Here is a 72,089-nt window from a genome sequence, read left to right as displayed (position 1 = left end):
GTTACCAGTAAAAAGTAACAGTGTTACAGTTACAGCTACCTAAGCCAAAAAAGTAACTGTTACAGTTAAACTTAGAGTTTTCAAAGGGTAACCTGTTAAAGTTAAAAAAGTAACGTTGTTACTTTCCCGTTATTGTATAAAATAATAGATCACAAATCAAATGATAGAAATTATTTAATAACGTCTGAAGGCATGCGGGTAGTCAAAATTGCACGTGGTAAAAATGTAGACAACGGAAACCTAAAAGGGGGCCCGACACAAGCAATCATTTTGTATGCCTCATACTTGAACTGGGAAACGTGGTGGAACGACGGCAGTAAGAAGCGCATGCAAAGAGCAACGGGGAGTGCATCACGAGTGGAGACAACATGCATTGTGTCTGTTCGGTATGTTTAAGATGTGTCAGACTGTTTGGAGAGCTTCGCGTCCGCTGGGCATACAAACTGTTTTTAAGCCCCGTTATTATACCTTGGGACATGTGTTCGCGAAATCCAAACACCGCCCACCTGCGGACGATCATGGCGATATCATCTAAAAGCACGATGCGAGGATTCCAACGCATCAGTGAAATGTGCAGGAAAGGATTAACAAGGCCTAAAGAACACAAGCGGGATGTTGCTAAAGCAACCGATTCAATGCCTTTAAGACGGAGCTTGTTGAACACTGCTGGACGACAGGGCATAGCTTTGACCTAAACAATGCAACAGCGCTGGTTTATGAACGAAGGTGAGGGGGAAGAGAACTTCTGGAATCGTCGTTCATTCACCGCGGCGCATCGGCTTGCAAACCCCCCCCCCCCCCCCCCCCCACTGGACATTTACAAGAACATGTGTGACTAATGGACCTTGGCTCAGTTTTTTTCTTTTTTGGTGCCAGTGCATACTGAGGATGCCAGCTGCATAGGAGGTGAATTGTCTGGCATTTCGTTAATAATTCACTTCCAAAGAAGTTTTAAAAAATCGCTTCGCTAGGTCACGGTATTTCAGGCGCTTAGCCATTTCGCGTTCAGCTGCTTTCTAGCCACCTGTCAAACACGATTAGCTCTGAGCCTCGGACGAAGGAGACTATAAACTAGGCGTCCTGATGCTTCAACCCTGCACCAAGAACAGAGCTAGAGTGACAAAGACGATATATACGCGGGAAAAAAACGAACGTGAACTTAGCAGCTGCTCAGTTGCAACATGATTGATTTACGACATGCTGCGTTAATGACCGACCTCCGACCTCGGTCTTCTGCAGGGAAGATAATCCTCTTAGTGACTTCCTCTCCTAAACTGCAAGGGGCGCCCTATTCAGGAAAGCTGAGGGGTGGATAGGATATGGTAAAGAAGAAAGCCCCACCACGGTGGTCTAGTGGTCATGGCTCTCGACTGCTGACCCGAAGGTCGCAGGATCGAATCCCGGCCGCCACGGCTACATTTTCGATGGAGGAGAAAATGTTTGAGCCCCGTGCACTTAGATTTAGGTGCACGTTAAAGAACCTCAGGTGGTCAAAATTTCCAAAGCCCTCCACTACGGCGTCTCTCATAATCATATCGTGGTTTTGGGATGTTAAACCCGATATTATTATTGAGAAGAAAGTTAGAAAAAGCAAAAGGCCTTTACGTGCGTTGCTGTTGGATATCTTTTATAAAGACAGAAGTAACTGTAACATTAATAATAATAATAACTGGGATTTAACGTCCCAAAACCACGATATGATTATGAGACGCTGTACTGGAGGGCTCCGGAAATTTCGACCACCTGGGGTTCTTTAACGTGCACCTAAATCTAAGTGCACGGGCCTCAAACATTTTCGCCTCCATCAAAAATACAGCCGCCACGAAGTAACTGTAACGGTATTTGCAGTTACTGTTGCTGTGAAAAAAGTAACAGTGTTACAGTTACAAGTTACTGCAAAAAGTAACTAGTTAGTGGTAACGCGTTACTAGTAACTAGTCACTGCCCAAGACTGGTTTGCATAAGTGCACCAAAGCCTAGCAGTAGGGATGCTTTTAATAATGTTCACATTGGTCTGCACTTTGTTTCGAAAATCACTATATGTATGTATCATGTACAGAAGCACAAAATCAGCACGTACCGAAATCCACTTGGCTCCTTTATGTTCAATTGGGCTCTGTGGGTGATGACAAAATCATCAGTCACGTCCACAAACATCTCGAAGGTGTTATCATGGACCTACGAAGAAAAATTGCATGCATCATAGGTCGGCAAATTCACTTATGAATCGACTCACTCAGACTCAGATCCAGCCGTGAGTCTGAGTGAGTCCGGCTGAGCAATACGTTTGAGTTAAGTGAGTGCGGTTGAAGGAAATTTTAGTGAGTGAGTCCGAGTGAGTCCGGTTGAGGAAAATATTGGTGAGTCTGAGTCCGAGTGAGCCCTAAGCGCAAAATATATTTATTGAGTAAGTCTTAGTGAGCTCCACCTTTCATTGCCGACCAATGGTAATATCTCTACTCACCTACCGGCATTACTATGCGCCTTATGTCAGCTTATGTTTATACTCAAATCTATTCACACATGCCTCAACACACTAGCGTTCATGCTCCACCTCAATGTTTATTGATAAGAGGTGTGAGTGGGGGGTGGTGGTGCTGGGGGTGGTGCCATGACCTCCCCCCGCAAACTCCTTTCACAGGAAGTTCTTTATAGATCTCGTGTGAGACGCACATTTCATAAAAACATCCTTACTGGGTTGCAACCACTGATAACTCGTATTTGAAGGTATAAGATAAAACGGTGTACCGTAGAGCGTGGATTGTGTGAGATAATGGCGTTAAAGCGCCTTTACACCATGATCGGAAAAGCTAATTTTATGCGAGTGGACTCGTGAGTCCACTCACTCACATTCGTGTCAAGCCGTGAGTCTGAGTCGGAGTGAGTCCGGTTGAGAAAAAGTTTAGTGAGTCCGAGTCCGAGTGAGTCTGGTTGAGGAAAATTTCGGTGAGTACGAGTGAGCTCTCAGAGCAAAATATATTTCTTGAGTGAGTCTGAGTGAGTTTCAATATTTTTGCCGACCTATGCATCAAATATTGTCTGATGCACTTGCTGTAAAATCTGGCTGAAGTGCAGCCAAGTGAGAACCAGCATAATTATGCAAAGGTGGCACAGCTCAACTGGCCATATCGTGGTCACCAAAATCAGGCAGTGAATTCATGTTTAGTGCTAGGTATGTGCCTCGTAATCACACAGTGCTTTTGACTTGTAAAACTCCAGCAATTAATTATTATTATTTGTCAAGATGTGGCTTACGTGGCTAATCTTTAGAAATGCTTCACTGAGTATGCACATTCTTTGATGCAGCATAATAAAGACCACACTCACATAATTCTACTCTGCCATGTTTGGCTGGGCAATTAACGTTCCACTTTGTAAAGGTCCCGGATAATTCATGAAAAAATTCGAAAGATTTCTGTCTGCAACCTTCTGCCTGTGTCATCATGACCTCGTACTTTGCAATGGCTGTTTGTCAGACAAAAACGCCAGGCCTGCGCTGAAACCGCAGCACAGTCACAGCGAAAGCTGGAAGAGCGGCGTTTCTAGAGCCCGTTAAACTCTCTTGGGGCTACAATACAGGTACACTAGAAAGGTACCCACTACGCCACAAATCAAAATTTTTGTGAAGTTCGGAAGCACCCACTAAGCCATTATTCGTCATTCTATGGAGAAGCGAGGCACCAGCTACACGTCTGTAAGGCATTATGTGCACTTTGTTGACGTGACGACTGATGACGATGAAGAATTATGGCTCATCCCTTTGTAATGGGTTGGAATCTTTAAACGGCCCACCAGTTATGTAATTTGCATTGGGTGACGCCCGGTCGCTATTTCCCTCTCCCGTCATGCTGTATATGTTGACGTGGAAGAGAGACGAGGGGGGGGCGAAGAACTTTATTGAGACCCCGAGGTAATGGATCATGCGCTTATGGGCTTCCTTGGCAACCAATACAAGTGCACTTGCGAGGAACCCACTACGCTATAAATCATTGTAATCTTACTGAGACCCCGAGGAAATGGATCATGCGCTTATGAGCTTCCATGGCAACCAATGCAAGTGCACTTGCGAGGAACCCACTACGCTATAAATAATTGTAGTTTTTTAGAAGTATGGCAGCAGGCACTGTGCCATTTTTCGTCATTCTACAGAGAGCGTTGGTACCTGTTAAACGCATGTAAGGGATTATGCGCACTTTGTTGATTCTGCGCCTGATGACGACGAAGAATTATGGCAGAACCCTTTTGTAATGGGTTGGAAGCATTCAACAACCTACTCGTTGCGCAATTCGCAATTGTTTGACGCCTGGTTACAGAATTCGCGTTGTGCGACGCTTGGATCTTATTTTAATCTTCTACCACGCTATATTGCATATGCTAATGTGGTTCCTTCCCGACATGAAGCCTGTATAGGACCTTTTTGCAAAGCAGTTTCAAGCACCGGCATGGCTCAGAGGTTGAATACTGGGCTCCCACGCAGAGGGCCCAGGTTCAAACCTCGTTCCATCCTGGAATTTTTTTTCTTATTTAGTTTTTTTTCTTATTTCGAGCGATACTGGTTACGGACACCGGCGGCGGCGGCGGCGGCGGACAACTACGGCGCCAAAAACGGCCGGAGAAATGATCTCATAACAGCTTTCGCTGTAATACATACATGACATGCAGCTAGGGGATAGGCAGAACAATAGAGCTTTAGAATAGGGTTCGTAGAGCTTGCTTTGCTTGGTTGTGTACGCTATTTCAGATTTATAACGTCTATGTCCATCGCGCGTGACGAGTGCATAGTGGCTACAAATGCTAATGCCATACTTTGCGTACTACAACTACCTCGCGGTTCGGCAGTGATGCTACAACGCACTATTACTGCGGTACTCGGCGCACACCCGGTATTAACACTAAACAAAGACAATTTTGTGCGCTGTGCAAAGATAGATAAGTTCCAACTCGCCCGCCTATATGAATCCTACTACAATAACGGAAAACTTCGCGCTAGACATATACCAGTTCATACGGTAAATAAGCAGCATTTCTATTTTACAGCGCAAAATCGCACAACGCTGCTCACGAAGTCGGCACGTGGTGCCCAATCAATGAAAGGAAATAGATCGTTCAGTATGCAGCAGAAAATGTTCCACGAATATCCTCTACGAGCAGCAAGATATAGTAGCGCCGAACACAGTTAAATGCATCTCGTGACTACTCACCTGCAAGCTCAGGCTGGCGCAGTCTTGTTCGGCGAACACGTTTTTGCTTTGAAGGTGGCTGAAGAGGTCTTCTTTCTTCCACTCACCATCAAAATTTACAACCATTTTGCGGTCGCGAAATGTGACCAAACATTTGGACGCCATCCCATCGCTCAAACATAAAAGAAAAACGGCGAAGCTCTCAGAGGCACGAAAACAACACCGCTAAAGATTCTAGTACACTCTGATGCGCTCTAAAACAGCTCCTTGCCCGTAAGCTATCGAACAACTAGTGCGAGGGTGCCAGCGCGATGAAAAAATAGCTGCGGGGCGAAAATATCGAGGGAATGGCAGCACAGGCGCCAGCGCATAGCTGGGGTGTATTCGCCGACTTCAATCAAGACAATGTCGCTCATACGGGCTCATTCTTTTTTTCAAACTACGTTTACGAAGACATACTATGTCATGTTAACGTAAAAATTTTCTCAATTATTAAATAACTATTAAAAGTAATCGCGTGCTATACTCGCGCCACGCACGCGTATGTCAGGTTGCGTGTTCGCCAGCGCAGCCAGCGTCTACACGTTGTGCACGTATTCTTCACTGATGTGTGCGAAGCTGTTTTCATGGAAGGTGGCGTGATGTATGCGTAATATTATCGTTGTGGTACTCACCATTTACATTGCCTCCAATGGTTTGTCGGGCGAGTTGCTTTATATATGGTGCTTGCTTTTACGAAGACGTGCCGTATTCAACACAAGAAGCTGCAAGCGTCTGCTGCGGCAGAAGTAGCTGATTGTGTTACGGGTCGCTGCACCGTTTGCTGTGTGAGATCGGCGGATGCTCATGAAGAGGACTGCACAACACATGTGTTAACGTGTGTGCCGCGTTGTGACTGAACTGATGGAAGTGCGATACTGCCCTCGATGCCCGTTCTTGTCGTCGCAGTTCATCAAGGTTATTAACCAGATTGGCATGGTGCACAGCGCGGAGCCCAACTTCAGTGTCTTTTGTGGAATCGGCGGCTGCTCTAGTACATACTCGAACTTTTCATCCTACAAATCACCTTTGTATCGCCGACACAGGACCTTACTGGAAGGCACCGGCGGCAGTTTGCAACACCGTTCCCACGGAGGCACGAGCAATGCAGATCGACCGGATTGAATGGGCAACGAATCTTTTCACCAGGAAGCGGGCCCTGAGCCCATGGATTCAGAAAGCTTTGGCACGCGAAACGAAGAACCAGTTAATGATTCTGCCGATCCAGGAACGTCAAAGCGAAAGGCCGACTTTCAGTGCTTTCTTGAAGAAGCAAAATCTGCCATATGGAGGTTTTTTTAGTGCTACTACACATCATAGCTTGTCTCATGCGGCTGCTCAGAAATTGTTTTCTGAACTGCAGCTGGTTTTTGAGCTCGTAATGAAGGCATATGCTAATGAAATAGCACATGCTGTGAAGACATTGGGAGCAGCCCAGGAACTTGACCTTCTGCTGTCTCGCTCGTTCGTTCCTGACTTCTTTAAAGGGCTCGACAAGAAACGTGCGAGAGACAAGTACGCCAAGGAGGCGTTTCCTTTTGTTGCACAAGAGGAGCTAGTCATGGGCCAAGGTGCGAAGTACCACTATGTGCCGTTGCCGAAGCTACTTCATGTCCTCTGCAGTATCCCAGACATTGCGGCCCATTTGAAGACTCCCGAGCCTAAGAACAAGGCACCAAGTGTCTACAGGGATTACACAGATGGTATGCTGTATGAGAGCACCTTCGCTCTGTGATACCACAGGACTGTGCTTACACAGTAATGATTTTGTTTTATACTGACGAGATTGAGGTGGTTAATCCACTGGGTGCCCAACGAGGAACCCATAAGCTTCTGGCCGTCTACTGCTGCCTACTCAATCTGCATGACATGTACAGTCGAAGCTGCAGAGCATATACCTGGTTATGCTCGTGCGTTACGTACATATCAAGACCTATGGTCTCACAACTCTGTTGCAGCCGCTGTTGACAGACCTCAACCACCTCTTCGACAAAGGCCTCGCCATTGACTTAGAAGGCATTAAAACAAATTTCATGGCACTATTGTATGGATTTTATGGTGACAACCTGTCAATGCACCGTCTAGGAGCGTTTTCATGCTCCTTCAGTACTAGCCGTGTATGCAGGTTCTGCATGGTATCCAGGAACCAGCTATCACGTCAAACATGCGAAAGCATGTGCAAAGTACGCACCACAGGCAGGCACAGACTTCAACTTCAGGCAATTGCTGTGAATGGTGCCGCAAACAAACGACTGTATGGTGTGAATGAGCCATCTGTTTTCCTCCAGTTGCCTTATGCTGACGTCACTCGCCAGCTGCCACCTGACCTCATGCATGATATTTTAGAGGGGGGAGCTGAGTGTGTTTTGCGCCACATTTTGAACTCTTTGTTATCTGCTGGACTACTGTCAAGGAGAGACCTAGACGCAGTATGCAGCTTTGCGTATGGCCCAAATGACAGTAAAAACAAAGAAGTGGAAATCAATGTGGCATTTTTGACCAGTAAAGCTGGTTTGAAAGGAACAGCATCGAGCAAGTGGTGTCTTCTGAGGTTTATTCTATTAATTTTGGGAGATAGGATTCCACTAGGAAGTGAGGACTGGGAGCTCCTGCTGCAATACAGAGAAATTGTAGACATTCTATTTGCACCTGAGATTCCTGCTGAGCGCCTAGCGTACCTTGATGTGCTCGTGCAGTCATTTGTAACAGACTTTGCCGAGCGATACGGCCCCAGTGCTGTTACACCTAAGCTGCACTACATGGTGCACTATGAAAGGTTCGTGCGTGAAGTGCGCCCCCTCAAAGACTTCTGGGCCATGCGCTTCCAAGCGAAGCACCAATACTTCAAAAAGATGGCAGCCTGTGTAAAGAACTTCAAGAACTTGACGTTCACGCTTGCTAAAAGGCATCAACTGAAGCAGAGCTTCAAACTTCATGGATTTCAACTCTATGAAGGGTTGAGTACAGCACAAAGCAGACCTGCTGACTGGAACATGCTCCCAGATTGTGCCAAAGAAATACTTCCAAGAACAGTTCATGAGGTACAGTATGCGACACTTGAGCGACGCAAGTACAGGTGTGGATGTGTTCTTGTGTCGCATAATGGGGAGTCTCCAGAATTTCATGAAAATCAGTCTCTTCTCATTGCGAGTGGTAAGCTGTACATCTTGACTAGTGCTCTGCTTATTGACCACTTTGATCGACACAAGTATTGTTACTGTGTCACGAAGTCTCAGGAGAAAGAGCTACGCAGAGCAACAGCAGAAAAGTTTCAATATTGCCTGCTGGACCTTTACAGCGATCAGTTCATTGTCCCAAAATGGGAGGTTTGGTGACTGTGAACGAGCAGGTGTGAACAGTGCTCTCTGTTTGTAGTGCGTAATACACTGCAGAGAACAAGCAGTTCTTAGAGCTATTTCATTATTGCCACAATGCAGTGTTTTTGTTTAGACTCTCTTTTCGTCTGGCATTGGAACATATCCGTTCTTAAAATTCAACGTGTGCACAAGGATGTTTTATTGCGGCTATTGTATCTCAGGAAAAACACTGTAAACATCCGTTTATGATTGACAGCTTTGTGCTGTCTATATCATGTAATATGTATTATGATAATTATGCGAAATGTGAGCACAACTGTTTTCATTTGACAATATAAACGGAGGCAAAGGATTCTGAGAAAGACATGTATGTATATACAGTACTCACAGATTGAAACAGGGCAATTGAGGGCTAAGTAACGGACATACTTTCGTTTCCGCCATCTTTAGTTTGGGTCATATCGATGTGATTTTGACTCAAACGTGTAGGTCAAAGCCAACATCATCCTTATAGGCCAGATTCGTCGTAACATGATGTGGCTGTCTCTAGCAGTTGCACATACCCCTCATTTTGCTAACAAATTTGATCGTGCGTTTGAATCCGTGAGTACTGTACAGTGTTGGCAGATTGCTAACGCCTTCATGAAACACTTGGTTCTCTGATATAGCCAGTGGAAGAGGAGGAAGGCGTTGATGTGGAAATCCGTGCGAGTTTGCCTGTGTGGTGTGTGATTCCTTATGATTAGGTAAATTATCTTTCTTTAGTACAACGTGCCATGGATTCAACGACACTGAAGACAACAACAGTTACAGCCTACTCTTTATTTTTGGTTCTTTTTTTAACGATTTTAAAAATTTTGTTTTATTTTTCCCCCTTTTTTATTGTCTGTTTTAGTGGTGAAGGTTTTAGGGTAGACGAGCAGGCCTTGGCAAAAGAGCAGCTTTGCATGCCTCGAGGATCTTGTTGCTGCGTTCTTTCGCTTGTCTGTTTATTGTTACAGTTGAAGCTCGATTTAACGTAGTGCTGGGGCACACTTTAGTTAATTCGGTAATTTCATAAAATCAAGAAAGCGATTTCACAGTCCTTCGAAATCTCAAATGGTAATGTAGCAAAACCAAAAAACTACCACAGCACTGTTCTTGGTGGTAACCCACACATGCACGTATGAAAACTCCGCAAAGGTGGCTTGAGGGCGGCCCTGACAGGCATGTCCGGGCAATGCAGGGTTCAACTATGACAGGCTACCTATATGTGATAATGCAGACAATAAATGCAGTGATTGTGCGTGTGCAGGCAGAATGAGAAAGGTGGAGGCAATGATCAGTGCTATATGTGGCATAAAGCATGAAATAACGAAAGCAACCACCGCCACCACTAGCACCATGCAGTGCGTAAGACCACTACCATCTGCTGCGTCCGTTGTACTGTGCATGGGTGCGGTGTGCAGCCTTGTCAAAGGAAGGCTAGGGTCATAACTAGGGCACGTAAATGTTTTTTTTGCGACAGTGTTAAGAAAGTGTGTTTGAAGAAAAACCTGTGGCGGTCGAAATTAGAAGGAAATCACAGCTTTTTCACTTAGTTATTTCAGGTTATTTCAGTTTCATGGCCAAACGAGTTTGTTAGATCGGGTTGGGGGCAACATTGAAGCCTATAGGTACTTGTCGGGGAATGGAAATTTCTTCGTTACATCAGGAACTTCATAAAATCGGGTTTCGTTATATTGTGGTTTAACTGTATTTCTATTTTCCTTCTGTTTTGGAGGTGAAACGTTCTGAAGTAATGTAGCAGGCATCGACAAAAGATGAGCATTGCGTGGCTTGAGGCGAATGAGCCATGAAATTTTTTGCTGTTCTCGTTCACTCACTTGTGGTGATTGACAACAAGGGACAATGCTCAACACAGGAATGGGCACCTAAGAGCTGAACTCGAAACCAATGCCTGCCAGCTGTGGTTATAGTTTCAGCTGTAGATTCAGCTGTATTCAGCTGAATCTACAGATTCAGCTGTATAGTGAAATTGTGTTAACGTTTTAACAGCGAAGCTGTTCTTGGTCGAGGCTTTCATGTCCAGGGTTATGGTAGGGTGCTCACGTCGCCTCGCAGTGGCGAGAGTGAAGCTCGGTAGGAAGGGGAGGGCTGCGTGTGCTGCGAAAGGCGAGGGCTTGCTGCGAGACGTGAGGTCGAGGTGCTGCAAGAGGCGAGGGTGAGGGCGGAGGATGTCGAGGGATGAACCTTCGAGAAATGTGCGAAGACGGGGTGACAGTGAGGTGCAGTGGAGTGTAAAATATCGTGTCGGTGTCAGTTTTCAAGAGTTTGCGCTTTCCAGATGACGAACATTTCTCATTCTCCCATGAAGAAGCCACCCGACGTGAGTGTCAGTGAGAGCTGACGCGAGAATGGGCGTGTCATCGCCAAGCCAACCGCAATGTTCGGTCAAGAGAGGCCGAAGCTAAGCGCCATCGAATGGAAGACTTGAAAAAACATAGAAGTACGATATAGCCTGATGAAGGACGGGCATAAGCTTCACTGTTTCAACAGTGTTCGCGAAGTGGAGCTGGCTGGCATTTTTTTTTACAGCGAAAGCTGTTATGAGATCATTTCTCCGGCCGTTTTTGGCGCCGTAGTTGTCCGCCGCCGCCGCCGGTGTCCGTAACCAGTATCGCTCGAAATAAGAAAAAAAACTAAATAAGAAAAAATTCCAGGATGGAACGAGGTTCGAACCTGGGCCCTCTGCGTGGGAGCCCAGTATTCAACTTCTGAGCCATGCCGGTGCTTGAAACTGCTTTGCAAAAAGGTCCTATACAGGCTTCATGTCGGGAAGGAACCACATTAGCATATGCAATATAGCGTGGTAGAAGATTAAAATAAGCACCAAGCGTCGCACAACGCGAATTCTGTAACCAGGCGTCAAACAATTGCGAATTGCGCAACGAGTAGGTTGTTGAATGCTTCCAACCCAATACAAAAGGGTTCTGCCATAATTCTTCGTCGTCATCAGGCGCAGAATCAACAAAGTGCGCATAATCCCTTACATGCGTTTAACAGGTACCAACGCTGTCTGTAGAATGACGAAAAATGGCACAGTGCCTGCTGCCCTACTTCTAAAACATTACAATTATTTATAGCGTAGTGGGTTCCTCGCAAGTGCACTTGCATTGGTTGCCAAGGAAGCCCATAAGCGCATGATCCATTACCTCGGGGTCTCAATAAAGTTCTTCGCCCCCCCCCCCCCGTCTCTCTTCCACGTCAACGTATACAGCATAACGGGAGAGGGAAATAGCGACCGGGCGTCACCCAATGCAAATTACATAACTGGTGGGCCGTTTAAAGATTCCAACCCATTACAAAGGGCTCAGCCATAATTCTTCATCGTCATCAGTCGTCACGTCAACAAAGTGCACATAATGCCTTACAGACGTGTAGCTGGTGCCTCGCTTCTCCATAGAATGACGAATAATGGCTTAGTGGGTGCTTCCGAACTTCACAAAAGTTTTGATTTGTGGCGTAGTGGGTACCTTTCTAGTGTACCTGTATTGTAGCCCCAAGAGAGCTTAACGGGCTCTAGAAACGCCGCTCTTCCAGCTTTCGCTGTGACTGTGCTGCGGTTTCAGCGCAGGCCTGGCGTTTTTTAGTAAAGCGATGGTTATATATGCTGAGGAATTTTTTCTGGACTCATGCAATGGTGTTACCGCTGGATTGAGCAATACCATTCCATATCACGGACGCATACTCAAGTTGTGGAAGACATATTGCTGTGTACAATTTGTGGAGGGCCATGGGAGACCTGAATTCCCGAGATATTCTACAAACTTCCGAGAGAATGAAGGCCCCGCATAGCAGCACGCTTAACGTGAGCAGAAAAGTTTAACGCGCTGTCAACAACAAGACCAAGATCACTGATCTCATAAACCTTGCATAAGGACACAGAATTGACAGATAATTCGCGTTGTGCGACGCTTGGTGCTTATTTTAATCTTCTACCACGCTATATTGCATATGCTAATGTGGTTCCTTCCCGACATGAAGCTTGTATAGGACCTTTTTGCAAAGCAGTTTCAAGCACCGGCATGGCTCAGAGGGTGAATACTGGGCTCCCACGCAGAGGGCCCAGGTTCGAACCTCGTTCCATCCTGGAATTTTTTTCTTATTTAGTTTTTTTTTCTTATTTCGAGCGATACTGGTTACGGACACCGGCGGCGGCGGCGGCGGACAACTACGGCGCCAAAAACGGCCGGAGAAATGATCTCATAACAGCTTTCGCTGTAAAATGACTCTAGATCTCGTTCAAATACTGCTGAATTATCACTGCCATCACTTCACTGCCGACGAAATCGCTCTGATCTCTTATTTCTTTACAAGCTAGTCCACGGTATCATATCCTGCCCTGTACTTCTCAACTGTGTTAATTTTCGAATTCCTCGTAAGATAACCAGAGAGAACAGACCGTTTCATGTACCCGCCTGCTTCTTCCCACATTCTACCGTTCACAGAATACAAAGTCTCTATAATGTTAATTTTCTTGATCTTGACGTTTTTCATAGTCTATCCGAGCTTTGCACTGTTTTGACATAGTGCGGCACAATGTACAAAGTCTTCCCTTCTCAGTCTTTCCGCATAGCTGTATATATGCAATCTAATTTTTTACTCCCCGTCAATATTTCTCGTGTTCTCTTATTTTACTCCTCCCCTTTTGTGTTCATTTCTCTTTGTCTACGTGTTTTTGCTCTTTTTATTTCTGAAAACTGTCTCCATTGTATTGTTTATTGTTATTGTTTTTTTAGTGCGCCTGCACAAAGACCTTCCGGTTGTTCCTGGGCGCGATAAATAAATGATTAATTATTATCATCATCATCATTATTATTATTATTATTATTATTATTATTATTATTATTATTATTATTATTATTATTATTATTATTATTATTATTATTATTATTATTATTATTTATTTATTTATTTTCTTTGCGGAAGAGTCGCCTCCCGAAAAGGCAACACCATCCGAGCTGATAACGTCAATTTGCTCTGAGTTAAACAGAAAGTGAAACTCCCGGACGCGATTGCGATAGCTGCCCTCCCGCCAAAATCAGCTAGTGACAAGGTAGAGATGAGGTGGGGAGGCAGTGGGGTTAGCTCACTGTCAGGCTCGCTGCGGGTCCACCGCGATATAAATATGCGTTGCGTGATCCCTGCCGCAACCCTGCGGTCGTGGGTTTTGCTGCTTTGTACGAGAGGCTGCCGTTCAGCATAAAACCGCAAATGTATTTCTATTGCAAAAACCAGCGGCGTTCCAGTACCCCCAGCGCAATACCAGTGCGTTTTTTGGCACTGGATTGCACTGGGAACACTGGTATACGCTCGGAGTCACTGGGACTCCGGTTAACGCACTGAAAAAGAGCTGGGTCGCACTGGTAGGGGCACTGGCTTTGCCGCTGTGACGCTGGTGCTCCCTGGGAAGCGCTGGAGACGCTGGAATTCTCACAGGCGTGCGCTAGCCCATAATGGAGCCTGTACTCTTTCTGCCAGTGCCACGCGCTGCTTTCGGTATTGTGCGCGGCGGAATGCTTTGGCATCATTGAATATCGATTGTTTGATTCGATGGTACCGATAGATGCTATCCTAAGAGGTCCCAAACATGTCACACATTCTAGCTTGGCAGAGAAAGACGATGAGATATGCGCACTATTTTCATGATGTACTACGTGATATGTGAAGTCACGGTCACTTTTAATGTTTCCCTGTTGAATGTGGAGCAAAATATGTCAATAACCCAAGGCATCCAACACTCATCATTTAGCTTTCTAGCACGCTTTTGTTTTATTCATGCAGTGCCAATAACGTCGTTATATTTGCGGAGCACGGACCAGCAAAGAATACACATTTTGTGCATGCCGCGCATGTATATCAGACTTGCATCCGTGGTGTGTTGCGGTAATGACCCCATATTGTAATGTTTATAAGTCTGGAGGCGTAGGTCTGAACATACAGAGCAAATCGTTACATCGCCGTACAGTTGGAAAAAAGTAAATGAGCTCTGGCTTGGCGACCGCTCCCAACGGAGGCAAGAAAAACAGCCGTCGTTCGATATCGCCACACAGGAAACGCATCTCGGGCAATTCTTGCACTTCTACTTATTTCAGCTATACGTTAGGTAACAGTTAAAAACGTTCCGAGGCCAAAACACAGAAATTTCAACCATCGCAACTCATCCCAGTGCGACTCCCAGCGAGCGTTAGGCCTAGCGTACCGGCCGAGTCCGTCTACATGCCACCGGCGCTTCTTGGTTTAAGTACACGCAATTCCAACGTGTAACAATGATTGTAACGTACAGTCTGGACATCCGTTAACCTAAATTAACCATGTTTTCTTGTGTACGGTGTGCGCACAAGGAGCGATGACCATCGATGCGACGCGGTTTCAACAACGGACACAGGCTCACCGAAAGCAGCTGGCCGCCCTCGCCGGTACTTCTCTGCAGGGGCGTAGCCAGGGGGGGGGGGGAGTTGGGGGGCTTCAACCCCCCCCCCCCGCAATTTTTCAATTTTGCTTGCGTATATAGGCACGCACACATACAAACGCACACACGAACATACATAAAGTATGGTTGAACCCCTCCCCCCCTCGAAAAAAATTTCCGGCTACGCCCCTGCTTCTCTGACTCATACGTTAGAACACACCTGTCAACTCGTACGCGTTAGTGAACTAACACTCCGGCATATTTTTTCAGCGAACTGTATTTGTTTTTGCGGAGCGGTTTTTTTAGTTCTAGGTATCGATATAACTGCAAATCATTACACAGGCACGCCCGCCCCGCACTAATATCGTCGCTCGCGTGAGCAAACTACTCAGTATAAATTCACGTACGCGAGTGTTTATCGAACGAGTCATCATAAAGCTTCTGTACATGTTGATCATTAGCAAGGGCAAGAAACGGCTATTAAAGATCGGCGGTAACAGCCGTCAAACTGCACCCTGCTCCTCGATCCATTTGATATTTTGCGGAGTTAAGACGGGAATTCTTAAATAAACTTAGCGCTCTTCCCATTTTGGGCATTTCATTAATTGCCGGCAACCCTTTATGTCTAATAAAGAAGCAAGCCTGATTTGGAAAGTAAGATCGCGTCTTCCTTGAGAAACACTGTGTCAATTTGTTGACTAGCCCTTTTACAGCGTGGGTGAAGTGTTTCAGGGTGGCGTAGTGGTAAAACACCCAGTTGGGGATCGAGAGGTGGCGAGTTCGAATCGACGCGGTGGTTTTTTTTAATACAGCTTTTTTTATTGCGCTGATGCTTTATGTATCACTTCCTCTACTAATATATTTATGTAGGGCAGGTAGGCACCGCAGTTTTAACGCTATAGAGCCGCTTTGTGCTTGAGTCCCAGCGTCTCCCAGTAAGACGCCGCTCCAGCGGCCCAGTATCCAGCGCGACACCCACGGCATGGCACTCGACGCTGGTATAACCAGTGGCGGTGGGTTTTGAAAGGGCAAAGTCTACCAACCGTGTTCTCTCTACCGCACGTTTTTCGTGAAGCATACACGGAGCCTCGTGAAGCTTCGCTTTTTATTGCGCATTATCAGGCTATATATTTACGCCAAATGTTATACGCAAACACGCCATTTGACTTGCAATGAGATCAGCTTCATGTGCTGGCGTTCTAGTGCACCATGCCTGTTATTAGCGTGCGTATGTCTCTCTTCAGTTTACAAAAAGTAGTTTCCTTACGCCAGCCAACAAGAAAATGTGGCCCATGCATCAAATATACAGGGTGCGTGCACATATGCCTGCCGGAGAGCAACGGTTGCGCGCCGAGAGCAACTGTTGCCGTTCGTCCTTCTGTTGCTCCCTTTCAAACTGAACACTAAGCGGTTACTCCCCCAACTTCAGACATGTCAGCCATCTTGTTCCAGTTCGTCTTTTTGGGGAGCAGCAGTTGGTCTTTAGGAGTAAAAACCGCAGTTACTCCCATTTCTTCCATTTTTGGCTTAGAGTGTACGTGTTTGCATTTGTTGTTTTGTTGTGAGCCTTCATTGTGTCTATGTGAACCACTTATTTTGTAGGTTTTGCAAACCTTTACTGCATTTCATTTTCTCATCATATTATCACGTTCTGCTTTTCAGATACCGTTTTTCATGGTGCTCACGCTGAACAGGAGCGACAACCTAGCAAGCCACAAGTCTGATGCCTCCAGCCGTCACCATTCTTGGTTTATTCTTAATCATAAGGAATAAAGATTGAAACATGATACCCATTTCTGCAGTTTATTTGCACCATATGACACTATGCACATCAGTCACACATTTTAGTTGGCTATACTCATAGAAGCATGTAAATGAGGAATACCTAAACTTCTTAATTGGAAATCACAGACCATCTTTTCGCGCTTTCTATATAACTTTGCTGAAAAATATGTGTTGTTTTGACGAGTTTTTATAAATAATGCTAAAACTCATGTATTCTTTTTTTGCAGTGGCTAGGCAGAACGGCAAGTAATATTGGACTTGCTTGAAATGAATACTCCACTATTTTCAACAGTAGTCCCGCAAAAGTACAGCAAAGGTCAAATGAGTAGCCTAAAATACTTGTGGAGTCGCTTGACGCTTCGGTATGGGTCACTTGACTCCCGTAGGAGTGTTACCGGCAAGTGTCGTCTGACTCCCTATAAGTGGTAACGTGATCCTGCGGATGAGAGTCTTCCCACTCTTCCTAGAGGGCCAGGGGACTCTCCTAGAGTGAGCCGACCCTGACCCAACAAGAGCGCCACCGTGACTATTTAAAGCGGGTCCTAACGTGGCAAGTCGGAACTCTCCGAAAAGAGTCACGCATACTCTTTTTTTTTTTAATGCGAATGCATTTCTTAGTAGGGCTATGTCAGGCGCCAGTGTCCGCGCGCTTCTCCGCTCTCACTCCCTCTCCCATAGCAACAGCTGCGGGCGCGCGCGCTTATCCTCGTCCCTAGCAACCGGAGCAGGTGGTGCGGGCGGAGTAGCGGAGAGTGAGTGGAGAGGAGGAGCGCGCTCTGGCGTGTGAGGGCGATCGCATCGCGGGAGCTCGGCGGAGCTCCCGCGCGTGTGAGGAGAGTGTAGGAGAGGGCAAATGCAGTGCTTCGCCGCTCTTTCTCTCACCGTTCGCTCTCTCTCCTCACTGCGCCAACGCCTCAATGCAGTGCGTTTGAAACGCGTTTGTAGCGTTTGTGCTGCCTTGGCACAGCCTGAAAACAGCGCGTTCTAAACGCGTTTGTGCTGCATTGAAGGCGGTGGCAACATCCCTGAGGTGATTACGAACGCACGTAGGAAGTGTTCGTTGAAAGAGGCGCCCAAAAGGGAGACACTCGAGCGCGTCGATGTGTCCAGCTTTACGCCATTAAAATTACTACGCCGTGTACTCTCGGCGCAAGAACTGCATTCGCATTTCCACACGATTCCCTTGGGGGAGGTGGGGGCATTTTTCTTAGAGTGTAGGATACTTTGTCTTGCTCTGGCCGCGCGATCGCGCCGGAAGTGTGGGTGTCGACATGAGCAAATGAACTACGTCAGCTTCGGTTCCTTTGTCGGGGGAGTAACTAACTGCGAGAGAGCTGTTGGTGTACAGGATGATCAAGTAATTAAAGAGACACTGAAAGTTGTGCGACTGTATTACGGTCTCTCACACAACGAGACACCGCCGAGAGTAATGTGAACGACTGCGTCACGTATTTTCAACCATGGCCTCCCTCACGAGTTCCGGCTGCGCTTTCTCGCCAGAATTAATCGCGGAGGCTAAGCTTCACATGTGCTGCTGTTGCAGACGATACGGCATACCGAACATGACGTCACCGTGTTCGCTCAGAGTCTCAAAAAGGCCTGCGGCCACAGCGGCTGTTTTAACGCGATAGGGTTAGAGAGCTCGTTTTGCAGAAATTCAGGCGTCAGCGTCAGTGTCGTTGGCTGTGAGCGAAAAATCATCATCCTGTTCGTGACCGAGAAATCGAGAAAGCTGCAAATTAAATAAATAGTGAAACCTTGGTTCCGAGTGCAATTCGAACCCAGGTCGTCTGCGTGGCAAGCAGGTGTTCTACCACGCAACCACGCCTCTGCTAGAAACTGCGCTGAAGTAAATGCAAGGAACGCAAGACGCCCGTCGAGGGCACTGACCCAGTTGAGCAGACAGTTGACACGCTGGCTAGCGAAGAAACATATATAAGAAGGGCAGCCAGAAATGTGCGAAGACTGAACATGAAGATCAAGAAACCGAACCTGCCGGCGGACGACATCAAAATCATCGTGGGCCCTAGAGCTGGCTTCTGCACCGCGACGCATCGTGCTGCTCGGATCGGCGACAGCATACGCAACGCGGCCGGACTGACGCAAGAAGAAACAAGAGGTGATATCTTCCGTCTCAACGAAAGGCACTACATAATGGTAGTGAGCACTTCATCGGATGGAAGGGCCAGAAGATACTGTGAAATCTGCAAACTACGCATGGGAGACAAAGAGTACGAAGCGAGTGCATACGCAGCGGCGCCGGAAAATACAACCAAGGGCATCATCCGTGGGATACCCGACGAAGGCTTCCCTGACGACATAGAGAGACATCTGGTCAACGAGCAAAACCCAACGTTGTTGCACGCGAAGAGGATGGGAAAGACGGCAAACGCTATTGTCGTATTCGAAGGAAGTGTAGTGCCGCACTACATCTACTATAATGGAACGGAGCACCGTTGCGTGCTATACAAGAAACAGGACGAGACGTGCTACGCATGCGGCCGACTCGGACATCGATCCGATTGTTTGCCCCAACCCACATTATAAAAGATGCAGAGGTTGTGGCTGCGATGATCCAGCGGAAGACCACCAATGCGAACCCAGATGTCGACTTTGCGGCAAGGATCACCCGACCGGAGACAGAAAATGCCACGCCAAGTACAGGACTCCTAACATAGTGAAGAAACAACTCTGGGAAAGAAGACAACGATAAGAAGAAGAAGAAACAGCCAAAGACCAAAGACACAACGAGGAAAGAGGAAACGACTTTTCGGTGCTGGAGGGAGAGAGACGAGGGCGATCCACCTCGCGCTCCGCTCCCGCTCCCGCTCTCGGTCGCGGAACGCCAAGCGACAGCCTGCGCCCGGAGCCGGAGCCAAGGCCGGATCCAGGTCCCGGAGCAGGTCTACCACCAGTACCGGCACCACAACGACGCGAGCTACCGGAAACGGAGATAAAGACGGGCCACCCAAAGCCTTCAAGGTGGGCTGGGCAGAAAAAGCCGCCTCCTGGGCGCACGCGCGGTTCGGTACTGCCACTCCTAACAGTGTAGGGGAAAACGACATTATGATGCGAATCCAAAAACGACTGGAGCAGTTGGAGAGCGATAACACCAGATACATCAACGTAATAAAGGAACTCAGAGAAGAAAATGCCAAACTAAAGGACGAGGTAACTAGGAATTACGTAATCATCCAATTTGCGGAAAATACAGGGGAAGTACTACCTGGGGAAGAAACGGTGCCCACACCCACGAAACGCAGGGCAGTAGAAGTGGATTCGGCTCATGCCGAGAGTAAAACACAGAAAATAGAGGAAAAGAGTAGACAAAGACAGGATAGACGAGAAACTCAGTAGAAGAAGACATAAGGACAATGCGGAAAGAAATAGAGGAGGAAAGAACACGCGTAAGATGGAAATGGAAGGAATGCTTAGCCAGCTCACTAACGCGATGCAGCAGATAACTGCTACAATGCAGCAACAACTTACAGCCTTACAGATGAGGGTCGAAACCACAGAAAGAAGATTGCCAGCTAGCAACTGTGGGGCCTGTCAAACCGACAGGGAAAGCGTACCACAGATCAGTGGAAACAGAGACTTGGATAGCACTGGAAAACACTAACTTTCGCTGGCACCATGGCTACACACGACACGAAAACGTACATAATTTGGCAGTGGAATTGCAGAGGATACGCTAGAAAGCGGGGAAACCTGCAACAGTACCTAATTCACAAGGAGAAACCGCACGTGATACTCCTACGGGAGACTAACGTTAAGGCTAAATTATCGGATTACAGGTCATTTCACGATACCGCCCCTCGGGACAAACCGGCCGTCGCGACGCTAGTCAAACGTAACCTGACCGTAACGCAACACGAGATTAAGGCCGACACGACACCGCACTTGCTGGTTGAGATAGTACCCACGAAGAACCGGAACGACAGTCTTTTCATTCTTAACGTGTACAGCAGCCCCTGACTTAAGCACCGCTTTCGCGCGTTACTCAGAAAGCGGCTGGCATAGCGGGTAACCGAGCTCTCCTCGTAGCGGGAGACTTTAACGCTCACCATACAGCATGGGGCTACAAATATGAAACCTTGAAAGACAAGAATCTATGGGAGGACGCGCAACAGGAAGGTCTCACTCTCGTTACTGACCCCTCTACACCTACGCGAAGAGGGAACAGCGTTTGTGCAGACACCTCACCCGACCTCGCGTTTGTTAAAAACATAGAGAACGTGTGGTGGACAAATACACAAGAGGATTTAGGCAGCGATCACGCCATTGTAGAAATTCAAGTCGACGCGGGGCCGCGCAAGACGAGAAGCAAGCGACTCAAACTTGTCGAGTGGGATAAATTCAGACAGATCAAGAAAGAGAAGATTAACTCTTCGGAAAATATCGGCGATATCAAAAGGTGGACCGAAACGCAGAAGCGGGATGTCGCGACGGCAACGCATGAGGTCCCGCCCGAGGCGAACCTCCAGGTCTTAGACAGTAAACTTTTGCACATGTGGGAGGCTAAACGTAGCCTACAAGCCCGATGGAAAACAAAATGATGCAATAAAACTTTACGTAGAAAAATTGCCGAACTAAATAGAGACATCGAGGAATATGCGTCACAGCTTTGCAAGTCACAGTGGGAAGAAACGTGTAACAGCATGGATAGTGAGCTGGGGTTAACCAAGGCGTGGAATCTCCTCAGATTCCTACTGGAACCAGAGGAGACAAATTGGCATCAGTCGTCGCGTCAACAAAGTGCACATAATGCCTTACAGACGTGTAGCTGGTGCCTCGCTTCTCCGCTGAATGACAAATAATGGCTTAGTAGGTGCTTCCCAACTTCACAAAAATTGTGATTTATGGCGTAGTGGGTACCTTTCTAGTGTACTTGTATTGTAGCCCCAAGAGAGCTTACAACGGGCTCTAGAAACGCCGCTCTTCCAGCTTTCGCTGTGACTGTGCTGCAGTTTCAGCGCAGGCCTCGCGTGCGCGGAAGGCGCAGCACTGTCACAGTGAAAGCTGGAAGAGCGGCATTTCTAGAGCCCGTTGTAAACTCTCTTGGGGCTACTACTACAATCACACTACCAAGGTAACCACTACGCCATAAATCACAATTTTTGTGAAGTTGGGAAGCACCTACTAAGCCATTATTTGTCATTCTGCGGAGAAGCTGAGCTCGAACCTGACAGCGCAACTCTGGGCCGTGCAGAGTGCCGAGTAAGCCGCTTCGAGACAACGTCTCGGAACCGCGTCCGCCGGGGGTGCCCAGTTCCACTAAAAAGACGCCGGACTCAGATCTCATTGATTTGACAATAAAGTTTCCGTTCACTGCCTTGGCCAATCGCCTTGAGTGGGTGTGAGCCATTTATAAAGGTCATCATCATCATCATCATACGCCAATCTCCATCGGCTGAGGAGAAGAAGAAGAAGAAGCCGGTCAGCGGTGAGCGTGCGGGGCTGCCCTTCTGGTAGCCTGGTGCCATAATGTTAGGCTGGGGCAAGAGGTCGACCACGCCGGGCCTGGACGTGAGCGCCAGTGGGACGTCCTCGCCTTCAAAGAAGGACGGCAGGTGAGCATACGCGTTTATGCTTTTGCCGTAATAGGAGTTGCCCCTACCTCACCTTGTCTTCGTTTGGAACGTGTAGCAGCGACCATACTTGACTGTGGTCAAGAAATCCGACACCGATCGTCCCTCATCGCGATCCAATGACCATGTGGGACACCAGTATCACAACCTTTGAATAACTTTAGTGTAAGCGCGTTTGGAAGAATTTACGTGCTAATGGGTGTTCGCGCCTCACTTTCGTTTTGATCTGGCTACCAATGTTTGATAATTTGATAATTCGCCATCTCACCTGGCGTATACCATGTTAGGCTTGCCACTATAATCTACGTTTCCTGATATTATTAAGTACTCTTTTTCTGTGGTGCGGGTTCTTAGCCGCAGCCTCCAGTGAAGTATGAATAAGTCCTATTTTATGAATTCGTATGTTGATAGGGCTTGGTTAGATGGCCACATAGGCAAGGTACATGCACTGGCGAGCACACGATTAGCTATAAAGTATGGGAATAAGAATGTCGAGCCAGCAGGGCGCGCGTTCTATATGTGTGCTGTCGACATCGTTTTGCAGGAGGATACACGGCTTCGTTTACAGGAGGTATGAAGGATATGGTGAAAGGCGTAAGAGTTGAGACAAATTCAGAAGAAGCTGTCGCCACCCTAAATGGTCCTTTTCAATTAAATGAAATGGTGCGGCCTGCTCAAGTGTATTCTGTGGTGTGTGATACTGCAGATTTTGAGTGAAGTTCTGAAGTTTTCAGGTGATTCGTTGCCTCGACTGTCAGCTGGCATTTACTTCGAAAAAGCCAATAAAACATGACAAATTCAAGGAAAATAACTTTTCCGCCCGCAGCGCTGCTACTGTCTGGCGCAAACGGCTGAGAACTGAAGGGCGGTTGGCAATGTACGTGAAAATATAGTGAACTCTAGAGCGGTAGAAGTGGCAGCGGGTAGGCAGACAGAGCGAAAGTACCCCTGCACTTTCGGTGTCAAGAACTTGTCGAACAAATCACAAGCCGAACATTGAACCACAACAAACATATTACCCCCTCCGTGCTGTATTCATCGCAAATCATAGAGATCATTTTTCCTTAAGATGTTGCGACATTATGGCAGAGTATCATTGTGGCTCAAGTGCGGTGTAACCGTTCTGCAGCGCACTACATTGCCCATTAGGTATTCGCTGAGAGCGCACATTCGCAGGAATGCCAGAGAGGAGGAGGCCCAGGAAGTATCGCTCGTGGGCAAAGTACAGAACTCGGATTCGGCTGTTGTGGTCGTACTTGGCGGCGCGGACCTCAAGGAACCAGAGAATACCTCGGCTGGTACGGTGCTTGTTTCGATGTCAAAACATGACGCCGTTATCTTTACGTAACTCTTTCATACGCACGCCTTCTTAAACGAAACAAACACGGATCCCGTAAGTGTGCTGCTTCATCTAATTTAGTGCATGTATGCTTGGTTTGCGTCGCGTAAATGTATTTCGTGACGCCTTGGGCCAGTTATTGCTATGAAACCCTGCTACGTTAGCGCGTAGATTCAAGGATCAGGTTTACAGCTAAGTTTCACTTATAGTTGTCTCTTCAGTGAGAAATATACTGATGCCCGACCCACTGCGTTTCTTATTCATAGAAAAGATAGCAAAAGCCTTGATTTCCTTTTCGAGCCACTTTGGCTGACTGTTTAACATCACTCGAGGAAATGTGTCTTTATGAGGCAGATTTCGTCATTTTGCGCTATTCTGTTTATGCTAAGTATACCGGTGTCTATAAAAAAGTTGCTGTTGCAATGCAGGAACGTCGTCGTACGTGTTCAAGCCTCAGCTGAACCAATGGCTCGCTATTCCACCGATGCCCGAGCCGCGAAACTACCACGCCGTTGTTTACTTCGCAGGCTGCATCTACGTTCTCGGTATATGAACACTCAACTAGCTCGTTCGGCAGTTCATTAGAAACTGGAAGGGAAGCTATTGACATTTTATATAACGGAGCATTTCATTTCTTACCTTTACTGTCATTGGCCTGTGTGGATTTTTATCTGACCCCAATACGGCTTATGAGTGTCCGCAGCTAACCACCCCTTCCGACGCGCAGGTTGCTGAGTTTCCTGTCTAGACCATTATGCGTTCAAAATTAGCGAACTCCCCTTAATAAATAAAACCTCTCCATTTATTTTTTTTCAGGGGTTTGTGGTCTTGTGCGCCTGTTTGGTCGATCACACACTAGCAAACTGCGGCTGAATTTCGCACTAATCTCTATATTCGGAAATTTCTGTTCCGTTTTTTACTGATCTCCGCAATCGTCCACGTCTACAGGACACGCCGAGTCTACGGCGTGTACTACAGTGAAGCGGTTCGATCCCATACACAGTGTAGTATAGTGCCGCCACAAATTGGGGCAGGCCCGATAACTTATACACAAAAAATACGGCAGATACCACGCACTGTGAGAATCGATGTAATGAAATGCAGCCAGCAAGAAGCTGCCTACATCGCCTTGTTTGTCTTTGAGGCAATTATTGTCATTCATGTCATGAGATCTACTTCCCTGTATATCGCATGGTTATCATGTATACATGCATGTACAATCTGGTATATACGCCACCAATGAAACGCGTATTCGGGTTATACAATTTGATGACTTGTCATTTATGTTTGTCGCGAACTCGTGCCATGCCATACCAAATTTGGTATATACCCGGTTAACACAACGGCTGGAAGCACACGAAGACAGTTTCATGTAAATTATGTGGCACGTGGCATGCATCTCATTATTTGCATGTTAGGACAGGTCATTTATGCTCGTCACACAGTCACGGCATGCAATACCAATTTTGGTGTATATCAAGCCAGCGAACCGGCCGTAAGCGCACCATGAGCGTGGCATGTAAGTCATGTCGTACAGAAAAAGCATATCATGATTCAAGTGTGGCCAGCTAAATTTGGTGTGCACCATGTACTCACGCCGCGCAATTCCACTTCTGGTGTATATCAAGCTAGCGAAAGGGCCGCGAGCGCACCATCACCGTGAGATGCCATACATGACATGAATGTCATTATTTCTACATTACCACATGTCACTTATTTCCATCATGTAGTCGCGTCACGCAAAAACAATTTTGTGTATATCGAGCTAGCGAAACGGCCGTAAGCGCACAATGAGCGTGGCATGTAAAGCATGTAAAGCAGGCTTTGCATGACATGCGTTTCATGATTTTCATGTTACCCCCTGTAATTATTGTTCATTTTACAATCACGTCGCGCAATACCATTTTTGATGTATATCAAGCTAGCGAAACGGCCGCGAGCGTACCATGAGTGTGGCATGTAAGGCTTGTCGAACTTGACATGCATTTCATGATTTCGATGTTACCATCTGCCATGTATGTTCGTCATACAGAAGTGTCTCGTCGAAATAACTTCGCTATATATCCATTTATTTGAAAGGGCTCGAGCTTCCCGAGGCCATGTCATGTAAACCATGATGTACATGACGTGTCATGATTTGTCTGTTAGGACCTGTCAGTTCATCATGTACTCAGGTCACGCCATACGAATTATGTTATGTATCAATTGAACGCAACAGCCGCAACAGCACTAAGACCCTTATATGTACATCGTGCCATTCATGACATGCATGCCATGGCTTTCATGCTATGATCTGTCATTTATGTTTGTAATGTAGTCACGGTATGCCATACAAACATTGGAATGCCATCCCAACGGCCAGGAGAGGTATGCCATACAAATTATGGTATGCCATACCAACGGCCAGGAGAGCACGAAATGTACCAATGATATCTGGGGTTTAACGTCCCAAAACGTTAAGAAGGGCTCCGGAAATTTCGACCACCTCGGGTTATTCCACGTGCACCTAAATCTATGTACACAGGCCTGAAACAGTTTCACCTCTATCGAAAATGCGGCCGCCGCGACCGGGTCTCTATCCCGCGACCGTCGTGTCAGTAGTCGAGCGCCATAACCACTAGACCACAGTGGCGAGGCGAGGGCACAAAGTCGTAGTCGGATAGATAGATAGATAGATAGATAGATAGATAGATAGATAGATAGATAGATAGATAGATAGATAGATAGATAGATAGATAGATAGATAGATAGATAGATAGATAGATAGATAGATAGATAGATAGATAGATAGATAGATAGATAGATAGATACGCTCAAAGTCGCAGAAGTTTTCTAAGAAATGCTTCGCATTTAAAATCGTCAGATGAGTTCGGTCAACTGCGAAAAATTCCCCCACAATTACGATAGCGCCTAATGCGAATTCTGAGCGCAGCTTCGTGTTGGGGCAAGGCCGACTGTTTTGGCTTTCCGCAAGGTATCGACTACAACCATAAATCTTCATTTTTGTGAAGTAAGACGGCACCCACCAGCGCATTATTCGTCTTTATACGGATAGGCGAGGCACCCGCTACACATCTCTAAGGTATAATGTGCACATTGTTGACGCTGAGATGAAGAATTATGGCTGAACACTGTGCAGTGGATGGGCAGCATTAAACTACACACACGTTGCGCAATTAGCACTGTACGATGATTGTTTGTTATTTTATTCTTCTGTCATGCCATATTACATATCTCAACGAGATAGCTTGCCGGACATGACGTCTGTATAGGGTCTTTTTGCAAATTACTTTCAAGCACCAGCGTGGCTACGTGATAGGAAACTTGACTGGCACGCAGAGGGCCTAGGTTCAAGGCCAATTCGATCCGGGGAATTCTTGTGATTTTATTTTTCAAGTATATTGTTTACTTGTTCATGTCTATCGGTTACGCCATTGACGGCGACGCCGCTTATCCCAGGAACGGGCGGCTAAGAGCTGTGCTCTATAAAAAAAAAAAAACTTTCCTTGATCTTACGGGCTATCACCACGTTCTTTGTGGAAGAATGATTCCTAGCCTCACGCACGAATACCTCTATCCACAGGCGGGCGTGGACCCGTGGTCACGAGCAAGGGAGGCCTAGGCCGAGCGCAGCGCTCGGTGTTCACATTCCACGTCCGTGAGAAACGATGGGATCGTGCGGCCGATATGCTGCACGCCAGGGCCTGTCACGGAGCCACTGTTGTCTACGAGAAGATCATGGTCGTTGGCGGCAAGGACGACAAGGAAGAGTAAGCGGGCCACCACTGTAGGCGCATTGGTATCAAGAACCGCTTGCCTGCGACATAGGCTTTTAAATATAGCTTACTAACGACTCTTGACTTCTTTTTATGAGATCCAAAGTAAAGACGGCAGTATACGGATAGAAGAACGGCGATTTGGGCTAGTTGGTTACAGTTCATTGTTAAAAGTGTTTCCAGCGCAAGCACGTAAGTGCTAAAGGAAAGGGGTATAGTATAGGCCAGCCGGTATATAATCCTATGTTCTTCAAAGGCGCATTTGCTTGACGTGTTTGTTTAGTCTTCGACTTCGCGTCAAGCGGTGCCGTAGGTCCACCTACCGAAACGTCGGCCTTTCTGATGTTTTTATGTTCATGCAGCATTTAATGCGCATTCTCTTACTTCGACGGTTTATGCAGAATGTACACGGATGTGAAAAGGAGGCACAGAATGGCGCTACTGCAGCAGTTTATTCTTGTAGCCACGTTAGAGTTAGGAGTAACCATCGGCATAGGCATTAATCAAGCCTCTATCGAGGCATAGTATAAGCGAGACATGAAGTGCTAAAGATTCTACCAAAGCTAAGAGACTCATGCTCAGACTTTTATCAATAGAAGTTATTATGATGGCATGATGCACAAGCTGAGCTGTTATGATGGCATGCTTACACAAGCACTTCATCAGTTGCTGCTGTCGGTTGAGCCTCCTTAATCTTTCTATTAAGCTGATTACCGCTTGAGCCAGTGGTTCTGTAAGCGACGCAAGCAAACGTTGATTGCCGCGTGTTTTGTGGCGTATTGCAAGAAAAGTGGTACTCAAGGTCGTTTTATCAAGATTCTTCGAACTTTTGCGCTGTGATTGGACATCTACACTGATTTGACAGACCTCTAGGTCTCCTTTAAAATAATTAAACATTCCCGTTATGACTGGCCTTCTGATTCCCCATTGCCATGGTCACTCTCAGAAGAACTGAAAAGTGCTCGTGCACTGTGCATTACGTTAGCATTAAAGGGACACTAAAGAGCAAAACGATTTTTCTCATATTAGTAAAGTTCTCTTTCACGGTACCAAAAACGCCACCAGCGAGAAAACGCGCAAGAACAAAATGTTGGTGGCGGCGCCACCTTGAAGTTTCCGCACCATTCGCCATAACATCACATGTTTTGACGGCGCCTACTAGACAACGTAGTTCGTAATCCGTAGAAATGAAGTGCATTGGCCTCGGAGGGGGCCATAGACTTGACATACCAAGTCTGGGGTAATTTTCTTGAGCCAATGGCGCCAAAATACGATACATACACATCTGAATCCTTGCCGTCACGCGGCGCGATTGCGGCGCAAAATTTAAAAATGAGACTTCGAACTTTATTTTCTCCTCTATCAATAAACCTATGATGACGAAATTAATGACATTAAAGTTCTCAGAACATAATTTATCGATCTAAACTTATTCCTTGTTTCTATTTAGTGTCCATTCGGGAACCGCAGTTAGAAAAAAGGAGTCCCTTGTGTGAAGTTGAACCAGATCATGGTTTAGCGGCTACATCATAAATCCCCGCATTTATTTCTTCAAGCTTCTCTTAAAGTGAAAGTTTGTACGACCCAGCCAAATAGAGACTCGCTAAACACTACGAATGTATCAAATGCTCTGTATAGCAAAGAAAGGCCAGGGTACCTAAAATACTGTATCAATGGCAATCAGCTTGATCGCAACCCCGGAACTTGGATGCGCAGCGCCGCTAGATTTCGTATTCAAATGAAAGTATTAAGTAATACCAATCGAACCAAACATCGTCGTTTCTTTCCGCATACACACTATATACGTTATACAGAAAATGACCATACTGCATTGAATGGACAGAAAAGAAGCGCTGATGCGCTCCCTAGGGAGCTTTCCGCGTGTATCACGTCTGTTCTTTAGGATAAAGTTATCGTATTTGGAGATGATCCACTGACAAATGCTTGTATGAAGCAGAACTTACGGCGTTCGGAGAGTTGTGTTTTGGCACAGCTGTCACCGTAATGTCCATCAATCATATCAGTGAAAGTTATATATCTGAAACACAGCTTCAGAACTTCTCCAGCACGGCTACACCACACGTATCCCATGTGCGTGCGTTGACGGTATTTTGCTGTATGTGCCCGATCAGCTGGAGTGCATGGGCGGCTGGCTGTTACCGCACGTGTTTAGTACCGTGTCAAACAGCTGGTACCCTAGGTCTGAGGAAAAAAATCACAGTGTCACCGCAAGGGCGAAGCAATGAATGCTATAGCAACAAATTGTAATGTCATATGAAATAAGGCTAGTAGCTCACTCTTTTAGATCCGGACTCGCGTAACTCTACAAAACGCTGGTGGAAGAGGATACGGCCGCTTCAGGGAGAGGAGCGGATTTCGCAGTCTCTTCGCGTTGAGGGCGCAGCACGTAGAACTTTGAGCTTTCCGCGCTGATGCGTGCCGAGATAGCGCGCGCCAGAGATCGTGACCGCGCCCTTACAATCAAAGTTCACACTTGCACGAGCGACCTCAATCCCCCCGTCCCTTTCCCTCCACCCAGCGCGTCCCTTCATGCTCTTTCAAGACGGGCGGGGCGTTTTCGCCCTCCTTAGCAGCTTTCGACGGCTGGCTTTGCATGTGGGGTGATTTTACCGCATGCGCCCTACGAGCAACGGAGATGGGCCGGCTCGTTTGTCATCTGATTCAGCCGCGTTCCTGTGTTACTTTTATAAAAACGATAGTTGGAAGTTGGCGCTTGTCCTCGTCGTTTCTTTGTCCGCTGTGCTCGGTTTGTGCTAAAGCTTTAGCATTACGTAACCTAATCCCTTCTGAAATCCTTCAGTCTAAACTCTTGATCGCGTACAACCAAACCGCCACCCAACCCTTGACCCGAGCGCATATGCCCCGCGTTTGTGTCAAGGGCCCGCTCCCGTTTTCGTTCTTTCAAGGCTGCCTCCTGTTCGATGGAGCGGATCAAGTGCACTCTACCCATAGCGCAGCTGGCTTTGAACTAGGAAAATGGCGCGAACGGAGTGAGCGAACCTTCCTTTGTCTTTTCCGGAGGGAGGGAGTGCTTGTGATTGGTTGCAAAAGTGGCGTGATCCGGCGAGGCGCTTGCGAGAGTTGGCGGCTTCCGGCACGCCAGCTCTGGCTGAGGAGCTATTTTTTCTTTCACTTACAACGACAGCCACACCGACGGCGACACGGGTCGGGCAATAAAGCTTCCATTAAAAAAAAACAATAAAAAGAACAATGTGTCAGCGTCTGTCGAACGCGCTAATCAGAGTAGCGTGGCCGTTGCCTGTTTAACCCTTTTTTTCGCTCCGTTATCAGCTCCACTCGCTTGTTCGGCTATATCTTTGATGCACACCAAGTGATTGCCTATTTTCTTTCTAATGTGCATAAAACCAGCTAGAACGCAAAAATAAACTCACAGGGTCTCTTATGCATTCGCCAAAGACGACTGCAATGCGTAATCCATCTTAATTTTCTTCTAAATCAATGAGTTGATCCTCCCCCTGCCCCGCCACGGTGTTCTAGTGGTTATGGCGCTCGGCTGCAGACCCGAAGGAGGAGGGATCGAATCCCGGCCACGGCGGCTGCATTTTCGATGGAGGCGAAAATGTTTGGACCCGTTTACTTAGATTTAGGTGCACGTTAGCGAACCCCAGGTGGTTGATATTTCCGGAGCCCTCCACTACGGCGTCCCTCATAATCATATCGTGGTTTTGGGAGGCTAACACCCCGGATATTATTACTGATCCTCCCCCGCCCTCCTCCGAAAGTTTCATGCACTCAACCTGGTTTTTCACTGTCTTAGTGATCGCCCCACCTTTGGTTACGATGCCATGTGATGACGTCTTCACATGACGTGAAATTATGTCACGTTATACACAAGTCACAGTGAGGTCACAAATTTGCCGATCTGTGACGTGGCGATGACGTCGTATGGTGACGTTATCAACTGATGATAACATTGTGCATCACTTGTGTTGACGCCATGGAGGCGGCACGCTGACACCGACGGTCAATTGTCGCGTCTTATGAGGCATCTAATGCTTTCCCCTTAAGCGACACACTGCAGAGTATGGTCCGCGAATACGAATGAAGCTCAAGAATCCGATTACCACCATGACCCCGAAAACTGCTGGGTCTGCACAGGTGCCCGTCGCTTTGGCTTTGCAGTAGTCCATGTAATTTGACGTGCGTCTTCCCCTTCGTGATTGAGTTCGTTTGTTTTCAACAGTACGAACAAATTGGAAAAAGGCAGACAGCCAGAGAACCTATTCATTTTATATCATTCATTCTATCAGACGCTGTAGCAAATATTTACAAGGAATGATTGCGCGATGGAATTTACATCTTAAGAGGACAAAGAAAACATAAAAATCAAATGTAGGACAGTTTTCGCAGGCCAGAGCTGAACACACCCTCCTTGAAACACTGCATACGATGGTATACCAACCAAGCCATTCGGTCACTTTTGCTACTTGTTTATCTATTGTCTCTTTTACATTTACTTTTTCAAAGGGGTGGTGCCACCATGTTTGTGGCTTGCGCGTTCATGGCTGTAAGCGTTTCCTATAGCTCCATGAAGCATGAAGCACGCACCAAGATTCATGTATTCTCGCTAAATAATTTAATATTGCCTTTTGATGCGGACAACTTTCGGTTTCAGTTTCTGGGCGCCGAGGTTGGGCAGTGACGTAGAAGGCTTGGTCACATGACTTCACTTCACTTCACTTCACTTTTATTTCCTTAAAGACCTCCTGTAGGGGTACTACATAAGGGGTGGTGTATAACAAAAAAAAAAGAACTATACAACGGTGTTTTTAATGGCTTCTGCAAACATAGATGGGTTAGTGATGGCACAAATGGCGTGAGGCAGGCCGTTCCAGTCTTTTGCTGCTGTTACGAAAAAGGAGGCTTGGAATGCAGTGGTCCGGGTTCGTGGTATTGCGACTTGTAACGGATGACCAGTGCGATGGGATATGCGCGGAGGGGGCGTGATGTACGGTGGATGATTCAGTGAACTGAAATAAAACATATGAAAAAGAGAGAGGGTGGCACACTGTCGGCGTGAAGCAAGGGTTTCCAGACCTGATTCCGCCTTTAGAGATGAGATGCTGATATCGTACGAATATGCAGAATGAATGAACCTGGTAGCCCGATTTTGAAGTGATTCGAGTTCTCTTATGATGTATGATTGATGAGGGCTCCAGATGGAAGATGCATACTCGAGTTTGGACCTGATAAACGATTTGTATGCAAGCGTCTTGACGTGAGGCGGAGTATGGCGTAAGTGTCGTCTGAGAAACCCGAGTGATTTATTAGCAGAGGAGATGATGTTAGTAGTGTGATGACGCCAAGACAGGTCATGAGCCAAGGTGATGCCGATGTATTTGAAAGATTGAACTGATTGTATGGGAACATTAGCGATGGAATAAGTGAACTCAAAAGGGTTACGGCGGCGAGAAAAAGAAACAAGCTTACATTTATTAGGATTTAAGTTCATTAACCAACGGTTACACAATGTTTGTATGTTGTTAAGATCATGCTGAATTAGTGTTTGGTCATGAATGTTGGTTACTGATCGGTAGATTACGCAGTCATCGGCAAACATACGAAAGTTACATGATACATGCAATGGTAGATCGTTAGTGTAAATTAAGACGAGTAGAAGCCCTAAGACAGACCCTTGCGGGACACCTGAAGTTACAGGTAGTCGGTTAGAAGAGTTATTATTAACAAACACAAATTGGGAGCGATTAGTCAGGAAAGATGTTATCCATGCAAGTACGTAAGGATCTAGATTTAACAGAGATAATTTAAGAATTAGGCGTTTGTGAGGGACAGTGTCAAATGCTTTAGCGAAATCCAGGAAAAGAGCGTCAGTCTGAACGTCGCAGTCAAGGTTAGAATGTAAGTCGTGAATGAAAATGGCCAGCTGCGTTTCACAAGAATAACCTCTTCGGAACCCGTGTTGAGAAGGATGAAAAAGTGCATTAAGTCCAAGAAGTTGATGATATGGGAGTAGATGACATGTTCCATGATTTTGCAGGGGATACTTGTTAAAGGTATGGGATGGTAATTTAGTGGAGAGTCTCTGTTACCTGATTTGTAGACTGGAACGACCTTGCCTACTTTCAAGTCTGCTGGCAGAATGCTTGATGATAATGACTGCGAAAACAACAATGTAAGGTATGCGGCACACACATGTTTAACTTTTATGAGAAGTTTTGAATTAATGTCATCCACACCTGCAGAAGAAGAACGCTTAATGTTTTCTATAATCGAAATGATGCCGTCCGTAGAAAATATAATCGGAGGCATAGACTCGGTGCTGCGCGCAGGTAAAGGAAAATCGGGAACTGAACTTTCATTTGTAAAAACAGAAAAAAAGGCCTCGTTAAAAAGGTTCGCGCATTCATTGTTGTTGACTATATCGCCATGAGCATTTGAGAGACTAATGGTGCGCATCTCCTGAGGGTTTATCACCTCCCAGAATTTGCGAGGGCTGGTTGCAAGCATTTTGGGCAACTCATCATGAAAGAACAAGTGCTTGGCGTTTCGAATGGCTCTTAGATAATCATCTTCCGCGGCGTAATATTTTTCCCACAAGGAGGGAAGGTTAGACTGCTTGGCTGATCTGAAGAGGCGTTTTTTCTTGTTTCTTAATTTCTGAAGTCTACGTGAGAACCACGGCTTGTTTCGGTTTGCGGTGAACGTTATTTTTGGGATAAACTTCTCGACAAGAGTGGCTAACTTATCTCTAAATATAATCCAATTCTCATCCACAGAGCGTGTATCGCTTATTCTCTCGAACTCAGGAAGAAAAGATACCAATTCATTATTGATGGCACTATAATTGCCCTTGTCGTAAAGACGGATTGTTTTGGTGACAAGATCGCGTTTTACAGGTCGAAACGAAAAAGCCGCATGGATTACCTTGTGGTCACTGACGGCACGCAGATATGTAATTGATGATAAACTCTCTTGATGAGTAGTTAGTATTAGATCCAAGATGCTGGAATTGCTCTCTGTAACGCGCGTTGGTTGGGATACAAGTTGGGTTAGATTGCAATTCAGGCAGAAATCTATGAAGTCTCTTGCAGGCTCACTGCCCACAGCTGACGGAACGCTACTACTCCAATCTATTTGAGGAAAATTAAAATCGCTGAAAAGGAGTATCTCTGCTTGTGGATACTGTTTGCCAAGGTCACTCAGGTTATTGTTGTGCTTATATGCGAAATCTGGGTCACTGTTCGGGGGCCTATAACAAACGCCTACAAGGACAGTATGAGGGTGAGCACGGCAAACGACCCAAAGAATTTCAAGTTCAGGAGGGTCAGTCCTTGCCACCGAGCACGATAACTGTTGGTGCACAGCGATCAGAACCCCGCCTTCACGTGCGCCTGTATGGTCCTTACGATAAAGTTGAAATCCAGGTAGGTGATCTAGCACTTCTGCATCGGTTATATCATTTGTCAGCCAAGTCTCGGTTATCACCAATACGTTACTGCATGATGATAAAACAAGCTCAGAAAAAGTGATGCGTTTAGGAAAAAAACTGCGCGCGTTAGCAAAGACTACCGAAAGTGACAGGCCAGATTGAGGTGTGGGGGTGTGCCCGGCAGATTTGCGCCGAGAAAATTGCTACGATGCTTCCCTTACAGTTTGCGATTGCTCATCGTAGACGTAGCGCTTGTGACCCATTAGCAGTGTTTTGTAAGTGATGGAAAAAGGCAGCGACTTGGTTTTAGCAAAGGCAATCAATTGCCGACGGACGTTTTGTACACGACGTGAAAAGTCTTCACCAACACTAAAAGTGGTTCCTTTAAATTTCCTTCCATTAGAAAGAATCTCTCCTTTTGTTTTATGGAATGCGAATGTAACTATTACGGGGCGATGGTGGTTAGTATCCTTGCGGCGACCCAGACGATGCGCGCGCTCAATTTCTTTCGGATCAGTGGAAATACCCAGATGATCATGGCAGTGCTTGATGACGAGTTGTTCAACTTGGGCAAATGCTTCTGATCCAGTTGATTCAGGAAGGCCATAAAATATGAGGTTATTGCGCCGAGAATGATTCTCGGCGTCATCCACGCGCGCTTCAAGCTTGCGCAAAAGGTCACTCGCGCGAGCGGTGTCTCTTCTAAGCGCTTCCACATCAGTACGCAAGGAAATATTTTGACAGTGCCCTTCTAGATCAGTCATGCGTCTACTGAGATCTGCTATAGATTTATCGGTTGATAACAAATGAGACCTAAGGTCCTGTACCTGACTGATTAATTCCGTCTGACCGGCAGACAATTTCTGCAGTTCAGTTAGTACAGCATTAGAAGCAGGACCCGGATTGCTTTCAATATCGCCCGACATCATCACAAGGCACGAATCACACGAGAACACTCAAGTGCAACAAGAAGGTACCAAGGTACCACACAGGGCTGTGACGCACTTAGCCAGGAAGCGATCGAAACTCGGTGAGTGATGTAGCAACCGATGCCTTGCCGGTACTATAGTGAACTAGAATATATTCTAGTTCACTACAGCCGGTACGTTCGTTGCGGAGGTGGCGGAGGTCCGGAGGTCACTCACGTCACTACAGCAGATCTGGTGTGACGTCACTACAACTTTCGTTGCCTTTCCTATAGAGCTACGTCAGAGTTGGCGCGCTAGCGATTGGTTTCGATTGGTAGAATGGGCATTCAGGTACACTTTGGAAATGAATTAAAATATATTCTAAACGTTTGCTGTGTCCGACCCTTCGTGTGGAGTGTCCTTGCATACAGAGGAAACCCACAACAGTCTTGTTAAAGCCTCTAAATTTGATGGCACCACCCCAATAACTTATACTTTCCAATATGTCTCTTTCGTGTAGATCGCTACAGCTAATAGTAATTGCTGTCGCTTTTTTCACGTAGTAAAACCACGATATGATTATGAGGTAAACACTAGTTGATTACACCGGAAATTTCCACTACCAAAGGTTCTTTAACGTGTACTTAAGACTAGGAACATGTCCATCTAGCTTTTCTACGCCATCAAAATGCGACCGCCGCGGCAGGGATCGAACCCACGTCTTAAAGGGTAGCAACCGAGCACCGTACCACCGCGGCGGCTAACGCAATGCTGGAGAGTCACAGTGAACTCAGCAAGCATTCCCTGCAATGCTGCTTGCTAAATTAATAGTGCCGATTTTTTGCGCGAGTTGATAAATCGTGCGCATAGAGAGACACACGACATCGCTGAGATCCCGTGCCTGTCTTGAGGTGGTTCATTTCGTCTTCGTCTCTTCAGAGCAGCTTAGCACAGTACTCATTTTTATCATACCTGCAGACAGACAACAATTTAAGTTTGGGTGGGGTAAAATAAAAAAAAAATATATTAGAGCATATTTTCAGAATTTTCATTTCATGTCATAAAACAACAGAACTGACACATTCTTTTGGGTTGAAAGGAATGAGACATATATATAGGGTCACGTTTCCGTCTTCAAAAGCTTTCTTTTTTAGATAAGAAATATCGCAAATATCTGATTTCTGCGTAAGCTGCGGGAAAAAAAAACTACGTAGCATAAAAAAATAACATCGATCAGTTGTCGCTGAAGTAGGACATAAAACTCAGGTCAATTCCACGAAAGATCGAAAAAGGGTGTATATTTGATGTTTCCGATTTTCCTGATAATTTTGTATGTTGTGCACATATGACTGCACAGCACGAAATCGCAGTTCGTTTTCAAATAAAAATTTTTTTCAACACAGGAAAATTCGACAAGTGTCGCCGGTTGACGACGACCATTTTACGAAGAGTGCGTTTTCGTAAATTCGCAATCATGCTGGCAGCTACTGAAGCTATATATTATAAATATCTTTCTTTTTGGCGGAAGTAGAAGTAAAGAGGAAATAGCTCTTATCATTTCATGGAATTCTGAGTAAATTATGTATTTTTAAAAATTCACGAAAAACGCTGCGTTTTTCAAAATCAGTCAAATTTGGGACGCTATGGCTACTTCTGTGAACATCTTAGCTTGTTCATATTTGCAGTATGAATAGGCCTTTATGTGAATAATGAACCTCTGCATTTGTATTTCTCTAATAATTTTCAAAGTAGTAAATTTTCATGCTCGAAACACCAAAAAGAGAAAAGTGCTCCTCCATTCAAAAATCTATTATAAAAAAAAACCAATCTCAATTTTGTTCAAAGTCCCCCAAAATATTCTCAAAGGACTGCAGAATGATATTATGAAAAAACATGTTGCATCATTTTTATTACAACAAAAGCAGAAAATGTCAAACATTGTGTTTCCAGAGCGTGGTAGCTACTGCTCAAAGGACATCTTTAGTAACAAGAAAATACAGTAACACGTCTTTTTTCTTTTCTGAGCTTCGCTAAACAACAGTAATGATCTATGGTCGGAAATTGGGAACTGTTTTGTAAAGAAAAAGACCGTTCCAATTAAATGCATTCGCGTGGTTTGCGATTTCACGCCAGTGTTAGACATCCCTCAGTCCACAGTATGCACTTTCAGTTGTAGCCTCCTTTTCTTTCATCTATTTCAGTTGAGTATAATTCATATCTTGAGTGCTAAAGAACGCATTCCCTCCATGCGTCTCTTATGATGATGTGCTGTGCCAGAATTGAGAGATTGGTATAAAAGCCAAGGTCTCTTCATGAATGGAAATGAATTTCTGGAAAGCGGTCGCCAAGAGGTGTGGTTTTTGTTGGCCCAAATGTGTACGTTGTCAAACCTTATGTGATCAATGCAGAGTTTAAAAAGAATCGATTACGTGAAGATTGGTGGCAGCAGTTCTGGCCACGGACAAAACACGTTTTGTTTGCATTGCATCTGCTTTGTTTTGCATATCCTTCTTTCTCTTGAAGGAGTGCTGGCAGATCTGGTTTCCCTCTTGAATTGAGCGCGCATCCTGCTTCATGACCCTCCGCAAAAGAGTCTCGATCCGATATCTTCTACGTAACGAAAATTCTGCTGCAGCGGAATTTTCTTTTTGTGCACCATGAGGCAGTCCGTACAAAATCTCGGCCATGGCTATAACCCCTACCCATAGCCACCTTCAGAGCGTAGCATAGTGATCGCATCAAAGTGAAGCACAATTTGGATGCTTAACTTCTATCTCAGGTGGTGTTTGGCTGACTGGCACAGCCGTACTCGTTGCTGTCGTCTGCTCAGGCGGGCGTCCATCGCGCCGCCCTTTGCACCTGTCCGCCTAACGCATGCTACCCCGTTTACACGAGTGCTTGTAGCGCGGGCCACACGACCCGCACTGTGCGGATCCAGAGACCGGGCGGGAGAGCGACGAGCGGTGAAAAATGTATCGTGTAACCAACGCAATCGACACCCCAGCTTTTTCTCGTGCATAGCGACAAAGCCTGGCAAACAATGTGTGGCTGTTGTGCTTAGGTTGCACTGCGGTACTCGCCGTTCACCACTGCCGCCATTTGCGATTTCTCACATTCTTACAATGCATGGTCGACTCAGCTACACATACTTCGCGTTTAGCTTCGTTACTTTTATATAAGCGCATTTACTAAAAAAACAATTATCCAGAGAAATGAAAATGTCCGTGCTGCCCGTCGACGAGGAATGTAAGTGGTGTCGCAAATGCATTTAATTGGAACGATCTTTTTTTTTCTTTACAAAACAGTTCCCACTTTCCAACAATAGATCATTACTGCTGTTTAGCGAAGCTCAGAGAAGAAAAAAGACGTGTTACTGTATTTTCTTGTTACTAGAGATGTCCTTTACGCAGTGTTCACCACGCTCTGGAAACACAATGTTTGACATTTTCTGCTTTTGTTCTAATAAAAATAATGCAACATGTTTTTTTCATAATATCATTCTGCAGTCCTTTGAGAACATTTTGGGGGACTTTGAACAAAATTGAGATTGGGTTTTTTTATTATAGATTTTTGAATGGAGGAGCACTTTTCTCTTTTGGTGTTCGAGCATGAAAATTTACTACTTTGAATATTATTAGAGAAATACAAATGCAGAGGTTCATTATTCACATAAAAGCCTATTCATACTGCAAATATGAACAAGCTAAGATGTTCACAGAAGTAGCCATAGCGTCCCAAATTCGACTGATTTTCAAAAACGCAGCGTTTTTCGTGAATTTTTAAAAATACATAATTTACTCAGAATTCCATGAAATGATAAGAGCTATTTCCTCTTTACTTCTACTTCCGTCAAAAAGAAAGATATTTGTAATATATAGCTTGAGTAGCTGCCAGCATGGTTCCGAAGTTACGAAAACGCATTCTTCGTAAAATGGTCGTCGTCAACCGGCGACACTTGTCGAATTTTGCTGTGTTGAAAAAAAATTTTATTTGAAAACGAACTGCGATTTCGTGCTGTGCAATCATATGTGCACAACATACAAAATTATCAGGAAAATCGGAAACATCAAATATACACCCTTTTTCGATCTTTCGTGGAATCGACCCTCTGAGACACATTTTTAAAGAGTTTCACCACACGGACGTGAGTGCTGAACGAAAGGCGACGCATTGAAGTAAGGAAGGCAAAGAGGGAGGCACACGAGCGCTGCCAAGAGCTTGCAGTGCTCGTGTGCGTCCCTCTTTGCCTTCCTTACTTCCATGCGTCGCCTTCTTTGAGCATTTACGTGCTTGCGCTGCAAACTCTTTACAATGTACATAAAACTCACCGACATCGCTTTTCTTCAAAACACACCATAACCACCAATGCTATTCTCATTAGCCCACGCTTTATACCCCGTGCACGGATTCCAAGCATAGCGCTGTGGTGCTCCACAACAGCTTGCAGATGAAGCCAGACTTTCTGTATGCTCGATGAGATGCGCTCCTTGTTTTTGAGACAACATTGGTCTTTTTCGTGTCGTCACGGGTTTGTGAAGCGCTTACATTTGAAATTCTTTCTATTTTCACACGCGTGTCTCGAGAACGCCCTTGGAGACACCGAGCAATCTTGCACAAGCTCGAAAGCACTCATGATGATGCGCTAAGGTATATGGGCACCTACCCACACAAGTGTGCTGCCCAAACATATCAAGGAATATAAATATTTACAATCTAAATTTATTCTATATCTGGTTACATCAATCACAGTGATTTGTTCTCAGCAAATATATTATTACAGCCTTGCCTTAAAAGCCTGCAGTGTACCTTCCATGTAGTTGTAATCCCGAGAAGACCTAGATGATTTTCTCTTGTTCGTCCGCACCCGTTGAGGCGCCAGAATTTCAAGAAATTGCGTATTTAGTCCACGACACTTACCCAGCTAACCTTTTGGCAGCTGTCGCTCAAGGCACAGGCCAACATACGTACTCACGCAGTTTAACTGGCAAAAAGTACCTTCATGCATGGCTCCGACAATTTGTGCGAGCAGGACACTTTTGGCACAGGTCACGAGAACCGCGCGTTTTAACGCGGTAGCGTTAAAGAGCTCGTTCCGCAGAAATACCGGTGTCGGCGTCGCTAGTTGTGAGCGAAAAATCATCATCTACTCCATGACCGAAAAAAATAACTAATAAAAGGTTCGAGTGAGAATAGAACCCAGGCCGTCTGCGTGGCAAGCAGGTGTTCTACCACAGAGCCACTCCATTGCTTGGTACTTCACTGAAGTTTACTTTATTGCTTCAAAAACCTACGCGTCCTGTGTACAGGTGTGACAGTGCGAGATGCAATATCGCGTTAAAACGGGGCACAAGCGTAGGTTGCCATCGGGCGTCACACCATGTGAACTGCATGACGAGTTGGTGGTTTAATGCCGGCCACTCATTACAAAAGGCACACAATACTGCGCTATTCGCTTACGAACACGTAGTGGGTGCATCGCAACTTCGAAAAGGTATCACGCGCGTAATTGCTGTTGGTTTAAAGCATACCACCTATTACAAAGGGCATACACATTAGTGGGCGTATTCTATTACACGCACGTAGTGGGTACACAGTTGTCATGAAAGGGATGTTGAAGGAGGCAGAAACCTTTACCTCTATTATTGGTAGGTCGACTGTGTGTGTGACACCGGGCGACTGAACATAATGACAAGCGAAATAGAGCACTATGAGTATGGGGCCAGATATTGCTAACGCGTTCAACTCTTAAAGGCGAAGCTTAAGCGTCCCCCAATTTTCTTTTTTTTTGCGCGAGCTCTCTCCAGCACTCGCGACATTTCTCATCGAAATAAATGGACAACTACCGCCGTTTATTCATGAAATGAAAAAAGAAGTACTTCTTAGTTTTAGACATAAAAGCAGCAAGGTCAGATGTTGCAGTTTACCCCGCTCATCCTTTTGCACCGCCTTGACGATCGCTATCTACCCAGGATCCTCAACTCGGTGGAGTTGTACAACCCTGCGTCGAACACCTGGGTTTCGTACCGCCATCTTCCGCTGCCCCTCATGGCCTGCGGCGTGGGCTTCCTGGGCGGCATGGTGTACGTGGTAGGAGGTGTGACCACCAAGAAGCAGGTCTTCACCGGCATGGCGCCCGCCGAGGTCTTGTCCACCGTGCACGCCACGGACCCCAACGAGCGCACGTGAGTATACAAAGTGCCAGTCTCCACTCGTGAAAGATCTGTGGACACATCACATAGCCAGACTGAGATTGCATAAGGGCAAAATTTCAGCACTGGAGGAGGAAATCGTAGGCATGACAGTTGGGCGCCAGAAAAATAAAGTCCTTACAGCGACCTCGGTCAGCTGATGTCATAGATGAGGTGAAAATAACAAGAGTGCAGAGGAGCGCTGCTTTTGCATTCACATTGTTAAGCTCAACTTATCGAGCCTTACATAACCCAACCTAGCCTCTTTGTTTAATTACAAATAAGGTAAATGGTTAGGAAAGACGGCAAACATGGACAAGAGTGGTAAAGCAATAATCGGGCTTCTTAGGCAAGAAAATCTTGATCCTATAAATAACTGCGATAAGGCTACTCAGCGGATGCAAGGCAACAGATGTCGGCAGGTTACCCGGTGGGGCAGTAACCTAGTCTTTATTTCTTTGAATGCGTATAATGTTTCCTGCAACCACTCAACATCCAAGACACAAGCACATATATACCAAAGGGAAGCGTCTTTGTGCTGCAGTTGGGATACAATCGCGACGCGGGTGATAGTGATGGCGTGTTTGATCATTGTAATGATGACAACTTCTCCACCGGCACGTGCAGCTGGGTACGACGCCCGAGCCTCCCTGAGCCTCGCGCCTACTGCAAAGCTCTGACCATTCACCACGAACTGTGGCTCGCGGGTGGCCTCAAACCCTCCGGTCGGGACCCCACCACATTCACCGACCACGTCGATGTCCTCGCGTTCGACTCCTTGCGGGGTCGATGGGAATTCCGCTTCAAACTGTCCCGTCCGCGCCACGCCGTTGCCGCCGCCAATGCCGACGACCGTGTCTACGTCATCGGAGGAATGACCTGCCTGGAGGGCACGTCTGTGGAAGACGTAGACGTGTACCACAGACAGCGGCTCTGTTTCCTCGACTGCCAGTGCCTGCCTAAAAAGCTCACAGGCATGTTTGGCACTGAACTAAATACACACGTGCGGAGTATCTAATCACGAGATGAAAACGTCAACACGCAATCCTATAGCGGAAATGAGGGGGAACATCCATTAGAGCACTGCACGGGCTCGGGCCTACCCGGAAACCCGGGCCCGGCCCGGTCCGTGGGCCGGGCCCGGGTTTCTCACGGCGGGCCCGGGCCGGGCTCGGGCCGGCGGGCCCGGGCCGGGCTCGGGCCTGAAGCTCCTGGCTTAGGGCCGGGCCCGGGTTTGAGGTGGCGGGCTCGGGTCGGGCCGGGCTTGGACTTTGCTGGGTTCTTAAATGGACACCGTAGTGAAGCACTGAATCGGTTTAACTGGTAAAGGGAAGTCTAAGAACTCGAATGTCATTCATTTCACGATCATAAGTTTATTATGAGACGAGAAAATCGAGGTCAAAATTCCATTTTTTTAAATTTTGCGCCGAAATCTCCGAGCGTGAGGCCACGGATTTCAAACTTTATTTGTCGTATTTGAGGACATTGGCTCTATAAAATTTCCTCAAACTTGGTATCTTAAGTCTATGGCCCCCTCAGAGGTCAACGTACTTCATTTTTAGTGATTAGGAACTACGTAGGACCCATTAGACGCCGTCAGAATCTAAGATGTCGCGGTATCTGCTTCGCGATCTTAAAGGGGCGTCGCCACCCGCATTTATCTTTTTGCGCGTATTCTCACTTACCAAGAGTCTTGTTCCGCCAAGCGTGGTGATTAAGGAATTGCTAAAGAGTAATTTACTGATAATAGAGAAACGTTTTCCTTTCTAGTGCCCCTTCATGTTTGTTCCACATACGTTGTGCATACATATATATATATATATATATATATATATATATATATATATATATATATATATATATATATATATATATATATATATATATATATATATATATATATATGTGTTTCACATTTTCTCTCGAAAAAAAAACGCTTTTTTAAGGTGGGGCAAGCTATTTAGAGAATTTTATTACAGACAAGTACTGAACTTCTTTTGTTCCTTGCATATGGGGCTACTTGATTTATCTTAAACAGGCGAGCTAAAAGTAGATATACCAGGCGCTTATATATTTAACATGTCGATATTCTGTGCTTTATTTTCATTCGTTATGACTTTATATCCCAAATGTTATTCTGTAATCGCAGTAATCAGTGTATATAATAAATATATACCTGCAGCTTATCACAAGAGCGATCACAGAGCTCCAAAGTGAGAAAACGTTTTGAAGTTTCCAGCCCTCCTCTAAAACGAAATGCCTGCACGGACTCTTGTTACATAGAATTCCTATACAGAGACATTCTTTTTCCGTGGCTTCGTCACGGCTCCCAGTGGTCATGTGACGCGAGATGGACGTGCACAGCCTGCTTGGTGCGTCCATTTCATTAACATTTGAACTTTCGCCTTTATCCGCTATGTCAGGGGTCTCAAACCCACCTCAGCTAACGGGCCGCATTCACGAAAATTTACTCCCGCAAGGGCCAGGACAGTAACGCAGCTAAAAGTGCGCGGGGGGGAGGGGGGGGTAGAGGAGCTAGGTCGTACCAAATGTCAGCTAACGTTGCCATTTAAGAGAGGAGCTTTCAGATATGTAACATACGGGTCGTTTCTGAAGGGTATTTAGCGGCAGGATTCCAACAATATCGATACCTATATTCAACATGACTAAAATAAGGACGCCGATGTTGAAGTATAGAGTTTTGTTTTACGGTTAGGTATCAACACATGGTGGCCGCAGGGGATGCCTCACGACAAAAAAACTTTAGACCTGTCATGCCTGTGTAACTTAAGAACATACTTATAAAGAAAATGAAAAAACGCCAGGCCTGCGCTGAAACCGCAGCACAGTCACAGCGAAAGCTGGAAGAGCGGCGTTTCTAGAACCCGTTAAGCTCTCTTGGGGCTACAATACAAGTACACTAGAAAGGTACCCACTACGCCATCAATCACAATTTTTGTGAAGTTGGGAAGCACCTACTAAGCCAATATTCGTCATTCTGCGGAGAAGCGAGGCACCAGCTACACGTCTTTACGCATTATGTGCACTTTGTTGACGCGACGACTGATGACGATGAAGAATTATGGCTCAGCATTTGTAATGGGTTGGAATCTTTAAACGGCCCACCAGTTATGTAATTTGCATTGGGTGACGCCCGGTCGCTATTTCCCTCTCCCGTCATGCTGTATAACATACGTTGACGTGGGAGAGAGACGGTGGGGGGGGGGCGAAGAACTTTACTGAGACCCCGAGGAAATGGATCATGCGCTCAAGGGCTTCCTTGGCAACCAATACAAGTGCACTTGCGAGGAACCCACTGCGCTATAAATCACTGTAATTTTACTGAGACCCCGAGGAAGCGGATCATCGCTTATGGGCTTCCTTGGCAACCAATACAGGTGCACTTGCGAGGAACCCACTACGCTATAAATCATTCTAATTTTTGAGAAGTAGGGCAGCAGGCACTGTGCCATTTTTCGTCATTCTACGGAGAGCGTTGGTACCTGCTAAACGCATGTAAGGCATTATGCGCACTTTGTTGATGCTGTGCCTGATGACGATGAAGAATTATGGCAGAGCCCTTTGTAATGGGTTGGAAGCATTCAACAACCTACTCGTTGCGCCATTCGCATTGTGTGACGCCTGGTTACAGAATTCGCATTGTGCGACGCTTGGTGCTTATTTTACTCTTCTACCACGCTATATTGCATATGCTAATGTGGTTCCTTCCCGACATGAAGCCTGTATAGGACCTTTTTCCAAAGCAGTTTCAAGCACCGGCATAGCTCAGATGCTCGTAGACATCTCTTCGAGCATCTGAGCCATGCCGGTGCTTGAAACCAGAATGGTATACGGCATTTGTGAGGTGCTTATCCTTACCGCTGTTCTAGCACACAATTAAAAAATCAGTTATGTGATGTATCCGCTATAGAGGTGATTGCGAATTCTGTAGTGCCTTCTGTTCGTCATTGTGTTGCGATAAGAGCATAATCAACATATTAGTTCTTGTCTGTATTCAATTGCTTTCAAGTGCTATCCTATGTTGAATAAATACCATGAAAGAAAAAAAGAATCGGCATGGCTCAGAGGTTGAATACTGGGCTCCCACGCAGACGGGCCCAGGTTCGAACCTCGTTCTATCCTGGAATTTTTCTTATTGCGTTTTTTTTTATTTCGAGCGATACTGGTTACGGATTCATTCCAAAAAGACAGGGCGTGCAAACAAGGACACAAGAAAGACGTTTGTGGTGTTTGCGGCGTTTGTGGTGTCCTGACTCTTTTCTTGTGTCGGCCGTTTGTGGTGTCCTGACTTCTTTCTTGTGTCCTTGTTTGCACGCCCTGTCTTTTTAGAATGAATACTTACCAACTAGCTCAGCTCTCTGTTATTCTAAACTGGTTACGGACACCGGCGGCGGCGGCGGCGGACAACTACGGCGCCAAAAACGGCCGGTGAAATGATCTCATAACAGCTTTCGCTGTAAAATTGGGTCCCCTGCGCTATACAGGTATAGTGTGAGAGCTACATGGCACTGCCACAACACCGTTGGAATGTGCAGGAATAGCATAGGTTCAAAGAGCATAAGGCGTGAGGCAAATATATTCGCTTGACGAAATATCGGGCTTTAAAAAAGACAATTACAAATTCCGTGCCGGGTGATGTCCCTTCGCCTCGAACCATAGGCATTCAATGAGTAGCGTCGAGAAGCTAGCTTATTCGCGCCTTTATTACCAAACTGTAACGAACACCAAAATATATTCGAAATCGCTTCGTCCACCTCCTGCCAGTCCTACCCGCGTAGTGCAGTAATCACTTTTCTACCAGTACAACATCGTTAGGAAGGCATAGAGCATTATGATACGGAAGAAAAGAAAAGCGCGGTGCAAGCAGCACAAACATACACGGCTGAAAACTGCAAGCAGAAGCCCTCAAAGAGGAGTTTTTATAGGCATGATACTGAACACTGTCACGACGTTCGGGAACGATAGAATGAAGGGATAAGCTGCACAGCTACGTTCATTCTGCAGAGGTCCACAAAGACATCCTAAATTTGCTCCAGTGGTGGAAGTTAAGAACAACGACTGCCGACGCCTTCACATTTTGCAAGACAGAGGTGCACCCCTGCGGCTAGCGCATGCAGTGCAAGAAACTTTAGCGTGGCAGGATATGTGATACAACGGTGGATGGCGTGCTTAAAGCCGAAATCTCTAGATAATTTGATTTCTGCACAATAACACGTGAAGTAATAAACTATAAAATATGCCACAAAAGACTTATGGACTGTATATATAGTAGCAGCGGGTGCTATATGAAATAAACATGATATATGAAAAGAATGCTACCACAAATATTTTTTTTTGTCCTTCGGCTGCATATACGTATTTTTAAAAGTAGACGTGGTGCACACGGTTCGTATCTAGGTTAGTGTACATACGGCAAGGTAATGAACTTGGCTTTTCTTCCTCCATCTTGCTGTGGCAAGGTACTGAAGACATGTGTTACATATCCAGAAGGGTGCATGATTGGCTTTGTCGTTAGAGCATGTTTTAAGTTTCAGTAAAGAGCGCAATGAGAGCGTCGTGTTTTCTCTCTCCTCTGTTATTATTGCACTTCCTATCGAAATGAAGTGCTGCTACAAATAACTTTCCTGCTTGCAATATCATGGCTACAAAACGTCTTGATGATCCCCATTGCATCAGCAAAAAAGAAAAAACAAGTTATACCATTGCCGAACAAACGTTCATTGTACCCAATATGTCCACTGACTCTTTCCATCGTGAGCCACTTTTTACCGAAATTACCGTAGGTTTAAGAAGAATTGTTAGCAAAATATTCGCCAGCAAAGCGTAGATATTTGCTACTTAAAACACTTTGCTGTAGATTCATTGTTCTGGCAACACCACGATATTATTGGTTCGGGCCTCTGTCGGGCCTGATCTACCGTCGGGCCGGGCCGGGCCGGGTAGGCGAAATTTTTCTCGGGTTCGGGCCGGGCTCGGGTCGCGTATTGAATCGCCGGGCCGGGCTCCGGCGGGTAAACTTGAACGAGTTCCGGGCCCGGGCCGGGCCCGGGCCGAAAATCCCGGCCCGTGCAGTGCTCTCACATCCATCGAAAGGGCGTACCAGATGAAATTAATTGTCTTCCGTCTTTGGCAGAACGTTATCCCACCATCCCAGCTTTTTTTTTTCCTCCGGATCAACGCGAACAGCTGTCACTGTCAACATGTCAAACCAACACAAGAATAATATCGCGCTCGGCTCTCTCACATCTAAAATCTTCTTCTTCCTTAAGCAAAATATTCGCCAGCAAAGCGTTCTCTTAAAACACTTTGGGATTCATTGGCAACACCACCTATATTATTGGTCGGGCCTCTGTCGGGCCTGAACCGTCGGGCCGGGCCGGGCCGGGTACATCTTGGCCGGGCTCGGGTCGCGTAAATCGCCGGGCCGGGCTCCGGCGGGTACTACATCCGGGCCCGGGCCGGGCCCGGGCCGAAAATCCCGGCCCGTGCAGTGCTCTAAAATTACCAGGTTTTTTATCCCACCATCCCAGCTTTTTTTTTTATTGCTCGATCATCTAAAAAAGCTTCTCGGGGGCAACTGATACATCTCCAAAAAGGTTTTTTGGCTCGATCCCGCGGCTGTAAACTCCCTTCCTGCACTTATATCATTACAGCAGCCAGACAAAGGTTGATCCGAAAGTTTTTATTTTATGTGCATATTTGCACGCGCAACATCAGTACAGAGAAGACGGACCCATTTGCTGCTTAAAATATCATGGTTGCACTCATGGAAGTGCTTTTACGCCACATCGGAACATTGATGCGGTGAAATCCTTGCAGAAACACCAACTTCAAGGCGTTGGTCTTGGCCGAATAATCAGATCTGAGTTGTGAAAATCTCCCTTTCAGTTGACTCAGATTGCACGGCTGCCGCCAGATTTTCGGTATACAGGGATCTCCACAGGATCCCCGAAAGCTTAGTGGATGCTTATTATGGAAACTCTAAAATCTCCACAGGATCCCCGAAAGCTAGTGGATGCTATTATGGAAACTCTAAAATCACAATATTGCGTTATGTGCGGGCAGGAAGGCAATGAAGGCAAGCTGAACATGCTCAGAAGTTATAATGAATTCGTAGCTGACATTTGCGTCTTGCGTAGCTGCTGTCATGCAGTGATACTATAGGAAACGTCATGCGGGATAACGGCTTTTGTTAGCGTGAGCTAAAAAATCGCGAAAGGCCTTCCTTAGCGTTCCTTGTGTCATGTTTGAGCCACAGTAGTTTGGATTGTTTGTTACGAATATGTCTCGTCCCATGCCGCTGCGAAAGTGCATACGCTCAACGCACAATGAAAGAAAGTTAACCATTTTTGTGTGACCCAGGAAAGGCGAGCATACCAGAACACGCAAGCGCGCGCAAACAAGAAGAGAGGGAGATGATCACAACAGAAGCGCTTACTTTCAACATTACTTCTTCATCTGACGAAACAGAGTTTCTGAGCACGTTCACCTGATGTCCGCATTAATGTCTTGGGACGCCATGAAAGAAAGTGCTTATACTATGAAGTTTAGTGAATAAATGATTAGTTGGAAGCAAGCGCTTCTGTTGTCATATCCTCCCTCTGTCCTTGTTTGCGTGCGCTTAGGTTGTGTGCTATGCAAAACCAACTCGCCCAAAAATCGGTGCTCTTAAGCATATCAGGTTCTGCACGCTTTCAGTTACAATCTGCTCAAGTGCTCAGTTACAATCTGCTCAAGTTCATAATGCCACAGTGCGTTTCTGTACAGGACTGGCTGCCGTAACAGTACCGCCGGACACAGCGGATGAATCTGGGCTGAAGGTAAGGCGCTGCTCATGTTTCTTTGTTTTCGTTGTTGTAAGGCTTGAGGCTTGATTGCGCGAGGATCGAGAAGATGTGCTTAAGGCAGCAGTTAACGCAAGGCTGCTGCAATGTATTGTAATTAAAGAAACTTTTAATAAAGACTCAGAGTTCCACGACACCAAATATTTTATTGCACTTTTTGTCGAGCTGCACAGTGTGCTTCGTTTGCGACCTCGTTATGTAGTGAAGTTTTTTACAAAGAACGACGTTTAATGCTGGGTATTGTGTTATGGCGGTGTGTTGCTTTCTGGCTTACAGTATTTCACGTTGCGCACATGTTACCGTAGGAATTCCGAAGTACCATGTTAGTGGACGCCTTTCATTATTATCAGTGATCGACGATAATTATTTCTAGATTTGTATACAGCGTTTGTACCGTTCTAAAGAACACGCACAAACACAGAACTATCGCCTATCATCATGAGAGTTAGCATTTAGTTTTGTTAAATACCTCAGGGAAAATCTCACACGTTATATTATAAGAAATGAAATGTAATAAAGCACCGATACCGTGCTCAATTTCAACGCCAGGAGATTTACTTACGCAACTGGGCAACTCTGCAGCCAAAGAAATAAGAAAGCACAATTTCAGGTTTTATCGGTCCTTTTTCTACACGTGTTCGAGGAGCAAGCCTATACATTTCCTTGAGGATCTAATAGATCGAGACAACAAGGACACAGTAATTCAATCTTATCACTGAAGCTATTCCATTCCTGACGTATCAGAGTCTTGATAAAGCATGACTCTTCTTCTCATGAGAACGCGTTATCTTTCCTCGGCTTTCTTTGCCTGCCACCAGAGCGGCGAGAGCTCAAGAGCCCCGTCATCGCTGAAACTGGAGCAGGGGTGACCAGGACAAGAGCAAACGGCCGCACAAACCTCCTAAAAATTGGTCAGTAGACGTAGCAATGGTCGCAGCTACAAGCTGCTGATGACATATTGCCACGCCGTTTCTTGTTTTATTTTGTTGTATTCAGGTTCGACCCGCAAGGTCGGTTAGCAACGCTCGACGCAGACTGCGCCGCAGTGTTTGAGAAGCTTTCGCGATCGTAGTAAATCATATTGTTAAGATCGCGCGCAACACGCGAATAGTCAAGAATATTCTAGAACTGTAGTCATGAGCTCTCTCTGTGCTGCCGTGAAACCTTGTCATGGGGTGGCGGGCTCGTCAAGCCGCCCAAGACGGCTTTTTATTCGCTGCTCCTTTGTCTATTTTTAAATGGACAAAAATAAAGTTGATGATTGATGATATTCCAGAGCTTGCGCGACCACCAGTGATAAGGCTGGGAAGTTCGATGCGTGATGTATAAAACACGGCGCGTCCCAGCGATGATCAGTTTTTTCGACGGCCCACGCTCTGTTCGCCGCTATCGGTGTACAGTGTGTATTGCTGTAATTCGACATTCCGTTTCCCGGCCAAAGGTTCGGCCAAATAAAGAGTTTATTCTCACACGCTGACTGCTGCCTTCGTCGATGTCACGACCCTGTAACAAGACATCAAGCTGCCTGCTCATGCATGGACTTTGCTCTGGTAGAAATTCGCCGCCAAGTTCCCGAACTGTCACCGACATCCAGCTGCTGTTACAGTCGCATTCACTGGACAGAGTTTTTAGCAATTCAATGTGAGATATGAAACCACTATTCTACATACGTCGTCCCAACTCGCCCGCCAAAATTTGAAGATTGAAAAGTGGGTCACAAGCTTATCAGGAACAAAATAATTAGTGAAACATGGTCATACTCGATCATATGTTTAGATTTCTCGCGTCAGCACTATGTCTCCGTCTTCAACTAATGCAGTTAAAGGAATGTAAGAGCGCAGCATGCGGAAGATATATCTCTTAAAATTGTTGTCCTTAAATACCTCAAATGTATTGGACAGCTAGACTGCCTAAGCCAACTAATTTTGCATTTAGACGCGCTTTCTCCGTCTCGCTTAGGCGGAGCAGCCCACTGCTGCCTGTCCACTAATCAGATCGGCTATTTTGGGAGGGAACATAACACTCCGCCGTAAAATTTCGCTTTTTCCACTCGGCCTAGTCCACTGTCTTTTTGAAAGCTCAACTTTCCGTATTGAAGAATAGGATGACGCATTTTCTTCACGCAGTACGCGGACAAGGACCGTTCAGCCGAGGAAGTGGAAGTGCCCCCAGATGTTCGCACCAAGTTGACGCCTCGTCCCCGGCGGCCTAGAACAGACGCTGGTGACGTCGAGGAGAGCACCGAGGGTGTACGTATGAATTACATATACTGTAGGAGGGAATACGCGATATTTAAAAACGGAATGCTAGCTCATCGATTTTTTATTGCAAGATTAACTGCTTCGTTAACTGTGACAGAGAAAATTTATGTTCGTGCGTGTCACAGATGCATTAGCGGTAGCGTGATCACTAGGGGTGTACGAATAGTGAAATTTAGAACCGAATTGAATACGAATCGAGTACTATTCGAATAGCTTTCGAGTAGTAGGCAACCGTTTTCAAAGCAGCTCTAGAAAGATAATATAACCATTTTCAAAACATCCCAAGAATTTTACATTTACTTGAAACAAATATTCACAACTTTAACAGAGGAACATGGGGATTACTTTAACCGACGAAAGTACCGCAACAATGTAAACTGAGGCAAGCTTGTATACAGGAGCAACCAGAGACTTAGAAATATTTTGTAACTGCTGGCCGAAAAACAGTAGTGATATTACAGTATTCAAGGAGGTGCTCTGGCAAATGCTTTCAAATACAACTGATGTAAAAACAATAAATGATATTCGTGAGTCAACAAAATCCTGAATGTCATGATGAAGATAGTGGATTGATGACTCTGTCACTTCGGCGACGATGGAGTTTTAAGCAAAAGCGCATTCATCTTGTGATCACTTAAGGGTCAATACTTCCGTGAAATATTTCGCTGCATGTGTCCGGGACATTCGATGACCAAAACCAGAAACGTTACCACACTCTGTTCGAACGTGTCGTTCCTTGGAGGTTTTTTCATCGGTGCGTTTTATTCGAACATTGTTGGGAAAATATTCGTTATTTCTAATACGTGCTACTCGATTTGAGTACCGAATCGAATAGAATGCTACTCGAATCGTTATTCGACATTTTCGAATATTCGCACACCTCTAGTAATCAATCAACATGAAATGATTTTAATGGTGAACTCTACAAGGTCTGTGAAAAGGAAGAGGAGGATACAATGTACCTGAACCCAGCAAAACGTCGTTTTTGCTACGTTAGCCCACGCTTGCACATAATCTCATAAAAGGCGTTGAACACGTGTTCATCGATAACCAATGCGCGCCTTATGGGCCGGGTGCCTCAATTCACTTATCGAGCTCTCTTCACAGGACGAGCACACAGGATAGCGGTCGTGTTTTGTGTTCTTCTGTTATCCTTGTCAATTTGCAGATTTGGTGATAATGAATGTTTACGATAAGATGCCTAATTCTGGCTAATTCCTCGCTCTCCTCGCTGACAATACTTACAGAAAGCGCGTTATACCTCGTATGTATACAGGGGTAAACGACGTCTGGAACGCTCGTCGTCCACAATACAAAAACAGGGCCTCAAATTGTATGCTGAGCTTTAGACTAGCCATTTGAATTTAGCAGACAAAAGTAAAACACTGGCCATCAAAGAGAATGAGATACTCGATACATATTTTCCTTAACTCATTGCAGCTATTACGACGCTTATAGTTGCAACACCGCAACAATAGCAGACCCGTTTTTCTTCTTTTTAATTTTCACTTTCTGCGTAGGTTCATTCTAAGCGGCTTCGCTGTCGATTTCCTTTTCTCGTTTGTGGTGCAGGGTCATTGGCCGCCGAGTCGTATAAACCCTCGACTCGAAGACCTTCCTGGGAGTGGAGACGTTGAAGGTTCGCACTCCGCTTAGTCGACCCAGCCTCCCACGCTTCTACCACTACGTCCCCACGGCGCCCGCGAACGACCCGCACAGCGGCATCACGGTTCGCGTCGATGACGACTTCAAGCGCACAAAGTGAGCACGCGTGTACACACAAGACGGGCCATATTATACGAGTAATGGGAAGATCAAATTGCACGTAACGATCGATGCCTCGTAATAAAAGAAGCGTCGGTCTGATTTACCACCAAGTATCGGCGACCAAACGCACCAATATGTCACTTATAGGAGGTATCAATCCTGACTGTATATATCCTCCTCTCTGAACTTTTCCGCACCTCACGCGGTTCCTTCGGGTTAGGCCAAGTTTGACCAGGCAACGATGGGATGTGATGACGTCATGGTATAATATGACGCCATGCTGACGTCACCATTCTTAGCGATCTGTGAATTCGTAAATAACGTAACTATGACGTCATCAGTGGTCCCGTGATATTACTGGACGGTCTTGAGTTGATGCCGACAGCGCCAGCGGTCACTTTTCAGGATTTATGAGGAATCCAAGGCTTTTGCCTTAAGAATGTTTGCCACAATGGAACCTCTGAAGCATTACAACTGAATACTAGTCTAACACCTTAACACAGGCTGTCATAGGCAGCCTCCTTCGCTGGCTAAAGTGAAACTAATTCGCAGGGAAGTGCTTGGACTACGCGACGCCAGTGGACTTCCGGCTTTCGCCCGGAAGTTGCGGAGGGTCAAAAAGGTGCAGGACGAGACACTTCCGATCATCCTCACCTTCGGCGGTCTTGACCCGAGAGATCCGCTCAACTATGCCAACGGCAAGTTGCTTCGACAAACGCAGTAACTAACCTAACCTTAGGCTTACTGCCATTGAGGCAAGCCTGGCGTTGATTGTTTCTTCTAATAAAATTAGGCGCTGTGGGAAACCATACGAATGTGTTGGGTATTTCAATCATTGCTTCACAGGGTGAGGAAAAAAAAGAAATTTTATGGAGATATCACAAGCTGTAGGAGTAAATATGATGACCATCACTTTGCGGCTGATTCATTACCTAGCATTTTCCTAGTGCGTTTTAAGGTGATACAACATATATACTCCAAGCAGGTACACCTCTAAGCAAAAGAAAGTGAACTGCCCATGATATCTAAATAACAAGAATAATTGATATAGGGTGTTAATGCGGGCTTGCTGGTGCATGCTGAACTTCGGAAAAACGGCGCCTGGTCTTGTCGCTTCTTTCTTTGTGCCGTCTTAGCACTGTTTTTCCGAAGTTCAAGAATAATTGAATAGTACGCTAACATATCACGCACATTTATCGAATATGCGTATCTACTTGTACAATATGGAGCTAAAACATGTGACTATGCATTTTTATTTTATCTACGAGAACCACAGATGTGAGGTTCCTATTAATCCGTCAATATATATGCTACCTCGTTAGAGCATTGATATCACATGAAGGCTGCTACGTATTCTTGAATATAGTAACCATAAATAACTGATATTTTGAACCGCTTACTTTAAATGTTTTAGCACGTTTCACGTAACGTACGGGCAGCCAAACATTCAAGTAATTGTACACCTAACTCTGTAACCCGACAAACTATAAACTAACAAACTGTCTACGAATTGACAAAGTGTAAGCATAGCAGCTTAAGAATCCTCAAACACCGCTTTATCTTCTGATGCGTACTGACGTGGATGACACGCACATTCTCCCGCATGGTGCCTGACTGAACAGGACGCGTAGTCCTCCACTACCACGTGCTCAAGAACCGCTGGGACCTGTGCGGAATGATGCCCGAGCCGCGCAGCTACCACGCCGCCGTGCTCATCGGAGAGACAGTTTACGTCACCGGTAAGACGCCGTGTCACGTGACGTCGATCGAAACATTGCAGGGTGTGTACAAGGAAAAATGTAACACCAGTTACTCAGCATGGGCGTAGTCAGAAATTTTTTGTCAGAGGGGGGGGGGGGATTCAACTACGTATGTTCCTGCGTGCGTTTGTATAAGTGCGTGTACACAAGCCAAACTGAAAAACTTCGGGTGGTCTGCCCAAGTCCCGTGGCTACGCCAATGTTACTGCGCTTATGCGCCGACGTTTGAAAAAAAATGTGATCTTCCGATACGGCGCGTGTAGCCATGGCAATACTTTGATCATTGCAGATTCCAAAATAAGTATCTATGTGTATTAGAATGAGCCTTCGTGATTACAGAAGCTATATTGTGTAACAAATAAGTTCGGATAAACTTTACATACCCCATGATGCATGAGACCCCAAGCACGGTAGCCGTTCGCAGTAGGGGAGGGGCAGAGTTGTCGTGCCCCCCTCCCCTTCGTGCTTGTCCTCATGGGGGAGCGGGATACATTCCCCGGCACGTACAGCCTCATGTCACCACGTGCATTTGGTTCATGACTTGTAAACTAAAGATGACATGTTCATGACATGTAGTAATGAACTACTCTAATAGACTTTCGAAATGTCAACTACACAGATGAAAAATTTATTTTCTGCGGCTTTCTCAATGTGCTAAGCTATCTCGGCCTCGGAACTTCCTGCCCTCTCCCTGGGCACATTGTCAGGGTCGTTACTGTTCTATTCCTGTACGGGGCCAATGGGAAACGTACGCCTCCGTGATATCCACAGACATGTAAAAGAAGGAATGCATGTGTGACGATAATATAGATATTTGGAGAAAACGTGTACTAAGCGTCCACTATATTACTGAAGTATGGGCCACTTATCAATTTGATATGCAGCGTGACCTCCAGTGGCATCAGCTAAGCTTGCTGTAGAGATTAGATTAAGGATGCGCTGACAGTGCGCACGCATCACCTTCCCAGGTGGCTTTGATCCAGAAACTCGAAAGTGCGGAGAGCTGGTGGCCTGCAAGACGACGTTCGCCTACGACATCGACACAATGCAGTGGAGTCGCAAGGCCGACATGAAGACCGGTCGAGCGGCACACGGTGCGGCAGCTTTCAAGGACAAGCTCTTCGTTTTTGGCGGCAGAGGACGCCTGGGACGGTGAGTCTTAGGACATGGAATGGTGAAACACAGCATCACATTAAAAAAAATTAGAATAAATTGCTCAGCTTGCTATGTTATCCTTCATAACACGCTAATAGAATAGGCAAATAAAAATAGGTAGTCAGTCATGATTTAAACACGCAGTTAAGACAAGCAGCGGACTGTAAGGGCCCGCTCACGCTAGCGGCACGGCAGCTCGCCGTTTGCCGTATGACGTTCTCAGGCTGCCGTGCGCAAGCGATTTCGTTCGCGCACGTCTGCCGTTCTTTGCCGTCCGCAGAATAGGTCCGAGACCCATTTTCTCGCCGTCCTCCGTCTGCCGCAGAGCGACGTGGCCAATCAGCGACGGAGGAGCGGTTGCCATGACTACGGCGCGCCGCGTCGTCTGGTTTTGGCTTTCCGTGTCGTCTGCGTCTGCCGCGGGACGCTTCGAGCTGCTTGCTCTTTTTTTCTGCGCTTTTCACGCTAGAAGTGCGTATTTCGTCCGTGTCGTTTTCCAGGCATGGTTTCAGCAATCGATAAAGCGTTTTAGTCTGTCCCGCATTAAAAAAAAAGCGTCGTGCACGATCAAATAAAGTGTCCCCAAGCTGGCGCTAGGTCAAGTGGCGCCAGCTATGGAGAATAAGAAACAATTAACAAACGCGTAATCTATGTCCCCCGAGCATTCGAAAGCGCCCTTCTCGACTCGCTAAGCCTACAGCATCGATTATTTGAGCACGGCTCTCAAAAACGGGGCCGAATCGGCACGAATACTTTGCTGTCGAAGCTTAAGGACATGAATCTAAAGCAAATGGAAGCATCAGTCCGGAGCTTACACGCTACAGAGCGCACGGCGGCCACTTGATAGATTCGAGGTGGACGACAACCGCTTTCAGCAGTGCGGCCATGTTTTTCGGAGGCTCGCCGGCGAAGCTTGCCGTGCAAGTAGGACAGCTCTCGCGAGTGCGGCGACGGCCGACGTTCTGCGGCACCGCGCCGTTGCGGCAGGTTTGCCGCTAGCGTGAGCGGGCCCTAAGGAAAACAGTAATTAGCTGCTCTGTACTTAGTGTGATGTTATGTTTGGGTTCAGGATTCGCTCCAAAAAGAATGACGCAGCACGCAGGGGGACAAGCACACGCAAGACGCCTTTACACACACAAACGGACTGAACGGACGGAGCCGATGAGGTTGCCGAGTTGAAGGCGTCGCGCGTAGACCGCGTGTGTCGATGCCGTAGCGCGGTGCTGGTCTGGCCGCGTGAAGTCACGGGGTCTACTCCGCGGCCGTTGATGAAGGAACTCTGCGCCCGAGGGACCCGCTCCACGGTTGACGCCCTTGGCTCATGCGTGCTCGTGGGCCGAACCTTGAGGGTGCCCGCGCGCACCATATATTATTACACTTACATCCTTTATCGTTTTGCTGAAGTGCGGGGTCACATGATACCGAGCGGTATCAAAGAGGGCGGCACTTACGACAGATTCACTTCCTCCAAATCAAAGCTTGATCAGTGACGCAACCAAAGCGTTGTCAATATGACCCACCATGCTGCAGCGTTCTTAACTTCGAACACTTATCCTGATGAATTGAGTATACACTCAAAACGAGAAATGTCACTCAGGACCAGGGCCCGTATTCACATAAACGTGTTGCGGTAAAATTTTTCTAAGGGCCCGCTCACGCTAGCGGCACGGCAGCTCGCCGTTTGCCGTTTGACTTTCTCAGGCTGCCGTGCGCAAGCGATTTCGTTCGCGCACGTCAGTCGTTCTTTGCCGCTCGAAGAATAGGACCGAGACCCATTTTCGCGCCGTTCTCTGGCTGGTGTGACTACGGCGCGCCGCGTCGTCTGCTTTCGGCTTTCCGCGTCGTGTACGTCTGCCGCGGGACGCTTCGAGCTGCTTGCTTTCTGCTCCGCGTTTCTCACGCTAGAAGTGCGGATGTCGTTCGTGTCGTTGCCAGGCGTGGTTCCAACAGTCAATAGTGCCGTTTTCTCGCGCCCCTCAGTCATCATGAACAAATACCAACTCCCCCAACTTTTTACCGTACAAGCTGACAGTTTCACTAGTTCGCTTACTGGCGATCCTCTCAAGTCACTTCAGGCTTCAACCTCTGTTCTTTGACTTCCCAAATGCAATGAGCTATTACCTCCTTTTTGGTTTACGTCACTCCCAAACGGAGGTGCACGGCACTGAACGAAAATGACCTTCAATGACATCCCACGATGCAATAAAAACGAAAACACATTCACGTGTGCTAACTCGCGCCTTCCCTCCTATGCTGTCCCTTCCACCCGGAAGCCACATGGGGGACAGACACGCTTATACACACGTCTGTGGGAAGCACGAACAAATATGCGCAGCGTTACTACGCGTGGCGAAGCAATGAACCGAGCCGCATGGTTAGCTTCACACGTTACCCGCCTAATATTAACATGAACGCTATACAAACGAAGAAACCTTAAGGATGTAGTCAGCATTCGTTCGTTCGTTCGTTCACTGATCCGTGACTGAAGCACTCTCCAGGGAATGTTGGTAGAAAGTGAACCAAATATTGGCACGACCGGAAATAATCGGACATTTGGTAATTAGCACCTCTCCCCCGCTTCGTGTTAACAAATTTTCGGTCGCGCAATTCATAACTTTGAATTAATTAATTAATTAATTAATTCATTCATTCATTCATTCATTATCGTCTTCAAGTTCCACAAAACGGCTAGTCTTCGTCACTATCTATTATCTCCGTCCCTTTGTCGACACGCTGTCCCCACTGACATCCCTTTTTGAGCTACTTCACATCAACATCAGTTTTAGGTACTACTTTGAGCGCATACTTCTGCTCCGTTCACATTCGCGCCCTAAATTAACAGCTCTGTTACCACGCAGAGCCGTGGAATCGACCGAAGAGTACGACCCTTCGTCCGACACGTGGAAAGAGTGCACGCCACTGGACGTGCCCCGCATGGCCGTAGGCTGTGCCACGGTAGCTGATGACATCTACGTGGTCGGTGGCTTGGTACCGGAGGCGGACGATGTGTACCGAGCCGTGGACAGGGTCAACATATACGACCCAAAGACACACACGTGAGTTCATGCCGCAGTTAACGATGACTGGTGGAGTTTTTTTACGTCCCAAACATGGTACGCTGAGCTGTAGGGTTATTTATCGCAAAGTGTCGCAAATCCACCACGCCATGTGGTGGATTTCATCGGAACAGTTTCGCTAACTTGATTTTCCAACGCTCATCAGTCTCTCGGTAGGCGTGGATGCCAAGATAGTAACTGCTACGAAGTACTATCATACTTCAGTCACACTGAACGTTTGAACGTCATGAGACTACAATGAAATGAGGTGCCACAAATGGGATTCGATTCGTGGTGATGCTACATAGGAATAATGTCATTGGATCGTGTTGTCATTAGTAATAGTCAAACCAGACTATCGAGCTCGGGTAAATCATATTATACTTTATATCGAGCTATTTTCTAACACGACAATGCTTTCATGTCAATACACTTAAAAAAAACCGGCTACATAGAAGAAGAATAGCCAGAACACTTCATACATCGAATATCGGCAGCCTTTAAGCCCCCAAGAACTTGGCTTTCCCTCACAAGAAGATGGGGTTCCCTCATTGAAGGGACTTCCCTGCATGTAATTGGAAAGGGAGCGGTGTGATTAGGAGGGCGTTGCCCGGAGCGAGAGAAACTACCGTTCGCCATCGCTTTCTTTCTTCCATGATTTCTCGTCGTCCCGCCCGTTGGTCCATCACGCGCGGTCGCCGTTCTAACCCCCGCGATTATCCACACCATTTCTTAACGCGATGATCTGCGTGAAACGTAAGAGCCCGTTCTTCACCAAAAAGCAGACGATAATCAGCACAGTCGAACGCGGAGAAAAGAAGTCTAACGCTGCCGATACGTTCAGAATTCCAATAAGCACGCGTAGTAGGACTAAGAGCACGGTCGTCATTAGGGCGAGGGCGGACTAGAGGCTTCCAGCGTGCGACGAATACACACAGCTGCGTATGAGGATGCTGAGGCGATGTTTACATCGATGCCGTATTTTCTGGCGCTATAACTCGCACGTCCATATATCCTGCACCCCCAACTAAGATACAAGAACAAATAAATACAAAAGGAAAGATAGCACGTATTGCCTTGAAGCCGCATTGCTTGCGATATCGCGAAGCAGTGCCGTAATTTGAAATTTTTAATATCGAAATATGCGATACATCAATCTAATTCCCGTATTTCTGCGAGTTTGATATACGCGGGTTTGATATTAATTCCAAAAGAATTGACCCGAAAAGATGCAGAAGGTAATTGCAGATAGCCTGAAACGATAATCTATCTACAATAGAATAAATAAGATGTGTCGCTTCACAAAATAAACACGTACACGTAACTTCTGTTTCCGATGTCTGGCCACGACAAGCCAGGATAACGCTTAGTCAACGGCCACAGGCGATAGAATAAGCACCAGCAATATGGCTGAATGAGGACGCTCATTGCAGCAGGAACTGCAATCGTAGAAAAAAACTCATCATCAAATAGACGCGGAAGGGAGACGCAGTAACTATACATAGCAGCGTATTCGATGTCGTGCTCGCTGTCGCGTTCGTGCGATGGCGGGCAGGCCGAGCCATGTGCCCCCGAGGTAAACTTCAAGAACTTTCTGGAACATTTTGCCGTAGGCTGCTTTATTGTTAAAGTGGCAGGTGCCTTAAAAACGCTGAAATAATAACATTTAGATAAAGGCTTTTGTAATTAAGTACGCTGAATCACTCATTTTACCTTGGCTCCGAGGTAGAGAGTACACATTCCATTCGAATTCCAAGGCAAATCAGATTGTCGATCTCATTAAATTGCTCAATAGTTTGATTCTGATTTTATTAAATATGGATGCGTGGCAGCCGAATTATCTAATTAGGTGCGAGTCCCGTATAGGGTTACGAACTCTTCAATGAAGAAAGTCGGCACGTTGACGGAGGAGGAGGAAGGCAAATGGACATGGGAAGCTAGGAAGGGCACTTTTCATTCTTGCGGTATCTTTCAGAGAAATACGGCCTCTTGAAGTGGTACTTGAGCTGGCTCGGTGCAGCTCACAAGGCTTCCTGTTGCCAGATAAAGAACTCGTAAAAGTTGTCGCGATTCACGCGGAAGTTCAGCGAAAGTGGCTAAAGCCCCTCGCAGCAACCAGTAGCCACCGCAACATTGCTTAGTGCGAGCGATTCGTGCGAATTTCGTGTTCCGTGGCGTGACGCGCGTCATTGGGCGGGCGTTTGATGACATAGGGTTTTCTAACTGGAATCTGGGACATATAGATGTCCCGACAGGCACGGCACGAGACTCGGGACGCTGTGTGAAAAGTCGGGCAGTCCCGCCAAATGCGGGACGGTCGGTAACCTCAGTCCCGTACCCTTCGATTGATATCACAACGTGCAGTAGTCTGACAGGGGTCTAAGTGCTAACATGCCCGAATGATCTGTGCCGATTGAGGGAAGCAGAGCAAAGAAATATGCGAATGCGTGGTCAGAATTGGGAAGGGTATAGGAGCTGCGAAACGACGTGGTGGAGGTGGGCACTCTAGAGCTCCCCCGCAGACAAGTTCGGAACGGGCGACGCGCCCTTGCACCCTGCAGGAACTCCTCTGTCGAAAACGGGCGCTCAGCTTAAGACACCGTAGAAACTTCGAAACGGTGATCTAATTGCCTTGGTTCTTTCAGGTGGTCTGAAGGTCCACCGCTACCCAAACCGCGTGCGTTCCCCGCGGCGGCTTCCCTCGGCGACAAGCTGTGGCTGATCGGCGGCTGTTACGACAACTCGGAACCGGGACTAAATCTGGTCAGCCTGCGGGACGTCGACGTCCTCGAACCAAGCGGGTGGGTACACATGGGCTGTACTACCCATTCGAGGCACGCCGCGGCTGTCGCTGTAGCTGGTGAGTACTATGAATCTTTGATTGCGTGGCTCAGTGTTTGACATTATTCACCCATATATTTTCGAGGAGCAAAATTATGCGTGATTGATAAAGAGACTGAATGCTTGATCAGTAGACTAGCCTATTGTCATGAATACAAAGGCGGAATCGCATTGTTTTCCGTCTGACTCGTTGACACCGCAGTTACGTCCTCATATGTAACGTCATACAGAGGAAACTGGGTGGTTGTTTTTTCATTCTCTTTAGCAGACACTAGCATGAATGTCTTCAAGTATGGGGGTAACTGTGAAATATGCGTATCGTTTCCATTTCAATAACGTTGTAGTGACGTTAATCGAAGGACTCCCTTCCATTCATGTTTTTAAAAATAAGTCGCATGTATACCTTCTAAAAATCTAAAACAAACCTCACAACGCAATAAATTGCTTCTCTTAATATGTGCCACTTTTACCGCGATTTTAGTGTAATAATCGTGAGTGCGGCCATTACACGGAGAAAAAAAAAACGCTTTTTCGTGCATGTTTACAACGCTACCTGCCTTTATTGAACTGCCGGACTCGCATGGACACGGAGAAAAAACTTCTATCGCTTGAAGCAATTGGAAGAATGTTAATCCGCACCCTTGTCCTCCACCTACCGTTTACTCGTGGCATCCTCATCTGGCATCTGTCCCATATGAGGTCGTCTTCCGTTTCATCGAATTTGTTGGAGATTTCCATGAACTTCAGCCCTACACTTTCTTGGAGTGAATCCCCACCCCACGCTTCGAAAATCCAGTGACATACGTCTACAAGAGATGCATTCTTCAGCTAGCCAATCGGTGTTGTTTGATGGAGGGTAGCGCCGCGGAGGTAGCCGCTAAATCTCGCAGGCTGTGATTTGGTACCCCCGAAAAAGACGTCGTCGTAATTCCCACAACACACAGGCGGTAATACTGGTAGCGTTCTGAACAATTAAAGCATAGTTTGTTGATATATATATATATTATAATATATATATGTATATATATTATATTATATTATATATCTATATATTATATTATATTATATTATAATATGTCCACGAGACAATACTGAGCGCTCAGTATTGCCTCGGCGGACTTACATTCTGTGCAAATAATGGAAGATACGCAGAATTTGCACTATTACGGGACTTGAGAATTTTGCACGAAAATTTACGCTTAGCAGAATTCTCTCCAACCAATCACAGAATAGAAAACCAGAATTCCATCACGCCACAGGAGACAGTGGACTCCGGACGCCCAGAGAGACAAACACTTAGATATATACCTGAAGGCGGTACAAGGGATATTATAGAAGCTTATAAGGCTAGTAAACCCGCCACCTCTAACTTGTCTAGAAAGGAGGACAAGAATCACTTTTAGCGCTAAGCAATCGTGAGGACAATGTATAAAACCAGCTGATAAGGGAGGACTAATCAAAGAAGGCGTACGGCAATTGCAGGACAGGAAATTCTATAACCCCTTGATTATGACCCAACAAAACAGCACAAAGAATTCATTACTGCGACCCTCCAGGACCTCGCAAAACAGGGTGCAATAGACATCAAGCTCTGCCAATCACTCATTCCCGCTCGCGCCACACCTGGACGTTTCTACATGCTACCAAAAATACACAAAAAAGGCAACCCTGGATGACCTATAATATCAGGAACGGGGATACTTACTGAACCAATATCTAGCTACATTGATTTCTTGATTAGGGACTTTCCGCCTCGGCATCCATCGTACCTGCTTGACACAAACCACTTCTTGAGAGAAATTGAAAATCTTACAATAATGGAAGGTGCTTTTTTCGTCACACTAGACGTCACGTCACTATACACAAACATACCACATGATGATGGCATTCAGGCTCTTGTGAAATCCTACAGGGAAAATGCACCGGCCTCTTCACCACGCCCGATTGCCCTTGAAACTCTAGCCAAGATCGTCCTCGAATTAAACAGCTTCGAATTCGACAACCAATATTTTCTTCAAATAAATGGAACGGCGATGGGAACAAGAATGGCGCCGAACTATGCCAATATATTTATGCACGAGATCGATCCAGTTTCTGTCAACATATCCCACGAGCCCCGCCTTCTATAAGCGGTACCTGGATGACATCTTTCTTATTTGGACGGGCACTGAAGAACAACTAATTAAATTTATTGATGCATTTAACAACGTTCATAAAAACATTTCTTTCACGCATACTTATTCTAGAACTGAAATTAACTTTCTTGATGTTAACGTAAGGGTGGAATGGGGTAAACTGATAACTAGTGTTTACGGGAAGCCAACAGACGCAGCAACAATACCTCCACTTCAAGAGCTGTCATCCGCGGCATTGCAAAACCAGCATCCCATACTCCCAGGCACACCTATTTAGGAGAATATGCTCTGAAACAAAGGACTTCAAAGAGAACACGGACCGTCTACGTAACGTCCTTATAAAGCAGCATTATCCACCTCCAATCATCGACGACGCAATACAAAAAGCAGCGAATCTGAACCGCCACCAAATCCTCCACAATCAGAACAAAGTAAGTAAAGGGGAACGAAGCAACCTAATTCTTACATTAACTAGTAACGCGCCGAATGTTAACAAAATTCTCAAAAAGCATTTCAATATCATTGAACAAAGCGACCGCCTCAAAAAGCTCTTCACTGTCCCGCCGCGGGTGGTATACAGACGCCCGAAAAATGTGAGGGACTATGTAGTACACTCTAAAACAAAAAGAACAGGACAAGTTGGCTGTCATCCCTGCGGGAAAAGTAGATGTCAGGTGTGCAAGCACATGCAAACAACGACGATAGCTGAAAGTACGCATGGTAATTTTACACACACCATATATGGTGACCTTAACTGCGACTCCCCAAACGTTGTCTACCTGTTGGAATGTGGAATCTGCGCTAAACAATACGTTGGACAAACTAATACACCTTTTCCAATCAGATTCAACAACCACCGCTCGCATGTGAATACACTACCGAACCTTCCCCTTTCCAAACATATTAAGTCAGAAGGTCACAGTTTCGATTCCATTAAAGTAACACTACTCCAAGGAACTTTCCGCTCTCAGAGAGAACGTGAACAGCGTGAAGCATACTTAATACACAAATTCAACGCCGTTGAACATGGAATAAATGAACAACCGGGTGCTCTTCCTGTTTTACGTGCCTTAAAGCGCAAATAGTACATTAAATGAAACTAACATCAACCCAACAAAATACGCAGCAAAGATGCATGTGTAAGCCAATGCCTTCGGTGATCGTACCTGCAGTGTTTTTCACCCTTTCATGTGTGCCGTCTTTTACCTTCCCCTGCTTTGTATTGTGCAGCGCTTGGAAAGAGCAGCAATCGATCAATCTAAGTGGAAGCCCACCCTCCCTCTTCCTTCTTGCCCCTACCTTCTTTTTTTTTTTCCCTTCTGTAGATCCTTGACCGGAAGTCGCTCATGTCACTCAACGTGTTCGTTCTCGCTTTGGAAGCGGGCGTCGTTATCAGACAAACGAGCAGGCTCGGCAACAAGTCAGATGGTATACAAGACTCTTTCGGCATGGCCCAAAAGTACAATACGCCCCGTGAACAGTGCCCACCGACACCCACTTAACCCCCCCCCCCTTTTTTTTTCCTTCGGTCAGCCTGTTTGAATCGCACACCGGCTGTTTTTAACTTTAGCCGGCTCTTCGTCCAGCCCTACGGGACAGAATAGCGCGACGAATTTTAACGATGAGTAATAGCCGACGCATAAGTATAAGCTCTGTCGCGAAGCACTCCGCTGTCGGCGGCAGCGTGTTACTCCTCGCTCCTGATGGGCCCTAAGCAAACTTTTCCCCCTCCCGCTCCTTCTCTCTCTCTGTCACCTCCTTCCCCTCTCATTTGATGTCCATATAAACACGGAAATATGCACGGACATTTCGTCTTGAGAAAGGTCAGGCTCTGACCGAAACATCGACGTAATAAATGAAGTTTTTCTTGAAGTGCCACGTCTCGTCACCTATATTATATATATATATATATATATATATAATATATATATATATATATATATATATATATATATATATATATATATATCATCATCATCAGCCTGTCTACGCCCACTGCAGGGCAAAGGCCTCTCCCATGTTCCGCCAATCAACCCGGTCCTGTGCTTTCTGCTGCACCGTAATACCTGCAGACTTCTTAATCTCATCTACCACCTAACTTTCTGTCATCCCCTCACGCGGTTTGCCATCTCTTGGAATCCAGTGAGTTACCCGACCACCGGTTTATCCTGCCGACGTGCTACGGGCCCGGACCATATCCATTTCTTCTTCTTGATTTCAACTACTGATGGCCTTAACTCCCGTTTGTTCCCTGACCCACTGTGCGCTCTTCCGGTCTCTTAAGGTTACGCCTATCATTTCCTTTCCATCGCTCGCTGCGTCGTCCTCAATTTAAGTTGAACCCTCTTTGTAAGTCTCCAGGTTTCTGCTCTGTAGGTAAGTACCGGTAAGATGCAGCTGTTATATACCTTCCTCTTGAGGGATATGGTAGATTACCATTCATGATTTGATAATGCTTGCCGAATGGAGCCCCAACCATCCTTATTCTATATTCTATATATATACATACCATACATATATATATATTATATATATATATATATATATATATATATATATAGTATATATTATATAATGTTCTGGGTGCGGCCACTATACTAGTGTATACTGTGACACTTCTTTTCTGATGCTATTGCTGTGTATAACCTGCGTTTCCAGTATTCGTGCGTACATAATGCAAATGCACGTACATATTCTTCTTCGTCTACGGCGTTAATTCTTTAAAAATTCGGGATTTCTGTTTCGTTCCAACCGAAGTTCTATGTTTGATGTATGACCTGGTTGTGAATATGTGTGTATGCGGGTGATGGGCGCGCTCTCAGGCTTCATGTGCTCTTACGCCGAACCCCTAGGCAACTTCGTATTGGCCATTCGGCGGATTGGCTTCGATGGCGCATATTGGGCTTTTAACCATGCCGTTCTGTTTTAACTTGAACAAATAGACGAACGTCGGGGCGGTGGTCGTATACACATTAAAACACTTGGGTTAGTGTATTCTATGTTTCCTGACCTTTATCAGTTCACGTCACGAGATACAAAAACAAGAAAAACATTCGTTGAACAGACCAGGTGACTGCGTCTATATGTCTTACGCAAAATAGTCTATGTTGGTTGTCTGAAATGGACTTGTTGACGTTTCCCGTTTCATTCTCCCTCGCAGACACCACATCTACGTCATCGGTGGCACGAGCAGCGTACTCAACGGACCAATCAAACGGCCGGAAGTGTACCTGCAGCAAGACGACCGTTACAAGTTCCCGGCCGAGTACCCGGAAGCAATGACCGGCATTTCCGCCGTGTCCGTACCTCCGATCACGGCTACGTTCAGGAGCCGGTCCCTGACGTGCATGATAACGGACGCACTGGCGGAATAGCGAGGGCCGCTGTATTTTTCTAGTTCTAGCTAGAAAGCTTTTCTAGTTGTACAGCCCTAAGATTATTTTGTCGTAGAATAAATTGATCGCACCGCTACAAAGGCCTTCGCAGTCATGGTGCAAAGCGAATATACAAACGAACACGATAATAAGTGAAGATTTCTTGATTTCTTTGTACTACGAGATTATACACACGAATGCATGCAACAGAGCTACGGTCGGAGCGTCAGAACGCAGAACACATCTCTCGCTCCGCTTGTGAAGTCAACTGACCGGAGCGTGAAGGTGCGTCCACCTTGGCTTCGCTTTTGTTTAACATACAAGCTTACCGCGTCTCTGCAAGGCGCGCTCCTCAAGAACGCGAAATATATGCAGATCCCTGGACTGTTCCCGTGAAGCTACATCTGCGCTGGGCTCAGCGTAAGCGACGCCCAGCTAAAAGTATCTAATGTCGTTAAAATTTTCGCGGCGAACCTCAACCTCGTGCGGCGATTGTGGTTTAAATGGGTTCACGACCAATTCTCGTAGACAAAACTTTTTTCACTCTGCATATCGCACTGGTAGAGCTGAGAAGTCGGGCAATAACGTATCCGAAGTGAACACTACCTAAGCATAGATTCACTATTGCAAGTGAAAGCATGGATACTCCCTTGCTTGGGGAATCGTTAATAGTTACTGTTGCTTTCAACGCGATGCGCGCAATTAAAAAAAAAAACGTTAGGCGTTGCAAAATGCTGCAAAAAGACAGGTCATAATAGGAGAAAAAGTGTAAAACTCGCACGAAGAGCGCGGTTTGCACTACACCCCTGAAAGAACATTGATACGCGAGTACTTCCAGTGGACACGAGGACTTTACACAACGTACATAAAGGGGTAATGAAGTGTGCCTTTTTTTCTTTGAACGAAGGCAGCGCGACTTAGACGAAGACCAGCAGACGCAGATATACACGCCCAATCCTTTTTTTCAGTTTATCACACGTGTCTTTGTACCCTAATTTTTTGGAACAGGAGGGTGCAGGAGATGTCACACTGAATGTCTAAAGAACTCATCTCAGTTTTATCCGTCCATGCCAAGATTGAAGACGAGGAACTCAGTTTAACGCTTAGGTAGCACACTGACAGACAAACCAATGGATGGATGGTTGTGCTGATGGACGAGAACATGGATGGACCTGGCTTGCGAAGAAGCGCGATAAACCGCCCGGATTCTGGTTGCTAGGGCTTCTTCCTTTATGATAAAGCTACTGTATATGACTCCTTTAAGACAGATCTGTTGCTCCTTTAGTAACCAGTCTTGCTCATAGGCTAGTCATCCGGGTGCCACCTTGGGGAAGCGCCGGTTCTTTCGTGCGCTAAGTGGGGTACGGAAGAATGGGAAATTATGTAGAGAATATTGTTACGGGAAGACGACAGAAGAAGGCTGTATTTACAGTACTGACACAATAACAGAGATAGGGGTGACAACCAAGATGGCGAAAGCAGCAACGAACACGTCCTCCTCCTCTTCGTCCTCTAGGTAAGCGGCACATAAGATCGGTGCGCCCGGGCAAAGACGGTCACGAGGATGGTCACTATACACACGCGTCGGTGGGGTTCCGGTATGTGATAGGGCTTCAGACGGACAACGTGAACAATGTCGGTGCGGGCATGAGTCGACGAGGACTAAGACAATGGCTCGATTTCATATGTCACGTCGGTCACTTGGCGGCATACACGGTATGGTCCGGTGTACGGGAAGAGGAGCTTTTCAGAAAGCCCAACACTTCGTGCTGGAGACCAAAGGAGGACAAGAGATCCAGGAAGAAAGTGGGCGTTTCTGTGGCGGCGATCGTAGCGAAATCGTTGGCCCGCTTGCGATTCGGTTAACCGAACGCGCGCAACCTGACGTGCATGGTCGGCGCGGGCAATAGCTTCTTGATCGTACTCAGTAGGTGGGTACATGGAAGGCGGCATCATTGTGCCCATAGGCAACGCTGGATTTCGGCCGAATAAGAGAAAGAAAGGCGAATAACCAGCCGTCTCGTGCCGGGATGTGTTATACGCGAACGTGACAAAAGGCAATGTTGTGCCCTAGTCTTGGTGGTCGGCCGACACGTACATTGCTAGCATGTCGGTAATGGTCCGGCTCATCCGCTCCGTCAAGCCATTCGTCTGTGGATGGTAGGCCGGGGTTAGCTTATGTTTGGTCGAGCAAGACGTCAGGATGTCATTGATGAGCCTGGAAAGAAACTGTCTGCCACGGTCGGTCAAGAGCAGGCGCGGTGCCCCATGTTGAAGGATGACGTTATATAGCAAGACGTCTGCTATGTCGGTCGCGCAACTGGTTGGTTGGTTGGTTGGTTGATCCTAGAGGAATGGCACAACCCACCACGGGGATCGGCCACGAATCGTGCGGCAGTAGGATGTGTGAGTGAAAAAAAAAAAAAGGGGGGGGGGGAGAAAAAAAAAAGGATAATTCTCAAGAGATAATTTTAGGTAAGCGAAAATGTTATTTGTGTTCGCGGTTTCCCAATTGAATGCTAAAGAGATAGAAAAAAAATGGAAGAGAAAGAGTTAGTTAAATAAAAGCATTAAATAAATAATGAACGATAAATGAAATAAATAAATCACCGGTGTGTACTAGAAATATTAGCATGGCAGTCTTTTTGATTCGTTTATATAGTTAATTACTGCCTCACATATGTCCCTGTTGCAGTGACCCAGTGCCGACGCCCCAGGAGAGTAATGCCGTTACGGAAAGCTCAAGCCCAAGTTTTCGGAAAGGAGGTTCAAGAAATCTTTGCCTTAGATGTTGATATCTGCGACATTCTGTGAAAAATTGCTCTATGGTTTCTGCTTGCGAACAATAACAACATTGAGGGGAAGGAACAAAACCAGGCCTGTGTAAGTAAAAATTTAAAGAGGGAATTCTGCATCGCAATCTAGTTAACGTAACTTCTAATTGTCTTGTGCCACACCATGAACTATGCCATGGAAACCTAAGGTGCTGAAAGTCTGCCCCGTTTAGAACAGAAGATCGTGTGTGTTCCTCTCAAATACAAAAATATCGAAATCGTGCGATAGTATTTTGGGAGGAGGGTCTTAGAACCTTCAAGACCGGGCCCTGAATTGATGCCGCCGCTAATGTGTCCGCTGCTTCATTTAGAGTTATTCCAGTATGACCTGGTACCCAAACCAAACGGACAATACGTACATGATTGGGCATATATGTATATAATTCTGACAGGCAGCTCGATGACTTTGGTACTGTCAAAGCAGTGCAAACTGACAAAGAGTCGGTCAATATAACCACTGAAGAAATAGATGCTGTTTGCGCAATGCCAGAATAATTGCCATTAATTCTGCCTGGAATATTGGCGTAAAATCGGGCAGTCGAAGAGAAAAGGACCAGTTTTAAAGCTGTTGAATAAATGCCCACTCCTGTTCTCATCTGCAACGGAGGCATCTGTGGCTATGACTGAACTTATCCGTAGACTCTTAAGGTGGTCGCTCAACAAGCCGTTTAATATCTAATAGGCAATAGTTTAGCATTTTTTGGAAATATATCATCAAATTCTATTATTGTTTTATGATTGAGTACACTTGGGAAACACTTGGGAAGTGCGCGAGTAGTTGAAAACCGTGTAGCATAGTCCGTGGCAACGGCGATCCATCGATTTCCCGAGACAGACGTAGAACACGGACTAAGCAAGTCGAGGCCGACACGATGAAACGACTCATATGGGCTGTCGAGTGACTGAAGACGGCCAGCAGGCGGGAGTGTTGACTTCTTCCGGCGCTGACAAAGGAAGCACGAGGTCACGTAACGGCGTACCGACCTGTACATTCCTGGCCAGTAGAAACGACGGCGCGCACGATCGTAGGTT

At 46.2% G+C, this 72,089-nt stretch overlaps 2 protein-coding genes across 2 annotated transcripts; both read left to right on the top strand.

Moving 5' to 3' along the window:
- The first annotated feature begins 22,262 nt into the window (after positions 1–22,262).
- On the top strand, positions 22,263–42,007 carry LOC119383994 (alpha-scruin). Its single transcript, XM_049413034.1, has 5 exons — positions 22,263–22,348; positions 23,543–23,664; positions 24,134–24,250; positions 27,289–27,475; positions 41,791–42,007. The coding sequence occupies exons 1-5, from the start codon at positions 22,263–22,265 to the stop codon at positions 42,005–42,007; spliced, it is 729 nt and encodes a 242-aa protein (XP_049268991.1).
- A 171-nt stretch (positions 42,008–42,178) lies between these two features.
- On the top strand, positions 42,179–68,223 carry LOC125756165 (beta-scruin-like). The gene is made up of 11 exons (XM_049413033.1): positions 42,179–42,183; positions 42,637–42,983; positions 49,798–49,850; positions 52,001–52,123; positions 53,748–53,896; positions 54,455–54,600; positions 55,525–55,641; positions 56,631–56,814; positions 59,676–59,873; positions 62,519–62,737; positions 68,010–68,223. Exons 1-11 carry the CDS (start codon positions 42,179–42,181, stop codon positions 68,221–68,223), a joined length of 1,755 nt encoding a protein of 584 aa, XP_049268990.1.
- Positions 68,224–72,089: the final 3,866 nt, after the last annotated feature.

The sequence above is a fragment of the Rhipicephalus sanguineus genome, chromosome 2, assembly GCF_013339695.2.
Source record: "Rhipicephalus sanguineus isolate Rsan-2018 chromosome 2, BIME_Rsan_1.4, whole genome shotgun sequence".
NCBI lineage: Eukaryota > Metazoa > Arthropoda > Arachnida > Ixodida > Ixodidae > Rhipicephalus > Rhipicephalus sanguineus.
This window is presented reverse-complemented; position numbering and strand designations above follow the sequence as displayed.

Coding starts and splice junctions, on each gene's coding strand:
- LOC119383994 (XM_049413034.1), top strand. CDS start 22,263: ATGTTAGGCTGGGGCAAGAGGTCGACCACGCCGGGCCTGGACGTGAGC. Junction 24,251..27,288: donor AGGCTGCATCTACGTTCTCG/GTATATGAACAC, acceptor CTCTATCCACAG/GCGGGCGTGGACCCGTGGTC. Junction 27,476..41,790: donor GGCAAGGACGACAAGGAAGA/GTAAGCGGGCCA, acceptor CTATCTACCCAG/GATCCTCAACTCGGTGGAGT.
- LOC125756165 (XM_049413033.1), top strand. Junction 42,984..49,797: donor CCTGCCTAAAAAGCTCACAG/GCATGTTTGGCA, acceptor GTTTCTGTACAG/GACTGGCTGCCGTAACAGTA. Junction 55,642..56,630: donor AGAGACAGTTTACGTCACCG/GTAAGACGCCGT, acceptor TCACCTTCCCAG/GTGGCTTTGATCCAGAAACT.